The sequence below is a fragment of the Saccoglossus kowalevskii genome, chromosome 1, assembly GCF_978046115.1.
Source record: "Saccoglossus kowalevskii chromosome 1, keSacKowa6.1, whole genome shotgun sequence".
Lineage (NCBI taxonomy): Eukaryota > Metazoa > Hemichordata > Enteropneusta > Harrimaniidae > Saccoglossus > Saccoglossus kowalevskii.
Window position 1 is genome coordinate 27049891 of NC_140641.1, and position 72089 is coordinate 27121979.

Sequence of the window (72089 nt, forward strand, 5' to 3'; positions counted from 1 at the left end):
AATAGCTAAAGACAGACAGTACTGATAAGACATTGTTTAAATGTGTACTGTCATCATTTGAAGCATGGCAGTAAGCAGAGCTTCATTGGTGAAATCCTGGCTAGACAAATCCCCCGAGGTTTAATTGCAAGCTAAATTCCTGATACATCATGACCAAACATAAACTACCCAAGGCCTAACACCTCTCCACCCGAAATTGACATTTTCCCCCTTTAGTTCTATGTACACAAGGTGTAAATTACTCTGTTTTTTCCATTTTATTACTTTATATTGGCAGCCTCAAATTCGACAAGTAAATAAAAGAAAAGGCCGATTATTTTCTGATTTGTCAGCTAGTTTTAGAACCACCCAAATTGTGTGACATAATAACAATTCCTAATACATTTTCATTATTTATCGTCAAATATCACAGATAAAGATGAGCAACCCCGAGGTGAATCTGGCATGTATGAATAAGGTATTCTAATTATTAAAACAATGGATGTTAAATTTAATTGTTTATTGTTCCCACACCGTAGAGCTTTACAATGTGTATTTTAATAACATGTCATATTTCTTTTCACTTTCAGTTGACAACACGAAATGAATCACTAAATGCCCCAGAATACCATTACTGTTATAAGTCCACACTTTATGTGTCTATCTTCTTTACTTTTTTTACACTTTTCTAAGATATTTTATAAATGCCATTGTGATTTTTGGTAAAAGGAGAAGACCATGCTCTCAGATAAAACACCACAAACGTTACAGAATGTGATTAACTGTTTTATATCACTTTTTATGAGTATTATGTCAACCATCTTGATTTATTGTTTTTCCGGTCTCCCCTTTGAAGATTTTCTTTATAATTACTTGACAACGCCTTGACGAGGTTCATATGCTTGTTTTAACGATGATACATTTACCTTGATTTGAATGATTTTCTAGGATGAATAAAAACAATCATTAAAAACATAATTCAATACTCAGGTAACGTTATTAGAGCGAGATTTGGACAGTTGTCCGTTTGTGATCAGAATTGCGAAACTGAATTATATTCTATGACGTGGTTGATGAATTACGAGGGAGTAGAAAGAGTAGATATTGAAACGAAGTTTCGGCGAATGGCAACTTTGAAGGCGTGTCATAGATCTCTGTGTAAATGGTGGTGTGTACAAAACAGGTAATTAATGTGTTGCTAGCAATTTATAGATGAGTGAAGAGATCGTCATCAAAGACTATCTTTGAATGCATTTGCCATGTGTAGTTCATTATTGTATGTGTTCTATACTAGTACGTACATTTACAAACTATTCTCGGGGCGGACATCCGGGCATTTTCACCGCCTGTCAACCATCACGATGAAAGCAAAGGCTAAATACTTCCCAAACACTGTACTTTAAGATGGTTGTTGAGACTCCCCTTAACAGTGTAACAAGATTTCCCCCTGCCTGTGTAACATATATAAATTGTGTTGTTCAGGATTACTTCAAAGTTGAGTATATAAACATTCCCCTACTGCTAGTTCGATTTACTGAGTCATTTTAATTACCTTGTAATGTTGGGTTGTATGTTCGGCATTTTTCTTCTTACAGACATTATTGACATGTATAACACCACACTCTAATATACATGGTTGCACCTAACGCATGCAACATGACAAAACAAATTCAGATCATTTGCATTCTATACAGAAATGTACTGTTGCAATGGGGCATGTGATACGCATACATCATTTTCTACTAAATGTACCATCGTTTTAGTTTTTGGTGGAGACCATTGCATCAGCAACATATATATACAACTGTATTATGTATGTCATTATACGTGTTATCTATAGACATTAGAAAAGCTTTTTTCACGTAGTATATCAATTATTATATATTCAAAAATAAAAACGTGGCAAATATTCATTGCAACCTGTTTACACCACCTTTGTTAACGATCTAAACTGAGGTTAACCCTCAAGTTAAAATAATTGAAATGACAAGAAAAACATTTACAAATATACTATCATCTCGTTGGACACTATAAATCTAATAATCTGTTCTTGTCGCTGCTGAACGGACAGGCGAACCGAAATACTAACAAGCAACTTACCGCCAGGAAACTTCCAGCAAGTTAAAAGAAGTTTCATCTATAGGCGGCGCTGTGTCAATTCTCTCTGCTTTTGACATCACATAAATTAGAAGGTTGCTACTGTTCTGTATCTGAGCAGCCACAGGCGATTGTTACAGCAAGTCTCAGAAGTATTGGGGCAGCCAATTTGCAAAGTCGCTAGCAAATTGGCTAACTGCTTGGATTTTGACTAAACAGTTAGCTTTCGAACCTCGCTGGCGCCGACTCGTGGCCGCGTTCACTCCGGGCGAGTCTAAGTTGCAATAGGGGACATAGAATGCTTTTACGTAGCCTGGTAGGTACATGTCTAGATTCCCCTGAATCATTTACTTTGTTACGAGGCGTTACAATGTAAAAGTAGTTTCCCGGGTAAGCCTGAGAATGGCCACAGTCAGCTGGCGTAAAGCGATAATATGATAAATGCGATTAATCCGCCGATATTTACTATATGGGCTTGAAACTAAATAAAGAAAAACGTTGAAAAACAGTTTTCTACAAACCAGGAAGAAAATGACAAACTTTCACATCTAAATAATCCGTCGATGTAACATTAGCCAACCGCTAACAAATCAACCTCATTACACATAGAACACTTTCCCCGGTATATTTGAAAGCGAAATTGTCATCCATGTGGCTGATTAGCTCCTAAAGTAAGACGACCGTCCCCTGCTGTTATATAGATTCACCAAGAGTGGGCGTGACGACAATACGGCGCCAGCGAGATTCGAAAGCCAACTGTTTAGTCAAAACCCAAGCAGTTAGCTAATTCGCTAGCAAGTTTGCAAATTGGCTGCCCCAATACTTCTGAGCCTTGCTGTAAAGCATCAGATGAAAACAATCTGAGTGAAGTTATAATGACTGCTTTAAACAAAATGCCGAATTTAAGTTTTTCTAAAATGATACAATGTGTCAACCCCTTAGAGTTCTATTTCTACGAATATATTTCTGCCACCATGCGATATTGTGCTCGTCGTTGATTGGTCGATGCATCACAATTGTACTACTTTTAGAGATGTCCACCAAAAGCATTGCCATGCAGATTTTCGAACCCGAGGATAGTGTATCGATAATATATTTTTAAACTTGTTTACCGGTAGGAACTTGAAGAAATCATATAACGATATCCTTTTAATAAAGAAAACGCACAGAGTACGAATAGTAAACGTCTTGTTGCCTTTCACTACAAAATGGCGGTGTTTGGTGGCTGAGATACTTTCGGCGTTCTAACCCCACGGAATTCTGGGAAGGAGAATGATAACTGATGTCATCAGTCTACTGAGCCTGTTCATGGATGACTAACAAATCTTATTCGTGATGATGATATTCTTTGACGTGAATGCAATTCGGGACCATCCAGTTGATTGCTCATCGCAGCATTCTGGGCCTAGCCCCTGGCAAAAATGACATGCAAGAGCCATTCAAATTTACGTTTTTTTGTCTTTAAAGAGGTTGTTGAATCGTATCTATGGCAACAATTATACGTCAGTTTGAAATGGCGGGCGCTCATTCTTCTGCGAACGACTAGATAATCCCGATTTGGGCGATGAACACATCTTACTGTTAACAGTATTTACATACGCAGATACGAGTTACCAAGGAAACGACGAATCGTCTTGATCCATCATTTAATATCCGATTGACAAGTCCACGTACTTCCCGCGCCGTGGGTGACATATGGATATGTCATTACCAATGATCTACAAGGTATACATGACCGTTATTTCTACCATGGTTCCCCCAATTGACGGGATTCATGAAAAGCACGGACCATGGTTAACCATTCCGTAATGACTTCTATCACCCAATTTTCAAATTAGAATCTCGAATTCGGGTTTATTACATTCATGTGATCACGAATTTTAATTATCACCAAGAAATACTACACCATCAATAGATAACAATTTTCTGATAATTCAACTATTATGCGAAACGTAGTTCCTTGTTATTGCACAAACATAGCAAACCATCATAATTTCGTTTTCAAAAACAATGATAATATTTTTGCTATATGAAACGATCGATAAATGTCCTAAAATCGGGAAAAAAAACTACACTACGTATTGAACAGTAATGTTTTGCAAAACTTCCCTAAATCGTTACAAACATGAAATATTACGCATGTGTTTGTGTTTAATATCTAGCATGCGTTCGATTGATTCCCATATACCTCGGCTATTTACGGCAGTTTTGGCGAGTTTTTTTAAAAAAAGTCAATTTTCCGACTTGAGGGCAACATGTTTTTTTTGTTTTTTTGGCTTTATGGGTTCCTGATGCACGTCATTTTATTTTTCAGATCGGATTCAAAATAGCTGACCATTTTGTTTAAATGAATGCGCATCTAGAGCCATATCTATGACACGCTTTCACTGATAATGTTCAAATTGTATATATTCGTTTTACTTCATGCTATAGATGTATTCAAAATGGGCGACTGGTGGCCATTTTGTTTTAATTAATGTTGTTCCAGAGCAATAGTTCTCAATATGGACAAGTACTCGTTTGACACGATGTCAATCATTTTAATGTTAAATCATCATACTCGACCATCATCTTCTGGATCGATTTATGTTCCAACAATATTACATTTGTTTTTACTTTTCAGTGAAAATTACCTCCTTTAATTACAGTCTCACAATGTATCTACTATTTACTGCTCATGGTGCATCGTATTATAATCGCTGAAGATAGTTCACTGTTCATAATAGTTACATAGATAAGGGGAACATTAGACTCGATGACGGGGGCGAATGGGGCACTATTGGAGGGACGAAAACGAATCTCATGGCTCTCTTGCTCTCAACGAGATCTCGACATCCTGATAACATTGTAGTCGTTTGGTGTATATTAGAGTATCTGTGGGCATGTGCGCCGTAAATAATCCGCGAACGAGGATACATCTTACAAACCTAATCGAGTATTTACATACACCTTGCTACAAGCAGCGACTATATTGCAGTATTATTTACAGGGATGTACCCCGGTGTTACTGATGCATTCACCCATGCTGTTACTTCAGATGTGGCGTTATATATGTGTTTTTCCAGAGGCAACTGCGGATATCCCAGCGTTCGCGCGTGGACGAAGGTCCTTTGATTCTCAGCAGTTCGCCGATTTATTCAGCACGGCGTGAATCACCCGAGTGACTCACACAGTGGGTATAGGAGGAATGGATAACACGACATCCTCACAACTCAATGGCAACCCCCATTTACTGCGGTCTAATATTAGTAATGCGTAATTCTTAATTTGTAACCACGTTATCTGTATTCACAGGTCTGCTAGCAGCGGCAATGAATTATGTCAGTGTTGTATGTTCCCTTTCGAACGAACTAATTTGCGACACGGGATTGATTCTCGCAAAATTCATTCAGTCGGAAGGGTTTCTTTTTCAATAAATACAGTGGCACAGTGTGATTTATTACTAGTCAATGCAATATGTATCAAGTATGTTAAAAGAACTTTAATTCATCATGCAATGCCTCGGAGTAGTGGCATCGCAGACTGAGCGGCCCACGTATCACTTGTCTTGAATATGACACCGAAGGTCGCTAACGAAATGGTGAAACATCGCCTGTCCTACATTTAATAGTACGTGTCTTGCATGGCATCATATATCAGTGTCAACATCTTTTCAATTTCCGACCAGCATTCACTATATCTAGGCAATATATGTGATATATTCTTACCTGTAACTAACTAAATAATGCACCGTCACGTACGATAATACATTAATTTCATGTAATCAAATATAACTACAATCAACTATTATTTATTCGCTTTTCATGTTTTTGCAGCGTGATCACGACATTACCCACACTGACGTAATCACCTGTCAGTGCATCTCTGGAGTCAACTTAATATTCGAATCTGGGCAATAAACACATTTCAAGGACGACGAACAATATATTCTAAATAAACCATTTCAAAATATTCACTATTTTAATTATATTCGAAATGGTCGCAAAATTGTATTTAAAGCGCGGTGGTCGTCGCGCAGCGCGTGTTGGAATACGTCGCTATGAGTCCCATATCGAACAGGACGCGGCGCGACGACTGCCGCCCTTTAACACACACGCCCTATAGCTCAAAAACTAAACGTAATAATCACTAGTTATTAAAGTTTTGTTTGAAAATGTTAATTTTAACACTTCTTCTTAGGTTGAGTAAAATAATTCCACATCGTTCGTCCAACCTCGAACTGTCTGAATTCATTTGTAACACTCATCAGAAAAAAAAACATTACTACTAAGTGAAATATTCAGTAATTTATTTGTGTTAAACTATAGTTCAGTTCTTTGGGACAATTTATAACAAACTGGTTTCCAATAACGTAGAATTTTCAAGAGATACATAAACTCGAGTTGAACACTACAACGTCCACAGTATTTAGCTTAAGCTTACAAGGATTTGAACTGCAATGAATCACAGATGACTGCCGCCATCTTACAAACTATTTCATGTGCACCATAAAATATAATAATGGTACAGCAACTATACCATCAATGTCAACATGAACGGTGTTCCACTATGTCTAAAAAATATAAGCTTTGTCTGCCGATTCCGAAGTATTCATTACAAATGACTAAGGATCCTGTATTATACAATTCCTGTTATTACCTGTCACCGGGAGTGCACCGGGCAAAGTAATCTCTTTATACATTATTTGGAAATAGTACTTGTGATGCGGTAAATATATATATGTAAATAAAGACGAAACGGCAAAATGTGTCTACCGCTACACAGCCTAGAATACGGTGTGTTGATAGATGATTTGTGCACTAGAACAATATAAATTTTCAAAACTCTATTAGAATTAATTTTAAAAACCATTCATTTGTGTATTTTTGTAGATTGTAACTGTAGTTTATGCAACTATGAGAAGATTCCGAATAAACAGGAAGTTATAAAGAATGTACCCTAAGACGATTGACACTGATTAGTCTATTGTACGTTTAGGTACATTGTAACAACGAAAGGGCCACAGTTTTTCACCCTTCTTCTCCAGGGTTACAACTTATGATTTCCACGATATCCGATAACCAGATTTTCGAATGAGACATATTGTTCATTTCCTATGACAGTGAAAAAACAGTATAGTGGGATATCACTGACAAACTTCACACAATAAATGCTGATGAAAGTTGTCACTTTAGCAAAGTCCGAAAAAACGCAGTACTCAGTAGAAGAACAGATTCAGTAAAGGTGATATCTAATGAGTGAAAAAAATAATGAATGAATGATGAATGAAATAATGAATGAATACAATAATGAATGAATGAATGGTATAATAATATGATTGTTTCCGACAATAATTGTATATACACTATACTATGATAATAACCGTCCAAGTACAATACATATACACCAATTGATATAATACAAATCTAACTTAACTTCTTTTTATTCAATGATTTTTTTGCAGATATAAAAACCGTGTTGTGAAATATAATAACGCTACACTCGATGTCAGATGAAATTAATACCACTTTTCTGGTGTAGACCTCAGGGGACCAATGGATGAGAATGATATTCATGTATATAATGGGGTCTATATTTATTTTTCTCACTTAGTTATCTGAGTTTAATTAATATAGTATACTCCTACCATCGGCGTTGGCATATGCCATAAATGATTTTCTTATCATTTTTTGTGTACATTACAAATGCAACTGTATATTTGATGGCAAGGTCATAGTGGTAGCTTTTTTTTATATAGAAAAACATACATTTTCTGAAAAATAGATCAAAAATACATTTCAGTTCATTCTTTCTTATAAACCTATCAATTTCATTAACGCGCGGCACAACGATGACATACAACATGCTTTATAAACTTATAACACACAGTATATATATATTATATGCACGTTAATTTACTCTCGAGTATCTGATCATTAGATAAAACTTTGTGATAGAATTTAGTAACTTTTGGTAGGATTAAATAGGCATTTTATCATATAAATAATAATATATATGGCCTTTTCAACCCATGAGGGTAAAATCTTGAGATAGAAAAAAAATAATTTCACTATAGTGAATGTTTGCACTATTGCATCCATTCATTCAGGGTTAGGGTTAGGGCTTGGATTCCATCTTAATAAGTGCTATTTTTTTGGTGAAATTATGACAAAAATAGCTCTTAAAACCTATAACGAATATTTAACAACTATTTATGTCATGGCTACCAATATGTCAGTGGCCAAAATTCAGCAAAGCATCAGTAATCAGTAATGTCTCGCGACTTAGATCGTGTCATTGTTCCGAAAGTGTGTATGCGGCATTTGTACATAGCGGTTACCCAACTTGCATCTGACGCCCACAGCGACTAAAACAAATAACCAAATACATAAGCTGTAAATCTAAGTGTTTTTAATACGACATATTTTTGTCCCACTTTAAAATCACTTTGTTTAATAATTAAACGCATGAAGTTTTTCCTAAAAATCGCAAATAGGCTAAGAACACTACTAATTTAAAAATAAAACATTTTTACTGATTGGGGGTGAAAGATTTAAAGTGATTATAAGCTTGTCCCACTCAAAGTGTTTATAATAATCAGCATTAATATGAAAAGTGTTTATGATAAAAACATTTCGGGGATGTTTTTGCATATAACACATTATGTAAAGTTGTTCTACCTGTAAAACGTATTGAAAATTGTTCATTATCGAAACACTTTTAAAAGACTTTTTCTACCACAAACATTATTGAAAAGAATTATTAAAGAAACACTTTAAAAAGTGCTTCCACGCACGTATTTCTCGGCTCAGTAAATCTAAATCGGTTCAAGTTTTTGCTTCATTACCGAACAATGACCTGTCACATGCTCTTGATAGTAAATGTTCAATCGTTGATTGAGCGTGCACACGACACAAGTTACCAGTTACTTCAACACGCAAAAAGAGTTCATCGTGAACTGAACATCTAGCTAAGCAAACAAGTTATATAAAGCTATTTATTACTGAAAATACTAAAATCAATAAATTTATCGCTACGTGCACAGTATGTCTGCTGCGAATGGTGTGTAAATATGCTGTATACAGTCAATAGACACATACAAACTTTAGGAATCATGCAATGTTTCAGGTTGAAAGATTGCATGACTGTGTGTTTAGTTAATCTCATGAACACAAATCTGTCTTATTCATTAGCACTTTCTGAAACATTAATGGAATTTTATTTTGCTTTCTGAAGTGATTCAAATTGAACAGATTTCGAGAAAAATGTTTAAATCACATGAGTGAATGTTCTGATTAGAACTACCGACACTATTCACCAAATGCGGAGTAACTCCACTAGGCAAAAAAATCAATAGTTTAATAAGCCATATACGAGTACATACAATTATTTCTCCCACAAACTTGTGCCTTGATTGTTACTGACGTGTTTGAATATTGAGTATTTGAATTTAATAAAGTCGTGACATCATAATACATATCCGCTGTTGGCAATGCACATTTCAATTAAAGAACAGAAGATATCATTAGAAAATGAACAATATGTATAGTATCAAAGCAACGGGACTTGCAGCTTTCACCTATATGTAATATAAAAGCACTTGCTGTTTTCAACAAAAAGTCGAAAATATCACTTTTTACCAAAAATGACAAAAATATTTACCAAAATTAGAGAATTGAAGATATCATCATGAAATGAACAAATCTAAGAAAGGTCTACGCAAGATATATGTACACAAAGTACCAAAGCATTCAGGCTTGTAGTTTTCAAGAAGAAGTCGAAAAAGTAAAACATTGACACGGACGACGACGATATGATAAGCTCCGCTCGACAAAGTCGACAGCGGAGCTAAAACAATGAATGTGGCAAACCAGACAAAAACATGGTATATATCAATATTGTTATTTTTACTTCTAAAATATGCAACATAAACACGTGTAGCGCAAATAAATGACTTTATTCAAATACAATTACAATGAAAAATATCACATTTAAAAAAATGTCATCAATATTAATTGTTGGCAGTATTACACAATGAATATATAATATTTTTGAAAGTTACAAAAATATACTTCACACAGTGAATGTACATGAAAATCGTGATTGGTTCAGGGTATGGTTGATTGTGCAAGGTATCGTGGGTAATAGTATTGGGTCAGATTAAAGACCTTAGAAAAGAATGATAGAGAACTGTGATGCTTAACAATGAAAATTAGCATATGTTCTACGCGATGCCATATTGTACATTTCAAATTTATGTTTTTACTTTGGTAGAAGAAAAATACTCTCAACTCTGTTCTAACTGTAAGTGCGGCTAAAACCAAGCAAACTTTATCATTCTAGTCTCAGGTAATATGATATCCAATCCCCCCCCCCAATTTACCATTTGCCCGTATTCGCTTGTCTTCAGCGTGTAATTATCGTAATCTGTTAAAAAAGATACTTGTGGAGTGGTAAATATATGATAATGATGCACACATTAGCAGACTTTGCCACACTTTGTTCAAAATATAATTAAATTAACACCTTCACAAATCATTACATATACTGATAAATTATTGAAATTCCGAATATATTTGGAAAATTAATGTTGAAAATGACGATAAAACATCTACACTGGGAATATACAAGAACTTATATTATAAGAAGTTAAATGTAATCTTAGAAAATTTCGCCGAAAGAAGTGATACGACCACACAAAGTGTATGATTAGCCAAGACAATGTCATAACCACATTGGTCATATTGATACGTATACTCGTAATAGAGAGACGTTCTTTTAGGGTTTCATTAAGATTGGACCGGGATGAAGTAAACCTAAATTATGAAAAATGGCAAAACAAACATGAAACAGCGAATGTCAGTTTAAATACTAATAGTATAAAATAAACAAATTAGTTCATTAAATTGCATCATTCGTAAGTTTTTTCATTATATAAACACATTGTTTCACATCGATTCAATTTATGAACATGCACTCCGTTACGATATATAACAGTTAAAGTGAGGGTCGTCACCTGCGCACGCGCGGGAATCGAGTCCCAAGCGATGATTACAACACCCGCTAAGAACGCAAAGTCTCATGCTTGATGCTTGTAGATGCTTGTTTGTAAACAATGACATGCTATGGCCACTTGACGCATGCGTAGGTGACGACTCCCCGCTTTAAAGTGAAATAGACCGACGGCGATTCGTGATCAGCAGCATATCGTGACTAGGAACAATCCGTGACCAAGAGCGTAGCTGTTGTAAACCCAGTCAGCTGGCGCACACCTGATATATCTCATCTAAGTGTATGGCCGTCGCTAATTGGCTGCTGAGCTGAAATACCAATTTTTAGTTTCAAATACTCAAGGAAAGTATTCTAGGTTCTTCGTGTAATTAGATGTTCGTATGCAAGGATTTTTCCACACAGAAACGACGAATTCGGCCGAATTTTGTTATAGGATGATTTAATATAACCCCAACGGACCGTATTTTGTAGGATTCTGAAAAACGCGTTTCACAAATTGTCTCTTATTTAATTTTATGCGTCATTCAAGATGGCGGCCCCCATATAGTAAATATCGCATTTAGTTTATTATATCAGGTGTGCGCCAGCTGACTTTGGTTGTAAAGTACAGGGGGAAAAGTAATTGAAAAACAATTATTGTCGTTACAAAAAAACGACTAACAGTTGAATGAAGTAGAAAAGCGCGAATATTCGAGAAGAAATGGCAAATCGATTTGGAATAATATACAAAACAAATCAAGAAAGAATGGTGCATAATGCTGGTAACATTAATTGCATGGGGCGTGTCAGGGTTCAGTTTCAAGTTGAGTATTCAATGTCAATCAGACAACTCTGAACAATTACTGTTGCATGAAACATGGCGTAATCATCAAAACTATATCTATAATATGCGGGGATAGGACAACAATTATTACTGATATTTGTTTCATTCCGATTTTTTCTTGTAATAATATCAATCTTCTACAAATATAGTGTTAAACAATTCATTTTAGACATTAAAAATAATTTTAATATTATATCCCGTGTTACTATCGACAAATGTGATATATTATTAATCGGATGGAATCAAATGATGAAAACAATGTGCATATTTGACCCCAGTTTGTTCGACGTATATCCATTATCTTCTACAACGTGACATTCTCAAAAAAGTCACCATGTGTTGTTCAGCAGGAAATAAATCAACAATCTTGAAAGGCAATTCTGCCAATAGCAATGGATAAGGCATCTTCTTATTAGATTTGTCAAACTGTTAATTAGAAAAGTTTGCTTTCGTCCAGCGTTGCAAATAGGTATCGCAATTATTTGACAGATTTCACTTAGAAAACGCTATTGCCGCAAATGGTCATTCAGAGTAGAAAATATCGTCCAAGTCAGTACGTACATCTATGAGAAAAAAAACAGACTGTTAGTAAAGTAATCCACAAATAGTGTATTATACATCATATATTCACAGGTAATGTAAATCAGCATTAACATCACACCCAATGTACATTCAAAGCGGTAATAGCAAAATGTAATTGCGTCCTCTGACCTGGGTGCAACCTCGCGGGTATCCTTTTTTCACTTGCAAGCGAGTTAATGTCCATATTTCGGCAATGACAGTTACAAACTGACACTGATGACACAAGGAATGTTTACAGCTATTGTCGCTTTAATGATCAAATCCATGATCCATTAAATTTAATTATACATTTAAAATCAAAGAATATACAGCAATAATAGAATAATAAATGTATTACAAAATATGGTCATGTCAAAGAGAGTTCGAACTTAGTGATGGCATCGCTTTTCACGTGTGGTGATAGCCATAAGTAGAGTAAAAGCAAACTGCTGGTCACAGTGCACCCAATGCAATAACTGCCCAATATATTCAGTCTTAAAATCAATACTTACACGAAAATATTTTAAATTAATCTGATGTTATATTTAATCTATTTGTGAAGTGCAACACTAGCTGGCACAGGATTGATTAAATTATTTACGAAGCAGCTCATATTGTGGTCGAATATGACAATCGCAAGTAATCATGAAGCTGGGATTGCAAAGTCGAAGCTGCTTTTTCGTAACATATCCATTCCAGCACGTTTCTGGCGATTAATGTTTATATATGTACTTCAAAGCGGTTTTGACGACCTTGTATAGCATGGATTCATGATTCACACGTGTATATCAATGCCAGAGTGCAATCTAGCTGCATTAATCTACATCTTATTGTCGATCTAATTTTTATTAGTAAATGAACCATATGTTGTGTGTGTGTGGGGGGGGGGGGTAAGCACGTAATTTAGGGCCTCCCCTCGTGAGCTACTTTCCAGTGACAAGCGTGCCTGCATTTGAGCCATTGCACAGTGACGAATGTTTCGCGCGAGTAGTATATGTTAAAGCCGCAGGTCTCCAAGAGAATTTTCTGTCACGCTAAATGCTCAGTTAATGGATGCCCATATATCTCATGTATGCATTGTGTCCCTTAGAGCATTGTGTGGAGAATCCACAATAGCGATTACTCCGTAACACCAAACCATTTAATACGCACTGATGTAACTAAATTGGGTGACATTTATCATTTAGTGATATACGAGTGGAAAAATGCTACAACATCGAGGTCCTCTAGTGTCTGGGTGATTAATTGACCTACTTAATGCAAGAAGATCATTAGCAGCATTAATGATCTCAACTGATTTATCGTTATTGTCCTTCTGTTCATCGATCAACATCGATCATGTTAACGAATGAGTAGTTTTATTTTATTTAATATAGAGCTAGATATTGCTGCGAAGTTGTTATTATTATTATCAATAAATATTATTATAAATCCGAAGTAGAAACTGCGGGACTAATTAAGTCAACGAAATATTCACCAACTCTTGAGTTGATTAAGCATAGCCCTGCATAGCCCTGATGTTTCAGTGATATGTTTATGTAGCCCAAAATGAGTACACACAAACTATATGTCCTAATTTTACAACCTATATTTTTGATACTATGTTTACACATTGAAGATTGCCTGTCTACCTGTCACAATGGAAAACACGAAAACAAAGAAGATGGCCAAATACACGCCAGAAATCAGAACAAATTTTGGCACTTCTTTTATTTAAAGGGGTGGAGAGATACTGCGCAACGTGAAAAAAATGTTTTGAAACCACAGACACGACAACGTGACAGCAATAGCTGGGTCTGCTAGGTGAATATATTATGTTAATAGGTGACTAATGTAATTTAACAAAAAACAAGTCATTGTTAATGATACAGTTCTCATTGCAATTAGGAGAAATGTTATTCATGCCTTAGACAAAGTAATATGGCCAAAAAAAAAACAATTGTTGACTATTATTTGGTCACAAATTGAATTGTTATGGACATATATTGCTGCGTGCATGATGCGTGCAATCAAATTTGATATGCAAATCACTGGTCATGTGACCAGGTAAATTGTTTTGAATTTGTAGTTTATGGTCAGCAATTGAGCGTGAATAATGTACTTATCTAGTATCAGCAATAAACAGCTTTATTAAATGACTTCTGAATTTGCAATCCAAAATATGGCCACAAATATTACAATCAAAATTAACGAAGTTGCCAAACTACGTTGGGCTAGAGAACGTTTTTTTTTTCATTTCAGGCGCAGACACAATAGACAATATTGTTACATTTAAACTGATACAAACAAGCGTTGCTGACGCCACTGTCAGACGCCAGAGTAAACAATTATTAATATCGGTAGTTCGCTAGTTTGTTTTATTTTAAGTAAAATAAAACGACGTGCAAGAAAAATAAGGTATATTCATTTATTAACAAAAATACATTCAACAGTTAACAATAATTCTATGTAAAGGCATTGACCTACGGACGGACAATCGCGAAATGTTGTAAGCAATGAAATTTTCAAATGAAATCCAAGTACAAAACAAAGGATAAGATACAAGAGGCAAACGAAATAGACGGTGAAAGCAAACTTTCCACTCGTTTTAATATCAATATTTCTTTCATTATTCTTTTTTCATTAAACACTACTTTCAAATACATAAACACATTATAGTAGTTAACACTTAATCTGCATCATTCTACGAGGTCGTGCTAAGGCTGGAAGAAAAGCTAGAAAAAATTCCCAAATTTGTTTTGAAAAATCAGTACTTATTCGCTGTCACCCTGCTCTGGTGATGGTGGGCGTGTCGGCGGTGGCGATTTCGGCAACAGTGGCTGGGTTGCGGAGGGGTTGTTGTATACGGCGGGAATGTTGACCCATAGTATGGAGACTGCATCATACTTGTATGTGGATACCAGTATTGCCATGGATATTGGTACGGGGCAGGCTGTGTTGTATTATTGTCAACACTTGGGACGGTGTGTGGGATACTTGGACTTTGAAAACTCATATATGGTGCTGTGAAAATACTAGAACGTTCACGGTTCGGCACTGTACTGGTTGTCACGGCGGTGTGTAATTCCACGGCGTCGCAGGGAGACTGTGACATGAGAGGTATACGTGGCGTAATTATGCTTCTATCATATTCACTTTGACTGCGAGTTTGAGTGTGACTCACTGATCTAATCATTCTTTCCCTGACCGGATCTGGCACCCTGCGTGCATAAGAACTATATTTCTGAAGACGGTTGTGCTTTTGATTGAAGTTGTTAATTATTGTCTGAAAATTGTTACTGGTAGCGCTGATATTACCAGGAACTTTCCATTTAAAGAATAGCGATGTCTTCTTCTATTAGTGGATTACGGGGAACAATACCGACGCTGCCATGAATAAGATACTTCTCTTTATTCGAATTTACTAAAGCGCTGTATACTTCAGAATAAAATGAGCATTTTGTTGACTGAAACGCTGTTTTCTATATATCATGTGCGACTTGCTTCTTCTTTAATTCAGCCTTTAATTTAGATAGACATCCCCCGCGGCAGAAATTTCGGATTTGTATTCCGGGTGGTTTGCAACAATTCCACACTGTTCAGGTGTCATACATTTGTCGTACGGACATCTTCGTTTGTCATGATTCCCGTAAGTATGGCAGTTGGCACACTTTTTTTTGTCCCGGACCTCGACGGGGCTCGTTACAGAACATATTTCGTCTTGGCCAGATCCAACTCAGTCGTCAATTCACCTACTTCAACTTCCAGCGCCTCCAATGCTGTCACTACTCCTTTCATCAGATGCTACACACGGAGAGGTGTCCGAATTGTCAATACCGAGTTTAAACCTCGGTGTTTGTATCTTGGCAACTGCATTTAGTACCAGTACCAACTTCTCAAAATCTGATGCCCGGAAAAACCTCATCGCGGACACACTTGTAAAATCCAGTCGCTTAAAATCATCGACATAGGTTAGCAGTGCTGGGTCGACAGAACTGAGAAATGTGTCAATTACTTTACGATGCTGCGAAGTGCCTTCCATTTTACAACACCATGTTATGAAATCGACAATGTGAAATTGGCGGCAACGATTTCATATTGATTCTTTTTACAGGGGTGTAATCACATTTTTTGGTGTGTATTATTCTTATTCACAAGTGCATTTCAACATGACCAAAACTATTCGTTAGTGAATATTCACTGTTCTTCCAGCAATACATTACAGGTATATTCCATCAAATGCCGCCCAGAATAAACTTGACTTTATCTCAGACAACTAATTTATTAGTTGTCTGAGACTTTGTATAACATCCCTGTACTATCTTGTAATAATAGTAAGTGATGGGCAGATGAATATGCCACATCGCGTTATTACTTCCAGACAGGATGAAACGATCTCAAAAAGGGCGGTATTTTATCCGTGGCAAGAGTATAGGCACAGATCTCAGAGGACTGATTGTTCATGAACTTGAATCGCTAGGAGCTCAAAAATGCACAGGACATTCCCCAAAGTTGCTGTCAAGTTGTCCGTAGATATTAAAACAGTCAGACGCTTATGGAATATTTATTGTGAGACCAGAGATGTACTACCACGTAAACACGGCAGAAGGCATGGATCAGGAAAACTTTCTGATCCGGATGAAGACCTAATTGAGGGACTGAAAAAAAAAGGCCTTCAATAACGTATGCTGAAATCAAAGAGGAGCTTCTTCGTTACGCGCCTGTAGAAAATGTTTCCAGAAGTACAAACGGAAGAACAGTTCGGGAAAAATAAAGGGGTGGTAATTGGACACTTAAACTGTTGTACCAATACCACAGCAAAAGTTTGCTCCAGAAAATATACGATATTACAACGCCTTTATTCAGTACATTCAAACAAAAAATCCTTACACAGTCAAGTTCATGGATGAATCAGGGGTAAAAATAAACAGTGGCCAGTCGCGCTATGGGCATTTCCCCCGAGGGAGAGATGTATTGAGATTAGTAAATACGCAAACAGTGCCAACTATTCCCTTAGTCTTCTTATAGGTGTAAATGGAGTGAAGTACAGTTACGTCATTGCTGGACCTTCAAATAAAATGAATATTGGAGATTTTTTTCGTTGACGCAGCCGAGGCACATGATAATGATGGTCAACCAATATTGCTACCAGGTGATACTATAGTAGTCGACAATGCACCGATTCACAGACACGAGGGAGAACGTCTTTTGTCGAAATGGTTGGGAGATATGGGAATGGAACTTGTATTTTTGCCAGTGTACTCCCTTGAGCTAAACCCTGTTGAAGTATGTTTTACAAATTGAAAACTGTTCTACAGAGAGACCATTACCGTACTATTTTACATGATAGTGTACCTGTGGCGGTATACGATGTACTTTCCACCATAACGCTTATGGATATTTTAGAGTTTTACAGACACACCAATTATCTGATAGTTTAGTGTTGCAGTACTACGTTCATGTTCAGATTTGTGTAATAAATCTATAACCACATAAAACATGCTGTCTTGTCCTTGATTATTTCTATTTGCTATTTCTCATATTTATGCAGAAGTAAAGTGCATGATACCATATTTTCAAAAAACAAAATGGCTGCCAGCCGGCCATCTTGGATCGAATCGCTAAACCACTATGTATACATAAGTCCCACGTAAAGCACTAAGCACGTGCAAAGAATGATTCGATTCGGCCTAGAGGGTTCTGAAATATTACTCCGGACGAACGGAGAACGAATAAATTCCCCGTTTTCGATTTCTAAGCAATGCTGTATTCCTTGATTTATGTTGAAGGTACATGTTATAATAATTGTTTACCAGCAGAATATTAAGTGTTACAAAGAGCAGTCATACATTTTAATTTGAGAACGGCTGATTAACCCCACAAAAGACAGTATGCGTGAAATATAGTGTGAAGTTAATAAGTTACTATAATGGTGCTGCCATTAATAAAAAATATTAGCACCGCAATATTAGCACCATAATGCACCTAAGGCCCGAGGCACTAGTAATTTATGTAACGGAAACAACCTTTTATTTTCTTTCTATATGTTATACATTATTGATAATACAATATTGTATATGCCGGAATGTAATATAATACTATATAATGAGCCAACTAATTATATAAACTTCCCACTGTGTTTATCAATGTATATAGAAATATGTTTAGTTTTTGGACAAAATATTAGTTTTTATTTTGGCAGGGAATATTAATGTTTTGTTTTGTGGTATTAATGATGACATAGCACTCTGACATAGTCCTGCTGTTGATTACTTCTGTTGAAATTGTATAGTGGGTAATAATATACTTGATAATGAAAGGTGACAGTTGGTTTGCTCTCCACTTACTACCACATACGTTGATAAAGAGGTTGTAACAGTCGTGTATACACTGATGAAAACATACATTCGGTCAAAGACCCCCTTCAAATCAGATCAATATTCAATGTTATGTTAATACATTCTTCTCTGAAGTGACGTAGACATAGAACGTGGCACAGCGCGGGAAACAGGTGTGAACAATGTATGCAGACAATAACGACAATTTCACCTTCATCTTTGCTTCTTCACTGTGTTTTTTATTGTTGTCAAAAGTAAGAAAGTTGCCATGGCAAAATTATTTCAACGCCATAACAATTATGTTTGTCTGAACGTCTCCATGAATAAATAATAATTTAAAAAAAAACACTATAACTGAGTTAAATTATTTAGATTTTCTCATCCATTAGTCATTATTTTCCCGATTTATCTCGTAAAACTAGTTGAACTACTAAAACTTCGACATTGTTGAACACTCAGCCCAGTTATCGTCAATCAATTGCGGAACACTCATTGCATGGTGTAAATACGTTACTCGGGTTAAAATAAAACAAAAATGGTTCTCGCAATAACGGGGTTTACACTACTAAAACACAAGAACACGCTATCCAATTGGGCAAAAGAAGTTATTAATATTCAATTCAATATCAGTTTAGAACAACCTGTGGGATTTAGGAAAAATTGTCATCATCAAGTTACCGGTGCCTATTGGATACGATATCATATGATGATATTACGAGGTTACACCATGAGTATGCACGTAGACATTACTGCGGGAATATTGAGAGACACAATAAGTCATCTTCCCGGTCAAACTACCTCATATGTGAAGCCCAGTACTCAATGAAATAGCAAATATATGAACTTCATATGAACACCTCTACCATTTTGTTATACCATTGCTTTAGTCATTGAGTATTTAGATTTCGCGTCACCTAATAAGGCAGATACCTAGCCCGTTGTCATTTATGGGGATACAATGCTAAATTTGTTAGGATTTGTAAGCTACGTTTTCACTCATGTCTAGATCAGTAGTATGTTTGAGAATAACGGGGTCGCAAAGCTTTTGAGAATTTGTAACCCCATGAATAAAGACCTTCAAGATTCGCATCTGCGGCGGCTTCGCGGGTGACAACAACGAGGATGACATCACCAATATCATGTTCCCATAGTGTTAGGTATAGCAATGTAAAAACTTGAAAATCAGACGTGCTACCTTGTATAAATGTATTCAAAGGTACCAGAATGGCATGATCTCAAGCATTGCATGCAACTAATATGAAATTTGCATATTCAAAGCTCGATCGTTGCAACGCCTTGATTGAAAAGAAAAAAAAAACGTGAAACACGACTGAGTTGTATGTGATGTTTTGTGCAGGCACCCCATAGCCCCACATTGAAATATGCACGGTAGCCTTCATTATCCACTGCCTCTTTGCGCCAGATAGTCACGGGCTTATGGTCAACTTAATGATAAAAGAAGGCTTCTTCACAAATACATTCGAGATGTATGTCTCCTTTATTTAAATGTCAACTTATGTCATTCATCCTGCTTGAGTGTTATATACTTTAGAAAGTGATAAGTGAATTCCAAGATTTGTTTAGTACCGTGACTAATGTACCTATTAACTTACGGTGTTTGTGGAAAAGCGATTTCTCACCCATGGCAACTATATTGGTGTTAATCAACATAGTGCAGTTTAATCGGCAGTGAAGTGGTGGTCGGTACCATCAAAGCCATGATCGGTAGACCCGAGAGAAAATCATATATTTGGGGTGCAATGCCAACAATGTACCAACCACTACACTTACGCTTGCAGACACAGCGGTCGTGAGAAATGCATTGTATCAGTGATATTCAATGTCTGCAACTGTTACATAAGTGACAAAAGCATTCTTACAATAAATGTTTGTTTAACCACATGACTGCGTGGTGGATCTACTGAACGTACTGACATGGGTGTCAAAACAATTTGATGACCTTCGCATTAAATTTATTAATTATTATCATCGCAATAATTATTTCATATACATACTAATCACGTATGTATCCAATATATTGTCAGTAGTAGAACTGGTTGAAGAACGTAATTAGATCATGTCCAAGAAAGGAAACGAAATTGTCGGTTGCGTGTTTACGTGTATGTGTGTGATGTGGTATTAAGATGACGTTATTTTGAAGCAGCGAAATGACGTTTATCTTCATCATTGTTCTATTTCAATTGACAGTTCATTTCATAGGCAGCTTCTTTTATTATTCAGTCTGATCTCTGACAACTCCGAGATTAGCTGACTGGATTGCGAATGAAATGTGACTCGCATGAAAACATAATTGGTAATTTGAGAAAGAGTAGAATAGCGTTTAATGTAACAGACGCGAATTCCAATGACGTGGCGGCTGATTGCGATTATCGTCAACGAAATGCTACAAAAGTTATAATTCCAGTCTGCCGTCATGCATTGTAATGTCCTACACGTTATTACACTGAACAAACAGACTAGTCATTCACAAACCCCCAAATTTTATATAGGTACATGCAAGTTGATATGTTCATAGATATTTATAAGTAATTCACATAAAACAACATTTATTCCAAAAAAACTGAGCGAAATCTGAAATGCTCAATCCTTTTGCCTGTCTTTGGGGCATGAGCTTCAGCTAACAATTCAGTTTTCAAATACATCAAAACTATTTAGTATTTTCACTTTGACAATTAATAGAGATACACGCAATAACAATCAATGCACATGCGTATTAGAGTTTTGATTTTTCCTCGAACGAATACTGTTGTGAGTCCTGCAAACATTTTTAGTTAATAATAAATCATCACTATGGAGTATCGAACAGCGATATTATATTGTGAATATTTGTTGATTGGTGAATGTCGGTTAACATATACACAAGTCACTATGCATGTATATGTACTGGTGTCGATTGACATGTTTGTAGCTGAATGACTTACATTATTCGTTCTACTGTATTTACATTTAAAATATTGACTCTAATGTGCTACTATACTATAATGTATTGCTATAAAATTAAATTACTATAAAAGATGAATCATAATAGTTGTAACTAAACTACTAATATATGTGTTAAAATGTGTGCGTTAAACTGTTATCAATCTTACCTTTTATAGATATGTGTCTGGTCCAGGTCTGGCAGCCAGCGGCCAGGCCATTTTCTTGTCACCTTTCGAGTCTCTATCAAATGTTTTGGTTGGCGTACTCGCACGATAATGTCCATTTCCATTGCTCATGTCGACTACACCGATATGGTTCTTTTTGCCGAACCTAGAGGCGGTTGTTATGGCATATGTGTTACTACGGTAGCATCGCATATTGGACATGCAGAACACTTCTTTGCAACCACGTCGGAAATTTGCATTATAGCAAGAGTAAATGATGGGATTAGACACACTGGATGCAAATGAGACCCAGGTTACGGCAACGTACACTGTTGGGTTGATGTACGTGGAGTGTGAACAGGCGAACCACAGCTGTACAAAGATGAAAGGCGCCCAAGATAGAAAATAGAATATATTTACAATAGAAAGCATTTTGATTGTCTTAACTTTAGTCCTCGGAACCGTGTTCATTGTCCTCTGGAATGTCCTGCCACCTACCCCTACAGTCCAAATATATTTAAATATTCTTATGTAAACCACCAGAATGATAACAACCGGTACGAGAAAGATAATCAGAAATATGAACACAGAGTATATGATAGCTCCAACGCTGCGTGGAATGTACGTGTTACACAATATAGTACCAGGGGGGTAGTCTGATGTCACGGCGCCGTACAAGTAGAATGACGGGCTGGCGATTATTGCGGCGAACAACCAACTGCCAGCGATCATCTGTTTGGCTTTCCCGCGAGTGACTTTGAAGCTGAGTGGGTAGATTATGGTGTAGAACCGATCGAACGCGATAGCCAGGAGTACATACACGGTGGAGCCGGGCGCCAAGATTTGTAAAAATCGAACTATCTTGCACATAAAATCACCGAAGATCCATTCCTCGGTGACAACTCTGGACGCGATGAACGGCATGCAAAAAAACGCAACTAGAAGATCGGCCCACGCTAGAGAGACAACGAAATAATTAGTGGTGCTCTGCATCCGACGGCTTCGATACACCACCACACACACCAAGGTATTTCCGAACACACAGCCGATCCACATGATACACAGGGTTAGCATCTCCAGGATGACATTGGTAGAAGTCCGATAAGGGTCTTGCCAGTCGTGCACATCCGTGCTGTTCATAGTAGCCATGCTGAAACTAGGACTGTTCGTAGCCATTTCTTCAAAGACACGTCATAGGTTTAATGCCAGCAACATGAAATAGAATACTATGTTACGTCGGATGCGTGTCGCCTATCATCAGCGTTGGCGGTTCATCTTGTCAGACGTTGCCATCGCTAGTCACCATGATAAATCACGATGGGGCTGCTTATCTGAAACAAATAAAGAATAGATATCAGACATTTTAACTATAAGTCGTGTAATAACCACCACTATCCACCACGTCAGTCAGAAGAGCAAAATTCACGATATGCCAGTGCATTAATCACATCGAAGCATTAGCTGGCAAATTCTGGAAGATGAATGTTTTGAAAATAAGAAATGCAACCGATAAATTCTGAGAATTGAAATTGTCTTTTTAAGTAATGAATCAAAAGACAGTTCAGTATAGTTCTGCCTACGGCGGAGATATTACAACGACTAAAAGCCAGCACAACGTGCATCATTTAGCCTATCAATTTTATCTAATGATTTTTTTTCACAATCCGTTAACTATATATTGTTTTACGATTGTCCGGTAGGCTATAACGTGTATGAACATTATAACAAAGTACTGTTTGGTTGTAACTTCATGGCTGCAGGACAATTATGGTATGATGGTAACACCATTTCCTCATTAGACTTTATATACAAATGAATCATATTGGGTTGGGTGTATATTCACTTATGACCTTTTACCTCAAATTTACACATTATAGCACATCTCGTGAAATCTCGAGGCATACTGTATGGGTATATATGTTAAAATACTGTACTAAAACACCGTGTCTGACATCATGATTTTTGTTCATGTATTTGATATTTTTTAAACACGTCATAAAAACCTTTTGTCCAACATCGCGTCAGATATTACATCGGTTGATATCCTAACTATTGCAAGAGTAGACAAAAACACGATATGCATCAACCTCGGCTTGTTTGTACAATACACATTAATAATTGTCTTATTACCCTAGTCACGCAGTATTCAAAGCATATTTAGTCTAAAGTCTTCTTGAATGTTTGTGTAACCTCATATATATTATATTATTCAGGGATTATCTCTATTTGAAAATTTGCTAACCTGGAGAGAAAAAATATAATTATTTAATCTCAAGTTAGTTTAGCAGGATTAGTGAGCTATTCTAATTACTGCAAGCAGTTTCAACCTCGTGGAATTTTGTGAATTACTGCCGAAGGAATTATCTACAATACTTTTTCATAGCACACAAATCGATACAAATGTGTAAATGGCTTTCTATAGTCGTAATTCATTGAAAAGAAATTATAGAAAATGCCAAAGGCGTCTGGCAGTATAACCATATAAAAGTCAATACATACATGCATACATAGAAAAAATATTTAAAATTAAACAAAAATATACGACCAGCCTGTTAAACAAGAAGCCTGTCGGCTTTTATGTCTCAGTTTCTGGGATGCACATTGTGAAGTTCCAGTTCACAATAATAATAGAAAAACCTCTAGATTTTTTTATCAGTTAAGCTATGATGTCTTTTAAGACGGCACAATTTACTGGTTTAAATTTGATCGATGCCTGTTACAGGAACGCTGACTGACCCACCGAGTCAAACCATCCAGTTCAACTGGGGTCAAATACAGTTTTTCCTAACCAAATCACGCACGGGTTCGCAGGAACGGCCATTAAAGGTCGACTTTTGGTGAACGAATTCCGAATTAACTTTGCCTAGATTACATTATTAGCATTCTCCGTACAGAAGTACTCAGCCGTAATAAATGTAAATTATATTTGGAGAACATATGTTCACGATATACAGACAACGAATAATTGATCGATTAAAATATGTTAGACCTTGTTCACAGGAACTCAGAGACTTAATGTGTAACCAATTGCGATTGTTACGAATATCGATAACAATCTCAGACTGTTACATTTGAATTATCAATATTGCTATTTTTTTGGCATACTAGTGAGCTATATTGCAGTACTGCTGGCTGAGTTTTTTTTTTATTCACAGTAAATCCCCATGTAATTAATATTTGACACTGCTTGATAAAATGTCTATATAGTTTAAACGTTTATACTGTTATATCCTGACATACTACTTGTATGCGAAAGACATATTCATTGAAATCAAGCACGTTCTAACTGCGCTTAACTGCGCTTCATGCGCGGGACTGAATATTAGGAACACGGCTCAATGAGAAGAACTATTACAGCATGGTTATTTTCTATAACAATACAATTAATGTATTAACAACAACATCAGCCAGCAACGCCATTATTTTATTTTCGTATGCGAATAACTGAGTCCTGACAACCAGTCACTGCGCATGTGTATACCCGCAAATCGTACAAGTGCGACTGCCTTTTGAGACGTGTGTAAGAAATGAAGTACAGTGCTTAAAAAGCACCATGTAAAAATTACTACCAAAAAAACATTTAACTGCATACAGCCGTCAATGCAGACGACGGAAATTGTCAATATTATTATAAGTATGCAGAGTGGGTCGAATATTTCAGGTTTAAGTGAAACCAATAAATAACTTGTAAACATGTATACAATATGTGAACATAGATCTGCTTTCTCGTATACCATCGTTTCCCAAACTAAGCAACATGCCCTCAATCGCAATCACGTTAATACGGAATAGCTAATGACCTATATATAGGGGTGCGAAAAGAATATAACGTCAATCATAGAATAAAAGATTTTCTAAAGACATACATCCATACGTGGTATAACGACCGTCTTTGCAAGCTAGCATTCATAATTCATAACGAACCTTCGGGGTAAATGTACAATCATCCTACAAATGTAAAATGTCATCTTATTGATTATAATCTTTAAGGATAATTTTGCAGACATCCGATAACTTAGAAATAAAAATTAAGATTAAAAAAATATGCATGGCTGGCGACGGTAATAATCATCATCATCACCATAGCAGCATTGTTCAAATAACATAACTATATCTACTACATATATTACATTTGCCATATTTACTCATGGTTCATAAATGTTTTACCTGAATTAAAATATGATTTAAACTCCCCCCACCCAACCCAATTTAAAGGAATCATGTGTTACACCCTTCATTGAACTTTCGATGTTGCTCATTGTAGCCATTAAACGGCATGATTTATCATGTTTTGCTCATTTACTGTCAGTAAGGTCCGTATCGTACACATCCGTCTTAATTTACGGCTCGCTGTCTCCCGCTGAATCAACCAACAACATTCGCCTTATTCTCAGGCACTGTTTTCCTCACTCTTGTATTTCCTACACCCGTCCTGAAATGTTGTCATGACAACACGAATTTGGCACAACCTGACACTTTGTTGAGCGTCTATGTAATAAACACCAAATAATATCAAGTCAAACATATATAAGTGAAATGAGAACAATTCCTTCAGAAGTATGTTGTTTATTTGTTTTTTGTTTAACGAGGCATGGCTTGACAAATAGCTGTCAGTGTCCATCGAAAATAATGCAAATGCTAGTATAGTGTGCTAGAAATTAAGGTCACGTGAAAATAGTGTTGTTCCCGACGTAAGTAGGCATATTTTGAATCCGCGTCAACGGGCCGGGTGGATGATATTTATACATTTTATCAAAAAAACGATGTCGTCTGCGCTCGATTAACCACAATGCAATGTGATTGGTCACGTGGGATTACATTCTTCCGGCTGAGAAATCATTTTAATAACTTAGAGCTTCCTATCACCAATGCGCAAGTGAACGCACATATATTCGCGTTGGTGTCGAAGAATAGCACAGCTAAAATAGCAACTCGTCGATTTTGTCCACCGTTACGGCGTCAATTGTATTACAAGTTTGTGTTATTATACCGTCAGGAGAATTGGGACCAGTTATACAGATGTACAGCCCTTTAACTTACTGAATATTCATCACAACATATCACCATTATCATCAACGGAATATTAATGATAGAACACTTGTAGATACTCACAGATACTAACGGGAAATAGCGCGGTTGCTGACGCGTATAACTTCACTTAATGGCGTTCACGCCAGTGATCACCTAATGGCGAGACCATTACTCTGGGGAAAATTATGTTCAATTTTTTCACCTGATTGCATGATCAGGTTGGCGTGAATGTTTAAGACCCTCTGTCATTACTGCCGCGTTATAGGCTAATGATGCTTCCAGGGCATTTAATTCGAGACGAATCTTAAGACACATTAAACGACGAGTTTATGATCCACTTTTTTTAAATAGATGGTGCTATATACAATATAATAATAATAATACTATAGTTTATATAGCGCCTGTTATTCATCAAACGATGCCCAATGACGCTCACAGTTTACAGGAATGCTTGATGAAACAGATGAGTTTTCAATCAGGATTTGAATGTGTTACGATTTGTTGCTATACGAATGTCATTTGGTAGATGATTCCATAGTGAAAGAGATGAATGTGAGAATGATCGGTCACTATATGATTTAAGTCTGGTTGTTGGTACTTTGAGTAATTATTGCTTGTTGCTAGAGCGAAGAGCTCTACTAGGATTACTTTGTTGTATGAGATCCGAAATGTATGGTGGAGCCAACTGATGTAAGGCTTTGTAAGTAAGTAAGACCGAGTAGAGCTATGTATAGTGAGAATAATAGTGGTCCGAGTACTGACCCTTGGGGCACGCCACAGTGAAGAAAATATGTGTTACCAGTACACACGGTTCATAGTATTTATAGTTCAAGAAGGCTTTTTTCACCACACGCTGAAGAGTATCACGATTCGGGTGTCAACAAATCTTGTATTTGTTCACGTTGTTTAGAATTTGAGAGCGAGGAATGCGGTCGAATCATCGTATTTTTACAACGTACTGTGATATAAACGTATTAGAGGAACTGAAATGCAATGGATCATCTGCTATCGATTATAAAATCGACTTTAAACACGTTTGTTGTCGCGTTTATGCATCATGAACAAGATGGTTATGGTCTTATTCATATTTAGGAATTCCAGAAATAGTTCGATTTATTTCTTTTAAAATATCAAAATATTTATTTTCATGGTATGTCAGATAAAAAAAGCATGTTAATATTACTGTGTATCACAATGTGTGTATACCGTGCTCTGCAAACAGATATCGGTATAGTGCCTCGTTTATTATTTTGAAACTAATACGATAAAAGTCCTTCAATCTATGTTTCCCCTTGACACAATTTTCGTGCTTGTGAAAAGCCAATTACAATGTCGACAAAGAAAGTTTTTGAATCCAAAGTACAGCACATAAAAGAAGATAGAAAAAGTCAGAATTAATCGAGACACTTTTCGTGATGTTGTCAAGGCAACTTTACAATCCCGTCTAATGACCTTTATTTTGCAATTATACAAGATGTTTTTTTTTGTTTTTTTTGAAGTGGAAAAATAAAATGTTCCTATTCCATAAAATGTTGATTTTTGTATACTAGTAAATAACGTGTAATCAGAGCATGCGAATGTCGTTCATGTTGCCCTAATCATGGTCTTCACTAATTTTATTATGCATAAAACTAATGTCCAATTGATGTTGTCGCCTGCGTACTCGCGAGAATTGAGTCCCAAGCGACGATAACAACACACACAAAAAACGCAAAGGCTCAAATGGAACGGCTTGATTGTAAACAATGACACGCTACGGCCATCTGACGCATGCGCAGGTGACAACTCCCCGCTTTAAAATAGTTCATGCTATGAAAATACATTAATTACCACCATTAGTACAATGACACGCCTGCTACTAGTATTTGAATAGCGTAAGTCTGAAAGGATCTATACAGACTATATAGATCTGTATAGGTGCAGTTTGACCCTGTAATAGTATTGATGTAAATCATACAAGTAACATTTACAGGGAAATCCTCCTGTAACGGAAATCAATATCAATGCTTTCCACCTGGGATATATTTTCAAACTATGTTCATCATTTATTGGGTATTCTTCTTAGCCTAGGTGTTGAGTTTGGGAGAATAGTGTTCTATCGAATTATGTTCCTCTCCACAGTTTACCCGGCCCATGTCTGTCATTTTAGCTAGTAAGTATTTAATACATAGAAGTGGTGTTTACGTGTGACTGCCCAACGGCAGAAACAAACCTTGAATATAAATTACTGTAATTTCCTAAACTAATTTGTTCAACGGCGTTTAATTACAAATACCACATGTTTACTATTATGCATACACACGTATGTGATTTTTGAAAGCAATTATGTTACAGTGTGAACCTTTCGATATTTTGCAAACAACAAGCAGCCTGTCGGCTGAGATAGCTCCGCTGTTAGCAATGCACATTTCAATTAAAGAACAGGAGATATCATTAGAAATTGAACAATATGTATAGTATCAAACCAATGGGACTTGCTGTTTTCAACAAGAAGTCAAAAATATCACTTTTCATCAACAATAACAAAAATAATCATCAAAATTAGATAATTAAAAATATCACCACGAAATTAACAAATCTGAAAGAGGTTCACATGTAGTACCTATATATGTAATATAAAAGCAATCGTACTTGCAGTTTTAAACAAGAAGTCGAAAATATCACTTTTTACCAAAAATTACAAACATATTCACTAAAATTAGAGAATTAAAGATATCATCACGAAATGAACAAATTTGAGAGGGGTCTACATGTAGTACCTATATGTGTAATATCGAAGTAATTGGACTTGCGGTTTTTAACAAGAAGTCGAAAATATTACTTTTTACCAAAAATGACAAAAATATTCACTAAAATTAGAGAATTAAAGATATCATTATAAAATGAACAAACCTGAGAGAGGTCCACATATAGTACCTATATATGTAATATCAAAGCAATTGGACGTGCGGTTTTTAACAAAAAGTCGAAAATATTACTTTTTACACAAAATTACAAAAATATTCACCAAAATTGAAGATATCAACATAAAATTAACAAACCTAAGAGAGGTCTACCCAAAGTACACATACACCAAGTATGAAAGCATTCAGGTTAGTAGTTTTCAAGAAGAAGTCTAAAAAGTAAAACATTGACATGGAAGACGGACGACGACGACGGACGACGACGGACAATCACTCATATGATAAGCTCCGCTCGGCAAAGTCGACAGCGGAGCTAATAAAAAACAGACTTTGGTTTATGTTGCACATCGTAATGAAATAGTCTACTCGGTTAAAAAAACAGCAGTCTACACTTCTATTTGTGAAATGTGAATTCGGGATTATGGCCGCCGATCAACCATCAGTCATTGTATATAAAATAATATTGATTGGTGTTACCCACACAACAGCTTTCGTCTGAATGATGAAATATTAGCTTGGTTATATATATATATTGATTTTCACGAAGGCAGTTAACTTAAGGGTCATATATGATGCACTGTCAGCGTCAGAATAGAACAGGCATGACGTGTCAGAGTCATTCAAATTGAGCAATTATAGCGGCAAATCTCAACAAACATTCTTTTCCAAAAATGTACGTGTGATAGACAGGTAGTTGTTCATTGAGCGTACGAATACTCTGAAGTTGGCAGACATGTTTGTTGGTATTTATATTTACCCTTGAACAAACAAAAGAAGTAAATACTAGACTAGACTGGTCGCAAACCTGTCGCTACGTAACTGGACATGTTTCCAATAACCGTTGGTCACATATGGATAACATCGTCATATACACTGTATATGTTATAATGGGGCGTTTGGTATACAAAGAAGTGTTACTGGAATTAAAAACAAAATAATTTAATTAATTATTAAATGATATCGCTGGTCGCAGTAAGAATGATTGGCCAACGGACACTGGTAGCTGTGGTTGTCGCGAGACCCAAGTAGACCCAAGTTCAAATACTACCTTAGGCTGAACACCAAAAAAGATCGACCCCTACTCTGGGTAAGTGTGCCACAGACTCAATGGGAAGGCCAATTCCACTGGTCAAGATTCATTCACAAACAAATGCGATTTGGAGGATCCTTGGTTAAGGTCCACAGGTGTTTGTGTTCCGATCGAGACTGGCTTACGCCAGCATAACGCACAAAATTGCTATTGCTACATAGCCTACATAGTCCCACTAGCACTTGCAATTTGCACATACAAAATCAGGGGACAGCAGTTGTCAGCATTTATGTTTCAGATTTTCTTATTTAAGTAAGACTGTTCTGTTTGGGGCAGACTACGAAAGAAGGAATATGTAAATGTTTATGCCGTATATATATATAATATATGGAAACGAGTGCAAGCGAAAGAAGATGGCTGCCCAACCTCTCACATGCATGTCATTAAGGATTAGTGAATATAGTTATTATATAGTGATATAGTGTTTATATATAGTGTTTCTTTTCACGCACCATAAACATGTCCTCGCATATTAGACATGGAGCAGTAGCAGGAGAAGATTTGATTTAAAACGAAAACGAATGCGGTAATTAATATTAAATTTAGACAGGGCATTATATATATTGTACGATAGATGGGAGACTGGACCGAGCCTGGTTCAGTTCTAGAGTAGGATATCGCATTTTCCCACAATTCATTTACGTAAAAGAAATTCATTTAGATTCAGAACGTTGTTATATATGAACTCAATGAACAAGATACTCTATATTTGTACATAAATATATAACACTGTTCATGTATGTGATTTGCCTGTGGACAAAAATGTAGTTTATAATGAGTATTGATTCACATAGGAAAAAAAACACTGAATGGCATAAACGAATTGAGGTTCCCAAGGGCAAGACTCCAATTGTGGATTTACAGTTGCATAATACAAATCACTGTAGGCTATATCATGTATCCTGCTTTCTGATAATCTCGCAAGGATGACTCAGAAGGTCTTTCCTGTACAACCGCGCATGCTCAAATGACAACAGCACGTGTAGCTCGCGGGCTCTTGAGTCTCATATATATAGCTCTTGCGAATCGAGACAACGAACGTCAATCGTCGCATAGCAACTTCCGAATCGTCAGAAGAAAAGATGTTCCAGGTTATTAGGCAGTTGCCTTGACATATATGGAATAGAATAATATTTGAGTATTCCACACAGATAATTTAAATTTCATCAACATGCAATTACCGCAACCTTCAAGAGTGTCGTCTAATTATTCGAGCTATCCAAATTTGAGGAATTACTTTAGACTGACTATATTGAGGCTGTATTTGCACTTACCTCGAATACTCCTAATTAAAATTTGGTTCCAGGTGCTATATCTGCATTACAAGGACGGTAAATATATACATTTGTTTTCGTATGAGCCATATCCCCATCATTTCGTTCTAATAAACCATAGTGTGGAGATATTTACTGTCAAATACGCGTTTACGAAACTGTGGCACAGGTTGAAGCAACTCGTCTAAATGAGATACGCGTGGGTCTTATAGAATGAAGTGGAGTACATTGCAGTAAAGTCAAACTCTTAAATGGCTATTACATATAGTAACTGCAAGCGTTGTAATGAAATAATTTGTAAATTAATTTTGTTTTTGTGTCGATGTTAGCTCCAATTACAATCATTGATGACAATATCAAATACTAGTAATTAGTATGTTGTTACAATGACAGACAAATAATGTTAACGTAATACATGAACTACGTCAATAACAATTAACCTCCAATCACCGATTTCCATATTGTAATTCTTGTCGATATAATGAAAATAACAATATAACATCATCTGCTGTATGTTTAGTTATATCAAAAATACATATTAATGTTTCATTTTACTAGAGTACTAGAGGTTTCTATCGTTTAAACATATTCACAACGGAAGTGACCTTCAAGGACTATCAAACGCTTCCTTACTCAGCGAGTGTCTATTGTGCACACAATTAACTTAAAGCGCTCCCTTAAATTCACGATCTACAGTTAATTTTAATTGATCTAGAGATGGAACCTCACAGATGTGAAAAGTGTGAATACAAGCGTGAATTGACGAAGATAATATGGCAGTATTGGATACTCGTTCTAGTCTCGCTTTGTGGTGATTTTATATCCAAGCAAACAGACGTCATAACAAACAAAATATAGCCACGTGATTGGGGGTAATACGCGTCCTAATTGCCTGCGTTCTAACCATAATAACGAGTTGAATATACCCAAGATAGATGTAAACATTATATGTAGTTCCCAATGATGGATGGTTTTATTGGTTTCTCTGCATCGATTGGTCGTTGCTACTTCACCATGTTAAGTTCCTGCTGTACTCGTGCGCTTTAATACAGCGTCCCAAGAAAGCGGCTGACATCAACAATAATCCCAAGATCGAGGGTTTCGTTTTGCATAATAGAGCTACACATAAGTCATGTGATGTAGTATCTGTCAATATCTGTCATTGATTAAAGAAACATCATTTGAAAGGTTAAAAGTAATACTAGTATGTTCACCTGAATAGTAATATTTAATATTACAAGACTATATACTCCAATCATGCGAGTTCTATGACAAATTCAAAATCCACAGAATATCGGTTGCATCATAATTAATTAATTATTACATCTGCACCCTTCATACATAAGACCCACGTACTGAACGGCCTAGTCGGTTCAGGGGTAGCAGTCAAACAGACGACTGCCGTCCATTCCAACTCACGACCGTTGAGCTATTTATACACTTTTAATCAGCTTCTTTCAAACATTTATGCGTCAACAAATGTCAATACACCAACTATCTATCAACAATAATCTGCTTTGTCTCACCTTGCGCATATATGCGTTTCGGGCATTGCCATGGCAACGGTTATACATGAACGAATGAAATATTGCTCCGGCAGGCATGAAATACTGACATGTATATCATTAGTTTAGTGCGTGTCTGTGGGAAATACACACGACTTCTTTGTTAGCACACGCATTTACCGAGACTGACAAGACTGACCGTGTTTAAAGATTTGTCATCGGGAGAAAGAACAAGATGGATTGCATTGTAACTATCATGCCCATTATCAAGCTGACAAGCTCTTCAATTCGACCTTATCTGCCATGATTGGTGTACAGGGATTGTTACTGTTGATTAATGTGGGAGCATAGAACAATGTCAAATCAAACGTAATAATATATTAATGCAATTGATAATGAATTGTATATGTAGATATATTGTCTTCAAATCGTGGGGAATCAAACCGTACTGTATCATGGGATTGAATGCCTTGTTTAAATTAAAATCGTGTTATTCTGTTTAGGTTGTCAATTATATTAGTTCTTCTAGGAACTGCAGGTCAGATGTTTAACCGTCAGTGTCCCATTACGTGCGTATACGTAGTGACGTACTATCACCGCAAATTATCATACTCATAACCACAGTTACATAACACGATGTAGGTCCCGCGTTACATTCAGGTGGTATTTAAAATTGTGTGACTTCTTATCGAAAATGATGGGTAAATAGTTAATGACAAGTCCTGAGTCCATCAGCGCTAAAGACGGCGGAGTGAGAATATTCATGAGCGCATATGCATTAACAAATGGGACCATATGGCATGTTTTGGTCGGATGTTTTCTGTTATTCATAACTAACTTGCTCCTAATCGTATTGTGTATGACCTATAATACTTAATAGTAACTATATGCCAGGGGGTATCTCTTCGTGTCAAGTGTATTTGGACAATCACTTTTGTGTTAATCGCTGCCTGAAAATACACATTTGAGCGTCGTGTTAATAACGTTTTGCCGCACACACGGGTCTAAGCTACATATGAGCGATTTCAAATAAAATGCAAAAATAGACGTCAGTTTCGCAAGTAGATTTAAAACACGAAAATCAGATATATTTTTTTTCCAGGCAACCATCTTTGATTAAATTTGGAAAACACGGGATGCTGAATATATTTCAACACCGCAGAATAATAGAGAAACTCGCACCATGGGAGTAACCAAGCATTCTATTAGATGAAAAATGGACCTCATGTCGGCAGAGCCCGCTGAATATAAGATGTTTGTACACCTAATGGCGTCTATGCATTCACTTGTAGTCCTTTGAACATATAAAGCTAAGAAAAATTTAATGTAATCTAGTTTATCTACCACGGTATCATATCTCTCGTATGTCTTTCAATTTTTTTAAAGTCGGTTTTGAAGATCACTACTTTCTGTGATAAAGCATACATAATATACGTGTAGATAGATGATAGTTGTAGGTGTCCCCTACAAATGGTACAATGTTGCAATTATAAAACATGACTAATAACGCATGCATCTATTACAATCTAGATAGTAAACAGTAATAAAAAAACAGGATGGATACAAAATTAACGACGCACACACTGACCAGCACAAAAGCAGTATTGTATATTACAATGCTAAAATAAGAGTAGTGTTAATGTTGGCATTATATCAGGCAAAAGATAAACAAGAATAATAAGGGCATCGTGATTAAATATTTTGATTATTATTCATGTATTCAATACCGACCAGTGCCGTATTATTCGGAGTTCCCAAATTGTTAAGCAATAAATCTAAAATGCCAAATGTTTTGGGGGAATGACAATGAATATAACATATTATGGTTCTGTACCTTCCCATGATCAACATGTTGACTGAACTTGCATAATGTTTTACAGTGTTTGGTGATAATCAGAGAGGAATTGTTTGAGTAATTGTAACCATAAGTAGTCAATTTTAGATACCGATATATTGAGAAATATAGAAATATACATGCGCGACATGCTGAAGTCGAACTTAACATAACCATATATTTGACAAAGATCAGAAAAATAAATGTTAAACAGGAGCCAATAACGACAACGACGATGACAGGTACAACTCATACAACTTACCCTTCATCTAGAATGATGTGGTACAAATGAAAATGTTAGTTGTGTTAGGTGACTGGTCTACTGACCAGAGAATCACAACAAATCAGTGATATTCAAACTCACATTATCATTAGTGTCGCCTACCGAACACCAATTTATAAGAGTTGTCCATTCAGCAGATACAAACAACAACTTCTAATTACACAAAACGAAATGTACAGTTATTCGGTTATGATTCATGCCGGGTTAATATCGACTACATAATCATACCCACTGATCAATTCCCAGGCAAACCTAATCGAAAAAATAATCGAAAAAAAAAAACAGCAAAATCTATTCTAAATTCCAAACAAATTGGCAGAAAAAAATACAGATAAATTACAGAATAGTAATTTAAAGATGAATTAATGCCATTATATGAAACTTAAAATCATATTTCAGTTTTTATTGTTATCAAAATGTGTTAGTCCGGATTGAAAATTTCAAAGCCTTGGGCATTATGCGTAATTAGAATAATCAAGTTCCTGGGCGGATGTTCATGTCAATGCACTTTTTGATAATAAGATATTACAGCTTTTGAGGCCTTACCTTGGGGAAAAAGTAATTCAACAACAACGAAATAAAGAGTCCCTGTGCTAAACCATCCCTACGTCACGTTATAGATAAAGAATACATTTAATTATTGACAAATGGGATCATCTCATATTGCTTTTGTGAGATGTTTAAGTTCCAACGCAAATGTCTTCAATTAATGGGGCCATTAATGACATTGACATTTCATAAATATAAAATTATATATAGACAAGAAAATAACTTGAAAATACATAGCAAATAGAATCACCGGATGAACCACAAATTGTGAGTGTGAGTGAATTATTTATGAAAACATAGGCTTAATCATATACTTATATACTTATATGCTGTCGTTGTCATGACAAAGAAAATGATGACATAGCGTGTGTGTTTTTTAGTTAAATTGGAAATATGCTCTATATTTGTAATTTTTAAGAATATTAATAATTATATTATGTATATCGGACATTGTGAAATTGCACAACGTATTAAACTGACTGACATTAGAATGATTCACGATAAATCAGTATTCATATTTTTTTATCCCGTTAATAAATAAATAAAAATTCCCGAGAATTGCTGTATTCTAAACGACTTTACCACAAAACAATACTATTTTCAACTATATTACTTATTGCATCCATCGACGTCATTTTGACGTTACGTTTCGTCGTTACAAGGCGCGATTATTGGAAAAGTGTATTAGATATTAAGAACGTCTGTCTAATTATAATTGCATACCGGTTTGTCGTACTCGTACGTGCGATTGTGACATACATACGCTACATGTGACTGGTTTCCGTATTCGGAGAATGGGGCGTGAGAGGTGTGTGGCACGCGCTGTAATCCACCTCTCTATGCCCGAGGAATACATATAATCGGTATAATATATGTCTCTCATCATTTTCCCGTTTCTAATTTTTGAAATAAATACTGTTGCTAAAATCAAACGAAATGTCACACATAGTCACGTATATCACCATGGTCACGCGCACAGCCACATCAATTTGTCACTATGGTGACATGATGAAGCTTATTATTTCAATCCACTCATACAGACATAATTCCCACAATCTCCAAAAATCATCCCGAGTTCTAAGTCTGACAACAAATTATCTTAGATGCATACGATGAACATATGTAGTTTTCCGTAAATAAATTATCTTTACAGGTGTAGGCGCTCATATATGCACTGATCTCCACATAGGATAGCTCGTTTTTTTTCTTTGAAGCAGCTAAAGAATACCTAGCAGCTTATTTTTCACATATTGTTTCACTATGAATTAATTTTCTTTGACCCATTCTTCTGGAAATAGGTCACGTTTCATTTCATATTTTTGCAAAATATGCTGACTGTACTATTAAATCATTATAATGTTAAGTATAGTTACTATGACAACCATTCTCTTATTCGGTGGCATTTCGTGCTTATTTATTAATAACATTATGGGGGTGAATTTGTTTTCACCTACATCAATGTATAATGTGGTATTATAGTGTATCTTTATAGAATGTTTTATACATATATGGATATCCGTTTCCTTCCTATCATTATGTTCTACCTTGAGCAGAGACCCCACTCATGCTGTATATGTTCGTTGGGGATTTGAAATGTTGAGCTAAGGCAATATAAGCACTATGCAAGTACATGTAATTGAAAATAAGTGTATAATGATTATCAAAGAAAGCTTAGAAAGAACTCCCGTGTGCTGAGAGTATTGAAGACACATTAAAAATTAACTCAAAATTACTTGTACATGAGATATTGATGGAAAAGCTGAAAACTTATTATGTAAATCAGGTAACTAATATGTACAGAACAGAACAAAAAAATTATGAATTATTATGCTAATTTAAATATGAACAAATTTTAACCCAAAATTAACCAGGCCTGTATATTGTCCTAGAGCATTTATGTACCAAATTTTATTCAAATGTGATGATCAGTGATTGAGATATCAGTGTTAATTAATTATGTTAATTAGGTGTTTAATAAGCATAAATATTTACCAAAAACTAATTGGGTTTCTGCATAGTTCTCTTTAAAAGTTTCATTAAAATCAAATTTGTGGTTCTTTATATATCAGTGGAACATTATGCAAATTAGGTAATTAATATCTAATTAAAACTAATCAGGTCTCTGCATAATCCTAGAAGATCTATGTAGCAAGTCTCATTGAATTATGATGATTACTACTTGATATATCAAAAGCTGAAAATTAATTAATTATGCAAATTAGGTAATTAATATGTACTGATATTACCCTAAAAACTATCAGGTCTGTGCAGTGTCCTATGATATCTATGTACCAAGTTTTATTGAAATGTGATGATTACTACTTGAAATATCAAAAGCTGAAAATTAATTAATTATGCAAATTAGGTACATGTAATTAATATATACTGATATTACCCTAAAACCTATCAGGTCTGTGCAGTGTCCTATGACATCTATGTACCAAATTTCATTGAAATGTGATGATTACTACTTGAAATATCAAAAGCTGAAAAATAATTAATTATGCAAATTAGGTAATTAATATGTACTCATATTACCCTAAAAACTATCAGGTCTGTGCAGTGTTCTATGACATATATCTACCAAGTTTCATTGAAATGTGACAATTACTACTTGAAATATGAAAAGCTGAAAATTAAATAATTATGCAAATTAGGTAATTAATATCTACTGATATTACCCTAAAAACTATCAGGTCTGTGCAGTGTCCTATGATATCTATGTACCAAGTTTTATTGAAATGTGATGATTACTACTTGAAATATCAAAAGCTGAAAAGTAATTAATTATGCAAATTATTGAAATGTGATGATTAGTACTTGAGACATCAGTGGAAAAGCCGAAAATTGATTAATCATTATGCAAATTAGGTAATTAATATTGCACAGATTTTTACCCAAAACTAATCAAATCTGAGCATTAGTTTGGAGCATCTATGTGCCAAGTTTCATCAAAATCCAATGAGTGGTTCTTTAGATATCAGTGGAACAGTCATGGAACAGCTAAAAATCAGCTAATTATCATGCAAATTAGGTAATTAATACGGATGGATTTTTACCAAAACCTAATCAAATCTGCGCATTGGCCCAGAGCATCTATGCACCAAGTTTCATCAAAAATCAATGTATGGTTCTTGAGATGTCAGTGGAACAGACACACACACACACAGACACAGACACACACACCCACACACACACACACACAGACACACACTAACTGCAAAGACTTCCTTTTTGTGCTTCGCACACGGGAGTCAAAAACATGTTACCCCACGTAAAATTATACTATGCTAGTATGTGCTTAGTGTCTGAGTGTCTTGTGTTGGAACAACGAACGGTTCACTTAAAGTATATGTTTTGCCTTACATATATGTATATCTATATATAACGCCCCGGGTTACAGAGATGCACTAGTACTTTCCCACTGTTTGGCACCCTGTAGTAAACAGAAACATATATTCGTTGAAACTGTGAGTGATCTTTCCGATTACACAGAATAAACTAATGATGGTTCGTGCCCCCGCAGCTCGCGGCATCACAGTGTATTTGCCTCATTGGTCAGCTCGTTGTTTACATTTAATCCGAGTGGCAAGTCTTACATGAACATCTGTACAACAACAAATTTATTTCTGTATTTTAAGAGCAGTAGCATCACGGATGCACCATGAGAGAAAAAGTGTATAGTTTCCACATAACTCAGCTTTATTGGAGATAATACATTTTTCTACTGTGGTAATTTGTTCGATAGTCAACGTTATTCCAATTTATTTATTTATTTATTTATTTATTTATTTATTTATTTATTTATTTATTTATTTATTTATTTATTTATTTATTTATTTATTTATTTATTTATTTATTTATTTATTTATTTATTTATTTATTTAGTCGTTCGTTCGTTCATTCATCCATTCAGCCGGAATGAAAGTGAAACAGGAAGGGGGAACGACAGAAAACTATAAGACGGTGAATATATTAGTATTCTAAGTCAATATTAGTGGGAAAGTATGTCTGATAATTTTAAACGTAATCATCGGCTATGTATGTTCGAATTCACAATCAACTGCCGTTGTTTAGTCTGGAGCTTTAGCGTGGATCATTAGCATGAACATTGGCGTAGTCAATATGTGCTTTCTAACACTTTCAATGTAATTTCGCTCTATGAAACGAGCACAATGAAATCAACGTCATACAAACATAGTATTAATTTATTATATGGAAATTATATTATTTATATAGTTACCTGGATCTGAATTATTCATATATGCAAAGTGTATACAACACGTAACAGATGACGAAACGCAAACACGGGTCAGTAGTCAGATATAATAGCTCCCTTACTTCAGTCATCGATCAATGACCATAACAAACAAATACTGTAAAGGCATTAATTATTCACTTGGTTTTAATTTCACTATTTTTTGCCGAAAAGTGAAATCTGCTAAATTAGATCCATGTAAACATATCAAATAACAATAAGACTTGTTGTTTTTCTGCCAAATTCGTGAGACTTCAAACCCAATGAAAATGCTCAAATATCAAAATACTGAAATTAATGGCCGGTGAATATAAAGAAGTATTCGGAAGTATGGTCATGATAAACATGAAATAAATTTGGCACCGAGTTCGAATAAATAATATACTGCACTGAGAGAGATCGAATGTCGTACTTCAAGTTCAAGTACGCCAAATAATCTAATATCACAGTAATATTGTGTGTAGATATTCTACTGACAATGTGAAAAGTCGATACTGTATCCACAAAATGGATTAAACCCATAGTCGTTGACATTTGTGAATTGGTACGACTTCTAGCACCTGTAAAAATTTCAAATCGGAAATGCATTTAAATTTAATTTTATTTATTTGATTAACCCCTTTGTTGCAATCGTCTGTGTTACGTGTGATACATCTTAAATTCAATACAGACCATTCAACAAAATTTAATATTCACAGTGCTTGTTACAGCGGTCATTGTACAAAAAAATCTATAAAATGTCAGGTTCGGCATTGGGCGCGCGTAATCGGTTGATTATACACGGAAATAAAAAAAAAATGTAAGACAGATGGCTATAACCACTCGTCGTCGAACACTATATCATCCATCGATGGACCAACAAGTTGGCAAAAAAAACGTACAAATATACTAAATCATTCATTCTAGATATTTGTATATGGTCTTTGAAATTGAAAGTAAATATACGCAGCATTTAGAAGACACGACATATGTTCTAGGATGGATAAATAAAAGAACATTAGAAATAATGTATGAGAGCTCGCTACAGATTGTCGTCATCAATGGCCACAAGTTGGAACATTCGATTTAAATATATCTGCAAGCACAGCTAAAAGAACGTTACATATATATATATATAACCATGGAAGATATGTTTATTACTACTATTATGCCAAGTATCGGTCAGAACTATCCGAAGACAGGTAAACAACATTGAATTGCGAAGGTTTGGCACGTAACATACACTGTTACCTGCCTGCACCTGTTGTTATTGGAAGTTTTCTTAGGTGAAACTTAAACACCCTGAAAAAAGAGATGAGTCGTCGAACACATACTGTTCATATTCGCCCTTCTACCGCTGTGATTTATCTAAATTTTGGGAAGGCGGCTGTGATTGCTGTAACTGCTTTCACATAGCAATATCTAAATGTCCGATGGTCGGCCACGATTCTTTTTATACGAATACCAGGCAGATTCTCGACATGTACTGATCTGCTGCCTTACTTCAGTGGCTTGACTAGGAACGTCGTTGCCATTATATATGCGTTGCTCGCAAACATTGAACAATTCTGTCGTTTAATATGAACAACACGTAATAATACCTATCGTTTGTTCTTCATTCAACAGTTACGTGGAAAACAGTAAGAGAAAACCGGAGACTTATTCGCATTGAAGCGCGATATGTTAGAACATAGAGACACGAGAGTTAGGGTGAACGACGCAAGACCATGGTTCCACATTCACGAGACGCGTTGTATGAATACATATTTAGAACATAATGCAGATTCCTGGCCCTACAAAGTAATAAACAACTACATCCACGTATATTCATGACATATGCACAGAACGCTGAATTGCATATCGTCATAGGTTGTCAGGTTTTTCTATAGAAAACTTTTTTGGACAAATTACTGACTGCCATCCAGTATGCAAATCTACTAATACATTATGCATGCTGTGTGAACACAAAATATACATCACGCATAGTATTATTGCTATACTAGACTGGTGAATTTATGAAAAACGCTCTGATTAACAACATCGTTTTTTTTATGAATAGCATACACCTGAAACATAAATAGGCCGCATAACAAAGTACAGTGCTCAAAGTCGTTAACAGAGAGGTCATATGAATATCACCCACATTTACCAAGATTTCACTCATTCGACGCCGCAGTTGAGTTTTATAGATTCATAACCCAAATGAGCAATTTGATAGGTACGGTTAACAGACACACAAGAAGTTAATGAGGACTCTCTGTGCATCAATCAAATCCAACTACGTGGACATCACAAAGAAATTCTTTGTCAAAATACCTACTGGGATTGCAACTGAAACGTGGACAAGCACCAACTGACAATGCCGATGACAGCGAAGCTTCGAAATTCCCTCGACAAGCGCGATTTTAAAGAGAGAAAAACGTCACCATACTTCTCGAACAGCAAAATTAATGTTTTAGTGGTTGTCGTGTAACTTCATCTCTGTAATAAATGACCAACAACACTCCCTCTCCCCTCTCCACGTGTATCAATCAGTTATTATTATTTCAATTTTGTTCCGCGTATTTCTGGATAAAATCAAATATCTGTGCATGGAAATTATATATGAATGTTTTGTTTCTCCTAGATACTACATTCTTTCACATAGGAAAACAAGGCAGGCCTAAGGCTTACCCAAATTTTAGGCTTGACTAAACTTCTTGTGTGAACAAGAATTTAAATATTTAGGCCGGCCTACGAAAGTCATACCTGGGTAGGAGTGCATGTTCCCTAGTCTCAATTCCCTACTTATCTACAATGCAGTTTGTGTAGAAGAAGTGCCCGATTTATCGCTAGTATCCTTGACTAAATGTGCAAATTAGATTCGAGACTGCCGAGGAAATCAGTTATCGTTATATGGACGGAAAGACGAAAAAATCGCATCCCGGTTAGGAAATACTGATTCCGAAATAGATCAAGATAATGGCAGCACAAGTGTGACGAAAGTTGTGGGCGTAATTTATGGAGATAGTTGGTAGTAATCGCAGTGGCCTAAAGAGAAAGTCTTGCGATTTTTTCAAAACTATTTGTTTCTACCAATTATTGTCTCATTCCAGTTTCATGTCTCGCCAAAGTCGCTGAGTTTCCGTTCAAAAGTTCAAAACAAACCATCTCAAATCAAATTGAAGAGAGCGTTTAGTTTTTGTTTACTCTCCCCGCCATCCACGATTCAAATTAGTTAAGAGAACTCCGGGAGAATTAACTTTCGATGATGAAAACGTCGTCTACATCGAGATTTGCCACACTCATAAATACAGAAAAAAAATCCAAGAAGAAACAATACGCTGAGGTCCGCCATGTTGGACACTTCTGACGGAACGAATCTATTAGCCGACCTAAACAATTATGATGTTTTTGACTTTGTGAAAGCAACTCAAATTGTTATCATGTTTATTCAAAAAATAACTAATTTGGACAGGCATTAGGTACGCTAAACAGGCTACTTTCTATATTTCAATTGTCTGTGTCACCTGACGTTATCTATTTCATTACGTTATCTGTTTTCACGCCACGGCTGCCACATATAATTGTGGAAACTGTGACGTAATTCGATTTTACGTAGGGCCTTATTACGTGGAGATCTTTTAGATTGTACACAGACATGACATATTCAATCAATTTGCCTATGCGACAAAACATAAATAAACATTAAATGGTTCATTTAGTTTATTTTAGTAAAAAACCCGCAATTTTTCCCCAAACGTTTTATGTACGCCGATATATTATATAATGCTCAAAAAAACTCACTTTACGTCGGCTTTTTCAGTCTACACGAGCTTCTTGCGCTTTTTGACTAACATCAAACATGTAATTTCATGATAAAACAAATGAAACAGCTTCAGACATGTTTCATGTGAATTCCGAGAACGTGCTCGTTGCCAGTAAATCGCAACAAATATGGCGTGTAATTAGTGTTAGTCGTTAATCATACAATAATACAAAACTGCAAAAAAACACGTTTCTTTTGGACATTCAATAGTAACGTGCTGTGTTCAATGGTGAACATAAGAACTAAAACGTACTTTATTAGTTTATTGTATTATTATCTGTCCCTAAATCACGGTGACATCCTGGCACAAAAAAGCGAGTCTGGCGTCAGTGTGCGCAGATAGCACACTGTATGTGTAATGACATACAAACACTTAAAAATAGGTGAAATAAGAAGTAGAGCATTCTACGAATCAAATACATACTCATCCAGCAGAAAATGAACCGACTAGTGAATGTGGAACGGTTGTGATCGTGATTTCACTGGAATTGCTAAGCTATGACTGCATTATCTCAATAGGACATGTATAGTTTGCCCGCATCAATACCTGACACGAACAGTGCAACAATAGTACAGTTTGCAAACTCCTTAATTGTTCTATAGTTTTATTCGAAGACTTAAACCAACTCATGTCTATTTTTAACATCATTTGTTCTGAAAAAAAAAGAAAATATACTCCTTGACATTTAAATTGGTTAGTGTATTTTGTATAATTGTCCTGATGGGTTTCGGGAAATCTGTTCTTCAATTTAGGAAACTTGCTTAGGTAGACGCAAAAAAAATGCTCCACATAGACAGATAATTGTGTCTTAAGGAGGCGACAAGATAATATGGTAAAGACTTATTATTGTGTCTTCAGAGCCTGCAAGTTAGTATGTCATAATCCTTAACAGTGTGGTAATAGCAAGTTGCTACTGGATTACGGGGCGGAACATTATTTCTTCGTGGGGGTCGTGGAATTTATTGAGAAATAAAACAAATATTATCTCCATCAATTTAACTTATTAATTTGTTTATGCAAAATGTAAAAATCGAATGCGTTGGCGACATGTCGCAGGTATTCAATGGCACTGCATTGCGCGTTTGAGGTGGAAAATTCCTTGAAACATTAAAACTGTTCATTTCCTATATACATTGTTTTACATCATTGTCCTTGATGATATAATTGACGAAGTTGCATATTGGTACGTATACTGGATTACAGTCAACTAAAACAATATTTACGACGTGTACGAAGAAAAATAATAACACTGTAGTTGTTCAACTGAAGGATAAAATACGCAAACCCTATGAAATGCTAGTAGATATATTTAAATCCAAGTACATCAAACTAACGATACGTCGTGCGCTACACTTACACACAAAACCTTAATCGTTTATGTATCATCATCACTGAAAACATCGTTTTCAAAAATCAATATCTAACTTAGAACAACTTCAAGCTTTTCTAAATACTATAAACTATCCCCTGCTCTACTATGACGCAGCCATCCCTATTATAACAATTCGCATATTCGACTTACACAATGGGAACGTTCCAATTATTATTAAATTACCCTCACTAGCAGATGATTTCTGAGCATTTATTTCTTTTCACTGAAGCATTCAGGCTGTTTGCTAATTCAGTATCATACCCAACATTGGGGCACGGAGAAAGTGGAGAAGTTTCATTTATAAATGAGACGCGCGATGGTTAAATTGTGTGAGGGAAATATTATTATGTATAATATAATATAACATGGTGATATACAACGCTACGTACACGACACGTGTAAAAAAAATGTAAACTTTTTTACTTGAAATTCTCAATCGTACTGCATCGTCATGACGACCACTGCCCCTTATATGGGTGATAGGTGCATTGAATAAACAATACAAAATACGTTAATAATAAGTAAATAACGTAGTAACAGTGCAGTTATTTTCAGATGAGTGTTTTAAAATATCATACGTTTAAACCAATGTAATGTCGTATGTACGTGTTGGTACGTCACAGCATATTTCAAGACTAGGTTGACCTCAAGGTTATGTGATAAAATAAAGCACGAAGCAAAACACGCGACACTTACGCAACGAATACATCGCGCCAGTTCGCACGGCGGTAGCCAAATTTGACGAGATGTGTGTTTTGATAGTCTGTCTAACTTAAAAAAGCCTACCCTGATCACATTACGTAATCTGATTTTATTTTAAAAGATTAATATACATATAAGCGTTTTATTATTCGAAAATAATTACATCTCATTTTGCACAGTGAGGTGCCTGATGATGCACAGTCGTCATGGTAACGAGACATTGTTTCGTTTTTAATACATACGACGTGTATTATCCTCCCCGCATCACGGCGTCTACGTGCACATACGAGCGCATCCTAGCGATTCATCGTTGACAAAACAGTCGCTACGATAATCATACATGACCATGAAACACGACTACGGTAACAAAATAAAGATTTGCTGATTGATATATGCGTTGCGCTGCAGCAGAATCTAGAGAGTTCGCCTGTCAAGCTGATGAGGGGAAGAGGAAAACTGAACATGAATGGTGCGAGGCGAAGTCACACTAATGTTCAACCAACATGGCGTCCAACTGCAGCTATAGCAATAGAGCGAGCATAGCAGAATCGTATAGTTTTACGACATTTTTGCTTAAGAACACTGACGTGTTGGATACGCGTTTATTTACGCCAAATATAGCTCTAGAGTCGAATGGCCGTTCAACATCATTATATCGATAACAGTCAAATAAAGTATATATATATATCAGTCAGTTCGGTGTACGCTTCTATGAGTCCCTTGGCTAAACGGGGCCATCTGGTCAAATACTTGCCGTACGAGAAAAAAACACGAGAGACCATACCGCTTGTCGAGTCATCGTTTCAGTAAAATCACACAAGCAAGAATATCGATCAAATCGTGGGTAGTCATAGACCACGTATGAAATATGAGGAAAGGGCACATTTATTTGGAGTGAATATAAACGCATCATTTCATACAGCACTATTTACGCGCGTATGTAGGCTTAACGTTGAAAAGATTGATAGGCTTACCGAGTTCAGTGATCAAGGCAACTGATGTCGACAGACGCCGGCGCCGAGTTCAGCACACCACATCACTCCATTGTCTGGACAACGATATTTAGCGACGGAAACAATAACACGGACTGTACAACGGTCGTGACATTAATTAAATGAAAATATTGAAGGCTACTCAAACTCCCGATCTTCCATACAAAAATCACCTTAACAGGGCCCTACAGCCTGCCGATGAATTACATATATGTGCGGAGCGCCTCATCTTTCACTTAGACCCCTTAGCTCTCTCATATAACTGAATCCAAAATGGCGATGATTCTTATTATTACCTGACAAATTGAAACTATTACTGCTGTATTACGGGAATGTGATATCATTAAAATATAGACCTAGAAGTGTGGGAAATAAGAAAAGAAAATTTATAATTAATTGTTATGATTATTTAATTGTCCAATCATATTAGGACGTATTTGTTTATAATATATATCCAGCCGAGTTGCGGACGAAAGACAAGGCCGTCAGTAACCTCTTATTTTATTTTTACTTATTCTAAAAGTGAGAGAGTGAATTAAAAGTAAAGTTGTTACCTCTAGATTTTAGCGTACAATATTACACTGTATTTTATATTACCAACTATAAGTAAAACCCACCAGCCCCATAGCGTGCGTTCGTACGTCGTGGAAACAAACAAGGCTTTTTACACGCGTGTCATGGGACCCAAATCGTACACGACGCGGTGCGTCGACTGTGACACTTTAAAGAGTCTTATCAACATTGTTGTACTTTAATTCAATTTCAAATACCTCTCATAATAGTCGCAATACATAACAAAGGAAAATTGCGATGATATTTGATAAATTTGACAACATTCAAGTTACCACTGATTAAATTTAGGTGATATGTATTGAGTCACATCTTAGTCTTAAAATATCAAAATATATATTTGAATCAATGAAGTACTTGACCGCAAGTTAGCTTCAACACCTTGCGGCAATTTATTTTAAATTGCATTGAGTACGGGAGGAGCGTTACGTTGATCATTAATTTGGTCATTGTGTTCATTTCTTAAAGGCGCATGCGTACTAGCAGTTTTTAATAATTTACTCGGTTCAGAACAATGCAGCTTTTAAATAACGTCACAGCGCCAATGCTATGAAGGACATTTTTGGTATAATGTTTAAAATATAGTTAATATACTAGTATTCAAACGACTGCCATGAGCCAGGCTTTAAAGGGTAAATAAATCCTTAAAGTGGATTATTTTTTCAGCAAGTGTAATTATTTTTTGTTTGATTTCATTTTAAGTAAAAACAATAATTTTAATATATTCACATCATCGCGCATTCTATATACTGTATATGTACACAGTTGAATTGATTTTTTGTTTTAATTTTTTTTTTTTCAAAGTAAACAATCAACAACCAAACAAACCGGATGGCTGTGGAGTCGAGTTTACTGTTCCTGCGACTTGTCGAATCCTCTATTTCCCGGAAGTGATCCCTTGTAAACAACCGGTCCATATCCATCAGTACACCAGGGTCAGTAGGCTGCACTAGCACATTTGATATATTGAAGAAATTTATCTTTTTTGTGACGTATCGGACACCTCTATCGCTAAATTCGCGCTTTGTAATAACTGTATAAACCACCATGACATTAACAGCTGTCACTGACGTACGTTCATTTCCATTCACAGCCGTCACAAAAAACAACATTGTGGAGGTCATTTGTAGCTTGTTCACGATTTAATTGATCAAACCAGACCATACGATTAGCTTACACTTAACACAACTCTACGTGTGTTTATTGAAGGACTCGTTTGGGACCAATAGAACAGTCAAACAAGTGTCAGAAGAAGACAAATAGTTTACCAATGAATCCCGAACACGATCATATTATTCACGGTATTGCTCAGGTGTTGGTGGTTCTGCATTCCGTATCTTCACCTGATTTACCACATTTATTGGCTTTGCTGGAAATGCTCAAGAAACGATGCTAATAAGCGTGACTGTGCCTACTGCAGGTCGCGTAAGTGCCCCCGACATTCTCCACCCCACCTTCACATGTGACATTTCCTTAATCATTTCAAATGGAAATGTAATCGGGACATGCTGCCCGATATATCGAGAACAATTTTGTACACGCGAGAAAAAAGATCGAGACATTTTAACATACATGTATTTGTTTTCCAGTCCCTGATCTCATTTTTTGAAGATTATATTTTATGATAGTTGTGTGAACGCCCCCCCCCCCGCCGTAAATTCCCTGGGAGTCGGGGTTGCAATTAATATTCCAAAACACTAATCGTGACTACGCGGATTAAAATTTCGCTGATATTTTCGCCATCGATTTAATTTCATGAAAAATTATGAAAATGTAAAACACAATACATCTCTCGGTTTTATGCTCAAAACAGTGAATTTAAAATCTAATAAATACGTCCAAGAATTAAATAATGAAATTACAACACGGTGAAAATAGATACATTTATAACACTCTTTCAGTTTTTGTAATGAAATTATCTAAACGAATAATCAATTGATTTTTTTAAATGTTAGGTCTGTGGAGACTGTTTTTTCTATATCGTATTTAATTATAATACGTTTGCTCTCAGGTCACGGTCACCCCGTGCATCTCACTTAGCGCAAAGGGTGTTTCAAGACGCTTACACATCTACCTTTAAATTGGACTTGGCGGTGATTAACAAATCAAACATTTACTAAAATTCCCTTTGTAATCTGTAGAGGGATTACCCTAAATGTCGTGATGTGAAATTTTTTTGAAGATTATTTTTAAGTGACTATAACAAGAACAGCTAACGAGCTTCGGTTATTTGTAGGGCGAACAAGACGGCGGAGTGTTCGGTAGTTGATGAGGTTAATTGAACGAAACTATCACTTGGAACGGAGACCCACGAATGCATTGTCAACGCAGACTGCAGCAGAGAAGGTCTCTTTCAAACGTTTCCCCATCTTTATTGATCTTGTCGGTTCATGCCGGCAGAACATTAGTTTTATAAATATGTTTTCTCTCAAATAAAAATATTTTGTTAGTATTATATTATATATTATATTAATATATATTAGACTAGTCTGAACACTGCGATGTTCGAAGACGATGAACTTGAAACGTTTGGGAAAATAGGTGATAAAATCAAATACCGCGGAGGTGGTAACAGTGGTAAATGCGTGAGTAAACGTGTTGTTCAGGAAAAAATATTGAAATCATAAATACCGCACGCCAAAATAGCGTGTTCTCATTGGTCGATTGGCACTACGTACTATCTAGGTATCAGACGATAACTAGGCTAGTGCTTGGTGACAAAACTTGAACGCACACACACACACACACAAGATTGCAGGTTTGCCAGTAATATTCAGTGTAAGGATTGTTGAAGCAACAAACCCGTCAGGATTCTGTGTTCATGTTAGGAAATCCCGGTTATTTTCATCTGCAAAACTGTCTCTACCTGTAAGGTTGTTCTCGCATGCCATTTGCTTGTGGGCGTCGTCGACTGTACGGTCGCCAACCACATAGTCGATTTCTTATATATTATAGTATAGAGCTGGCAAAAAATGTGTAGACGTAGTTGAGAGCAAATATGGCATCACAAAATATTAAAAAATGGAGCCTATACCTAAATGGGATTTTAATCAGATTGTCTTTACTGAATCATTTAAATAAAATCAGTCGTAAATTAAAACCAGGCATCTGCAACTACGTAATTATAATTTAGATAGTGAATGATGAATGTAGACACAGTTGGCAATAGATTTCTATCTATCAGGGGTGCTAATGTCAGCGTCTACCTGTACGAAGACAACGGATACTCATCAGTGCATTGGTTTGTTTCCATGGAAACGAAGATTTTGTATTAACCTTAGAATGAATCCATTTTGAACGAGATGTTTATCATTCCCGCCGAATACGAGTAAATGTCATTCGTAGACAACGATTTGATTGATTGGATTCAAGAAATTTGATATTCCACCCTTGCTATATGAGTTATGAGCTATATATAACTACTTGGGTACGGCAACTTCTATCGTGTTTGTAAATATTGTGAGATCTTAGTACAACTGGAACTGACGTGTACATTGAACTTTGCGCAACGCGTGAACAGATCAAATGCGGACAATGAGTAATGTTTCGGAACTTAATTTGGTAATGCTACTGTGATACGCCATGGTCGAGAAGACTGGTATAACGGTATAGCGCCACCTATAGAATTCTAATCAATTAAGACTTTTCCACATACGTAACATCACGTGGAGTGGAAAATACCACACGTCACAAGAAATTTAGTAACTAATCACCCGCAAAAATAAAACACAATTAGTTTGTTGTTTCCTGGGTACTTTCAGAAGCAATCATTGCGGACATCACAACGCTACTTTTCTATATAAGAAGCACATTTTTTCAATATACGAAGCATATCTTTTCAATATACGAAGCATATCTTTTCAATATACGAAGCATACTTTTCAGTATACGAAGCATACTTTTCAATATACGAAGCATACTTTTCTATATAAGAAGCACATTTTTTCAATATACGAAGCATATCTTTTCAATATACGAAGCATAATTTTTAAATACGAAGCCTACTTTTCAAAATACGATGCATTCTTTTCAATATACGAAGCATACTTTTCAATATACGAAGCATACTTTTCAATATACAAAGCATACTTTTCAATATACGAAGCATACTTTTCAATATACGAAGCATACTTTTTATTATACAAAGCATTCTTTTCAATATACGAAGCATAATTTTTAAATACGAAGCCTACTTTTCAAAATACGATGCATTCTTTTCAATATACGATGCATTCTTTTCAATATACGAAGCATACTTTTCAATATACGATGTATACTTTTCAATATACGAAGCATACTTTTCAATATACGAAGCATACTTTTCAATATACAAAGCATACTTTTCAATATACGTAGCATACTTTTCAATATACAAAGCATACTTTTCAATATACGAAGCATACTTTTCAATATACGAAGCATACTTTTCAATATACGATGTATACTTTTCAATATACGAAGCATACTTTTCAATATACGATGTATACTTTTCAATATACGAAGCATACTTTTCAATATACGAAGCATACTTTTCAATATACGAAGCATACTTTTCAATATACAAAGCATACTTTTCAATATACGAAGCATACTTTTTAATATACGAAGCATACTTTTCAATATACGAAGCATACTTTTCAATATACGAAGCATACTTTTCAATATACGATGTATACTTTTCAATATACGAAGCATACTTTTCAATATACGATGTATACTTTTCAATATACGATGCATACTTTTCAATATACGATGCATAATTTTCAATATACAAAGCATACTTTTCAATATACTATGTATACTTTTCAATATACGAAGCATACTTTTCAATATACGAAGCATACTTTTCAATATACGAAGCATACTTTTCAATATACGAAGCATACTTTTCAATATACAAAGCATACTTTTCAATATACGAAGCATACTTTTCAATATACGAAGCATACTTTTCAATATACAAAGCATACTTTTCAATATACGAAGCATACTTTTTAATATACGAAGCATACTTGTCAATATACGAAGCATACTTTTCAATATACGAAGCATACTTTTCAATATACGATGTATACTTTTCAATATACGAAGCATACTTTTCAATATACGATGTATACTTTTCAATATACGAAGCATACTTTTCAATATACGAAGCATACTTTTCAATATACAAAGCATACTTTTCAATATACGAAGCATACTTTTTAATATACGAAGCATACTTTTCAATATACGAAGCATACTTTTCAATATACGATGTATACTTTTCAATATACGAAGCATACTTTTCAATATACGATGTATACTTTTCAATATACGAAGCATACTTTTCAATATACAAAGCATACTTTTCAATATACGATGTATACTTTTCAATATACGAAGCATACTTTTCAATATACGATGCATACTTTTCAATATACAAAGCATACTTTTCAATATACTATGTATACTTTTCAATATACGAAGCATACTTTTCAATATACGAAGCATACTTTTCAATATACGAAGCATACTTTTCAATATACGATGTATACTTTTCAATATACGAAGCATATTTCTCAATATACGATGTATACTTTTCAATATACGAAGCATACTTTTCAATATACGATGTATACTTTTCAATATACGAAGCATACTTTTCAATATACAAGGCATACTTTTCAATATACGATGTATACTTTTTAATATACGAAGCATACTTTTCAATATACGAAGCATACTTTTCAATATTCGAAGCATACTTTTCAATATACGATGTATACTTTTCAATATACGAAGCATATTTTTCAATATACGATGTATACTTTTCAATATACGAAGCATACTTTTCAATATACGAAGCATACTTTTCAATATACGATGTATACTTTTCAATATACGAAGCATATTTTTCAATATACGATGTATACTTTTCAATATACGAAGCATACTTTTCAATATACAAAGCATACTTTTCAATATACGATGTATACTTTTCAATATACGAAGCATACTTTTCAATATACGATGCATACTTTTCAATATACAAAGCATACTTTTCAATATACGATGTATACTTTTCAATATACGAAGCCGCGGCATATTTTTCAATGTACGATGTATACTTTTCAATATACGAAGCATATTTTTCAATATACGATGTATACTTTTCAATATACGAAGCATACTTTTCAATATACGAAGCATACTTTTCAATATACGAAGCATGCTTTTCGATATACGATGTATACTTTTCAATATACGAAGCATACTTTTCAATATACGATGTATACTTTTCAATATACGAAGCATACTTTTCAATATACGATGCATACTTTTCAATATACGAAGCATACTTTTCAATATACGAAGCATACTTTTCAATATATGAAGCATACTGTTCAATATACGATGCATACTTTTCAATATACGATGCATAATTTTCAGTATACGAAGCATACTTTTTAATATACGAAGCATACTATTCAATATACGAAGCATAGTTTTCAATATACGAAGCATACTTTTCAATGTACGATGCATACTTTTCAGTATACGAAGCATACTTTTCAATATACGAAGCATACTTTTCAATATACGAAGCACACTTTTCAATATACGAAACATACTTTTCAATATACGAAGCATACTTTTCAATATACGAAACATACTTTTCAATCAATCTGATTAAAATCTGATGTAGTGTACGGGCTTTAATTATTTTGGCTATAAACTTATTTTAATTTTATTTTTTATTACTTTTGTTATTAATGCCCTTTTATTTTATTATTTTACTTTGATTTTGATTTTGTGATTTTTTTTTTATTCCGCCCTACCTACATCTGATCCGACGCCTATGTAAGTCCCGTTCAAATCTCGCGTAAGTAACAGCCAATCACAGCCCCCCTTTTATACAGGCTGTCGGTTGCTTACTTTTCAGTGTAGGGACACTCTACGGGCAATCTTTCTGTACATTATATTTTGCCCACTTGAATAAACCATTAATAGAAAATTGCTAGTATATTTTTATTTGCAAAAGAAATTCCACAGCATTTTACAATTTTTGTCATTACATTGAATATTTTTTTCACTTCCAACAAATGTGTACACTTCCAGATACATCTTCGCCAGCCAAGGTTCGTTCATTCAGTCATCGCTTCAATTTTACATCACTGAGCATAATTATCTAGAATGGAAGCAAAAAAATAAGTAAATCGTAATGATTAGAACACTGTAAACAGCTATAGTAAACAATGCAAACTGATTTTAAATTGTATAACGGTCACCGGCCCACGGCATCGACGCAGAAAATTGGAGCAAAAAAATATTTCCTGATCAATTGCGATGTGTTCCAATAAAAAATATTTTATTCCAGTCCAAATCAGCTCAATTACTTTAATAAAGAGTTATTGTATAATGTACAAAATGTTGATACAACTTGATAAATATTTACAGCTACGGCTTCAATACCGTAGACGATGTTGGCCCGATCGTCAACAAAACATCACCCGTCTCCAGGGCAGGCGACTGGAAAAAGACACTGGTGTTCGGTCGAAACGGTGGAAACAAAATCGTCACTCCCAGAATAACTATGCAAAATAACGATCTAAAGTCAAAACATTCGAGCCACAATATTAACATAAAAATGACTTTCGTTGCATTTGACAATGATAAACTTACCGAAAAGCCGTGTTATTCTCGGTCGCTAACGTCGGTATAATCCGCCATTTTATTTGAGTGTGTTTGCCACCCGACTCCGCCCGGTGACGTCATCATGTGCGCTATAGAAGGAGGTCTGTGATTCGTTGACTAAAATCGTCTACAGTGGGTCTCGTTGAAATCTCGTTACATAGGCATCGGGTCAGATGTAGGTAGGGCGGAATTAAAAAAAATCAGAAAATCAAAGTAAAATAATAAAAGAAAAGGGCATTAATAACAAACGTAATAAAAAATAAAATTAAAATAAGTTTATAGCCAAAATAATTAAAGCCCGTACACTACATCAGATTTTAATCAGATTGACTTTTCAATATACGAAGCATACTTTTCAATATACGAAGGATATTTTTCAATTTACGAAGCATATTTGTCAATATACGAAGCATACTACGAAGCATACTTTTCAATATACGTGTCATACTTTTCAATATATGAAGCATACTTTTCAATATACGTAGCATACTTTTCAATATACGTAGCATACTTTTCAATATACAAAGCATACTTTTCAATATACAAAGCATACTTTTCAATATACGATGCAAACTTTTCAATATATGAAGCATACTTTTCAATATATGATGCATACTATTCATTGTGCGATGCATACTTTTCAATATACGAAGCATACTTTTCAATATATGAAGCATACTTTTCAATATATGATGCATACTTTTCATTATACGATGCATACTTTTCAGTATACGAAGCATACTTTTCAATATATGAAGCATACTTTTTAATATATGATGCATACTTTTCATTATACGAAGCATACTTTTCAATATATGATGCATACTTTTCATTATACGATGCATACTTTTCAATATACGATGCATACTTTTCAATATATGAAGCATACTTTTCAATATATGTTGCATACTTTTCAATATATGAAGCATACTTTTCAGTATACGTAGCATACTTTTCAATATACGAAGCATACTTTTCAATATACAAAGCATACTTTTCAATATACGATGCAAACTTTTCAATATATGAAGCATACTTTTCAATATATGATGCATACTATTCATTGTACGATGCATACTTTTCAATATACGAAGCATACTTTTCAATATATGATGCATACTTTTCATTATACGATGCATACTTTGCAGTATACGAAGCATACTTTTCAATATATGATGCATTCTTTTCAATATACGAAGCATACTTTTCATTATATATGAAGCATACTTTTCAATATATGATGCATACTTTTCATTGTACTATGTATACTTTTCAATATATGAAGCATACTTTTCAATATACGAAGCATATTTCTCAATATACGATGTATACTTTTCAATATACGATGTATACTTTTCAATATACGAAGCATACTTTTCAATATACGATGCATACTTTTCAATATACAAAGCATACTTTTCAATATACGATGTATACTTTTCAATATACGAAGCCGCGGCATATTTTTCAATATACGATGTATACTTTTCAATATACGAAGCATATTTTTCAATATACGATGTATACTTGTCACTATACGAAGCATACTTTTCAATATACGATGCATGCTTTTCAATATACGATGCATACTTTTCAATATACGATGCATACTTTTCAATATACGATGCATACTTTTCAATATACGATGCATACTTTTCAATATACGAAGCATATTTTTTCAATATGTGATCTCGGTGCAAAATATAACACGAGGTCAGATGATATTGTGTGTGGATTGAATGTCACAAAATATTACCGCAGCTAAAACATTATAAAAACGCGGATATCTCAGTTGTTCTTATTACGATTTCCCATATCGCATATAACTATATCTTTACAGTACATAACGCATACGTACCATATACAATAATATATTTTAGCTGTCGTGAATCAAAAAACGGAGCTATAAATAGAAAAAACACAGGAAACTACCAAAGAAACCTCGTAATGTACGAGGAAGCGTATTAGTTAATATATCATGTTCTCGATACAGATTAACGTGTTTACATCTGTACACTGCAATGCATACATTCAACACACCGGCAATGTCTTGAATGTATGCATTACAGTAATTAACGTGAATCGCTTAGATACTAAAACATTCCATTTGACAATCTTATGAATTTCACTTTACACCTCTTCTTAATTTTGTGTTGTGTTGTGTTGTGTATAAATATAGGAACACACTGACAATTACTCTGACTGTCGTAATAAGTAATACATTATCGTTGCAATGATTTGTTTTTGGCTGTAGAAGCAAATAATTATCAAATACAACATACTTTTTTAAAATATTTTTCCCGTGTCAATTGCTTGTGTTAAAATACAGGAACAGAACTTCAAGCGTGCCAATAATTTCGTGTTTGTAAACAGCGGCTGAGCAAAAGTCAATGATGGCTCCCTTTAGCCCATACGGTACTGGCTCCCACTGTGCTCAGAAAATTTGAAAAAAAAAAGTCATTCACAAAGAATCAACATTTAGGTATTTTGTGTATTCAAGAGGCATTTCACGATCACATACATTGCTGTTGTTTTTTATTTGATTCAGGAAAATTGTAAATAAAAAATAAAATCCACAACTATGAAAATTAAATAAAGCAAAACTGCCATAAACAATTTGTACGTTCAATTAATAGATTGGCGTTTAGGTTGGCCGCAAAGTGACACGTGATATTCGGTAACAATAACTGTACTTCACCTGCAAATGAAGTTCTCAATCTTCATTATGTGATTTGTCCGTATGGCATACCATCCTCGTTTTGCCGTTGGTGGCGATAGCAGGATTTGTGCCTGCTAAGGTACTGTAGATGTGTTCGGTAGACATTCATGCAATCTACAAACAAGTCCAGTAAAATGATGTGTGTTTCATTTTCATCGATCCCCGACGAAAAATATTGTATTTTACGTGTCAAATAACGAACGATTCTCAATAAATGTCAACCGCGAATTATGTGAAACATTCTAGTTATTTCATTGCAATCTGCACTTAGGTATTGACCAATCGAAACTTGGGGTAGATCAGCAAAAATACAGCGGCAACATCATTCTAAATAATTTCGCTCAATACTAAGTGAAAACAAATACTTGCACAGCTTTTTTCTACCTACCCCGGGTTCCTAATTGTGGCAAATCTCTTTTTCGGACTTATTTTCATTTGACATTAAGAGCGGCACGAAGTCGAATTCAGTCGGAGTGACGTCACAATTAACATGGCGGGGGATTGTGCCCCGTCGATTGAACACAATCCAAGACAGGGCGTTTTCCCGTACAACATTTTGAATACAAATACCCATTATCTAAAATTACGCAACACGATTCCGACATATTTGCCTACCACGTTTGGGGCAACTCTGTCACAGTGTGGGTCTCAGTGTCGTCTGTTTTCGGGGACAGAATTGGTTCAGCCTTGGAGATATGATAGCTGCATATATGTGAATATTGTTTGGGTGCGGTTGTTAGTTTCGCGGATGTGATAACATTCTTTTGCATTTCTAGGCTGTATTACTTGGTCAGAAAATGGTCGATTTGGTTACATTTTCCCTGTGATCATATTTTCATATTTACACAATCCATCTATTCAGTAGAAATGTATGTTGCATATTACTGAGGTGTCGGTGAGTCGAATCTCGCTGATTTGCGTGATATAAAACATTTAAAGGCGCAAAATAAGCGACAATATTTATTTTGTATTAAAATATCTCGGTAACTAAATTGGATTATGGTGTCACTTGTGCGCATGTGAAGTGGTTGCTATTAGATACGTAAACAACAACAATCAGTATAAAAGTGTATTAAGGGATGTCACTGTTCCATCCAACAAATACTCAGTTATCTGCTGAATAAACATCGTTTTCAGCTCTTAATAACATACATATAGTATCAAACAATATTAATAATTATATGTTCTCATACATATGTATTAGTTCACAGGATGGTTACTTACCAGACGATAAAATTATGTTGAAGAATGTAGAAATTTGTCCTAGACCTCTCACCTCTCAATTTGAAATTGAACAAATTGATGTATATGTGTAATCAAGCAGATTACTCGTGGTGACGCTATTTAAGAATTTTGAGGTTATTTTCGGGTAGCCGTGGGAAAATATTCGATAACACTGTTTTAATATCGTGAATTAGATAATGTAACTTAAAATAATGATGTCTATAATGATAATTGTTCGAGTCGCATTTTTGTTTACAGTTTAAAAGTCTAAACTCATCAAACAAGTTAGTTCGAGCATGTTACTACAGTCACACTATAATGTATGGTCAACTGCGATGAAACAATTTAAGTAGCAGATGTCGCTTGATGTTTGAATTCGACAACAACGTACTGACTTATAAATAAAATACCCGGCATTTATCCAGTTTGCCAAATTGTGGCACTTCCGGTCGAGATAAGGAGGGTGACTTTATTTTACCATATAGGTTCCTAAGGTATTGTGACATATCTCCAATTTTTGACTGGCGACATAATGTGAGCGAATTATATTATGTATTGTGGCTAATGAGGGTACTTTTTGTTATCCTGGAATATTCTGGGATTTAAAAAAAATATTTTACTTTAACATTGTGTTCTACTGTTCGGAACTGTTCTAAAAAAATAGCAATGTTTGTATAAAATCTGGCAAATTTTGTTTTTAATACAATGACACACAGCAGAATACTGTTACCATGGGAATATAACTCCATGATTGTACACACTACCTCAATAAAAATCGTCATGCGATGTTGACCAACTATCTAAAATAACAAGTAGATCAGTTAATAGGCCGCCGTGTAAGCACTCTAATGTGTACACTGTAACATAGTATTATAATGAATTTAAAACGCTGATCAAGCACGCAATGCACACGCGCTATAAATTGCTGGTACGTACACATAATTCAGACTAATAAATAGTTCTTTAAGCGAATATTATTTTGGGTGCGACTAAAACAATGTTCTTTATTATGCTTTATTGAAATATCATATCAATAATTATATACAAGTGCAATATCCAACACAGGAAATAAAACACACAGATTTTTACCTTAAAATCAGCGTAGGCAATGAGTGAATGCAATAATGATTATTATTGTGCGAGCATTTTTTTCTTTTAAAATTAAATGCAAAACGAGTAAACCGAACTTCATGTATGACTCACTCATGCCCCTCCCCCGAATTTTCAAACTATCGGCAGTATACTGCCCCTCTGTCGAAACTGACCCCAAGTTAAACTTTCCAATTATGACGTAATTGAGTAGGCAGGAATGCCGGTTGCTAGGCGACAAGCAACTTGAGTAGCCGCCATTGAGCAATTTCATTTCAAAGGCAGTGGGTAACAAAAAGCGTCGGCGGATTGTGCGTGTCTATATCTACCGAGCTGACTACAGCGCGAGATTCAAGTGTGGGCGATATTCCAACCAAGGTAGTTATGCAGCAACGCTTCGTTTTCTCACGAAGTATGTAACACTTGAACTATGCTTTGCAGAGGAGCATCATACAAACCTTATAACCGCGAGGTTGAGCAGGAACATCTTCGAACGGGTAGCCTGCCGTGGTTAGAGGATTTGCAGCTTAACGTAGTTCTGCTCGGTCCAAAACACGTAGGAAAAACATGTGAGTACATACCTATTACGAAGTGACTGAAATAAGTCACTTGCACGAAAATGTATATGTACAATTTATTGATTCACCATTATTAGGGTGTGTTCGCCTTTTCTTTTGTTTTTCTTTTTTGTTTGTTTGTTATTTATTCATTTTTATTGAACTATACATTTTAATATTTATCTATTAATGGAGATATTATGGCTTTATGGCGAGTCCAACTTCTTGAACCAACTATGCAGTTTGGAAAATATCAACTGATCATCAAAAGTAGATAAAGTTTTGAAATATATATTTAAAAAAAATGTTAGTGCTTATAATTGTACAGGTATAACTATGTGAACTGCTAAACTGTACTTACGTGAGTAATCTTTAGAAGTTCGCTGTCCCCGCACGCGATTGTCCCCAAAATAGATCGAGCTACACCCTAACCATTCATGCATTCCATTACATTTTATTCCATTCCATTGTAGCCTATTTTGGTGTTAAGATGCGTAATTCTTTATTATTGATCACAACAAAATAATACACATTCAATTACAAAGATATAGTTGAAACTAATTCTCTGGAATGCGAGTTTGGCTGCATTCCGGAAATGGTGGCCCGTCTATTGATGTCAGTCAGTACAGATGTTATTCACTTTGCAAGTTGGGATAACTGACACGGAATGTGAACCGGCGTCCCGTAGCACGTGTTGACAAAAGGCAAGAAAAACAGCTATTTCATGGACCCATGGGTCGATACCCAGACGCCAATAATTATCGGAATCAACGGTCAAACTATGGTTTCAGGCTAGAGTTGCTAAATAAAAACAAACACACAAGTTTCCGCTGTTAATGTTTTGTATCAAGGGTGGTATCACCTTTGACTTTTTCTGAAATGACTTAATGAAGGGTAAATATACGATGTGATATGAAAATATTAATACATACAAGATAATTATGTGATTGTTCGTGTATGCAGATAATATATCAAATGTTCATCTTCTTATTTGCAGCACTGACGACTGCTTTCACCCACGGTGTATATCATAATCTAGACTTCGATCCTCACGGTAAGGGTTCTACTCTGCACTTAGTAATCGACGATCGTGTCTGGTGGTCTATCGGTAACTGCTAAAACGAAACATATCTTTTATCATTAAGTCTTACCCCTACTTAATATTCCGTTACTGTAACTAAGGCGTGTAAAAATGTGCCCATTCATTCATTCATTTATTCAAGTTTACGTCTTTTTTTTGACAAATAACTACTTTTCTTTTGTAAACTTGCAAGAAAATATTATTATACTCCACCCTCCCACTGACGCACACACCCTACGGCATCATAGTGGGCGATTCCTTGTATGTCACGTAACACATTGTAATATGTTCAATGGTAATACACATGTTACACAGTGTATTACATATCGCATTCCACATCATTACGCATCATTTCATATCTTGGTAATTGTGTGTGTAGTCAGGTGTCATTGATTTGTAACGATGTTCGTGCCTAGAGGTGAGAGTATCGCTGCCTTGATATGTATGCATACCGCATTTTTCTAACAAAAATTTAATCTGACAAGGAATAAGTTAAAACACTCGTGTCCGTGAAATATTTCATCTCGTTATAATTGCCTTTTTTACTGCTAAACTCGGTGTGTATTTTAAATACTAACAATGTCATTACTGTCTTAACGGTATTGTTTCCTGAGAACTCCCACTAGAAGTTCCCGTCACTCACAACCTCGGTGCTGTATACGAGTTGTTCAGCTCCGGGCAATAATCTCGCGTCAAAACATTTACACAGTAATCGCGATATTTTGATAGTTAGTGTCAGTATATTTCAGGCAACACAACCGTCGCGGCGCGTCTTGTTGGCTGTGGGTCCCATGCGTCGTACACAACGCGTGTAAAATGCGAAATTCGGACGCCCGTTTCGTATGTCATGATGATGACATAATTATTTATAAATGGTATGTCCCTTTATGTTTTATTATTAGAGTTTAGGAATGAGCTTGAGGCAACATGAAATTATGCAGTAATAATAGTTAGTAGATAATTTTACTAGCATAAATGAAATAAACACCATGTTAGGGATGGGTCATTTTTTCTGGTGGGGAATATTTTAAAATTCAGTCATTTTGTGATAGGTATTTTTTTTCATGTGTGTTTAAATATGCAATATGCAAATTGGCCCGATGCTTTCGTGGCGAACGTTGTGTGTTCGCCCAATGTTGATTGGTTTGCATTTCTGCCACCGCTTTCCTTCAACAATGACCCCCTTACAATGCCGCATTATATCGAGGCTAATTATTGTAGAGTAATATTTAACTTGACCGATATTTCCTGGAATTTGTTTCACCCTTTCACGGTGTGTAAGCAACTATGTCCCACATTGTATGATTTCTGTCACGCTGTATTTCCAACATAGCATATCTCTAAATATAACCAAGAAGCCCTCCTGTGATCCAAAAACTCGTACAACATTTAATGAAAAAATAGTTAACGTTGCGGTGACATATTTACACCGAGAGCTGCTGTGGGGTGATCTTGAACTCTCTTCATGCATAACAATTAGACAAAATTTTACAATAAATGTTAAACTTTAATTTAGTACAGTTTACTGACCGACATTGATAGCTTTCTATTCTACACGTGTGGATAATTTATCTATCACAAACAAGATATAATAAAAAATAAACGGACGGTCACTGTTCTTGATTGTCTGCTTTAATTCACTTTTATGGTGTGGTTAATAAAAAATACGCATTTACATTTGTTTAGATAAACTTGATCACGGGAAAAGAGAAATTCGATGCTTATAATTGCAGAAAAAGTAGCGCTGTTGCTTTCAAATCATGTAAATATTAATACAATATTTTGCGTATACATGTATACTAAGTACGAAATGCTCAATATCATGTGTTTTTTTTTCGTTCTTCTAGAATTTATCTACGAAACACGAGAACTGGTGGATAATGAAATTGCTCAACTCAAAATACTAGACACGAGAACGGGGGTAAGTGCATTGATTGGAACGCAAAATATATGTGCGTTCATATGTAGACAGAGTAATTCGACCAGTAAGGATGGAGAGCGTTGTGGATCTAGACATTCCTGGAATTTAAAGTTAACAAGTAAACTATCGGCGCCAATATCCAGGGGAGCAGCCTTGATTTACAAAACTAGTGCACCATTGTACTGCAAAGCGCACCTACTGTATGCAGCACATCAAAAGTTCATTTGTCATAACGCTATTGAGGATATCTGAAAGCCATATTTCCATGAAAACAAATCAGGCTACTTCGTCTTCTATTTTTCCTAACTGAAAGAAATCAAATTTAAAAACACAAAAAGTTTTAATTTTTGTGAATTTCTTTGATACCATACGCTTATGCTAGCTTGGATTTATTTGTGTGAGACGGCTTGGAAAAGCCTACATTTAGAAACCGTAGGTCAAATTAGTGACTAATAACTATACAACGCGGTTATGGTATCTTGTCACGGTATGTGGTATTTAGTTCGTTCCTACGTTAGATTAACGTCGCGTAGTCGTATTACGTCAAGCGCAAGAGCGTTAATAATGTATGCCGTGATATGCTATGCGCATAACTTCAATCGTTCTATTGAAGCAATAACACTCACGCACGTTCTGAGGTTTGCTACCACTTTACAAAACATTCAGTTATATTATATCAAACGACTTACAAAAGCCAATCCGATATTTAATTAAACACATTGTCTGGTGCAGTTGTTGACTTCGTGTCAATTCCACTTGTTGTACCAGTTCGACAAAGACTGCGACAATTTGCCAAATATAGCGTTACAAACTAACGGTATTGTCACGGGTCGGATTAGCCGGTTGTGCAACGCCGACAACGGGCATGCCATCACGCTCCTTATTGTGTACGGTAGGCGGAGTAAAGTACGTGAGGTTATTCGATTGTGTTTTCTTTTTTTACTTTTATCAGAGTCGTATAAATCCAACATAAGCCTGGAACTAAACACTTACCCCTTTTTTCCGTCTCAAGTAGACATGGTTGTGGGTAATATTGTTAATCTTGAATGTGTCTTGAATTGCGCATCGTGTTAGTGACTAGTAGCCGGGGGCCAAACGCAAGGAACAGGGAAAGGCTTGGACATTCATGGAATTTGTTTTTCGTTGAGTTATGCAACAACAGTCACTAAGATATTTAACAGAACTTTATTGTTTATCTGGTATGGGATACGCTGACAGAATCAAATCTATTAATGTTTATATTATGGCTATGTTGTAATAGACATGTTGACAACAAAAACTCACTGTCTGACAACTATAGCTTCAGTTGTATGAGGTTATATAACTCTCGCCCAAGTCGGTTAGATATTCTTTGCGCAAACATCGACATTTACGAAGAATATCTACATACATTTTTTTACGATAGGATAAAGGTTTTCTGACATTTAATAATCCTGATTGTTTTCGATAGAAATTGCGTCAGTTTGTACACCAGCATCTATGCAAGATTCTGTTTATTATCTATACAAAAAGAAGTCGTAGAAATAATCACGTCCACAAAAGAGAATATAATTAGGGCGTTATATATAAATATGGTAATTTATTGTAGATATTCTCAGTATCACGGTAATGCACGCTGGTCGCCCGTACTCATGTACGTGTCACGGTATTTGACCTTGGACGCCAAGTTACAACTCAGTTACTGGTCAATTAGTAACGTGATCTTTCGTGTCAATTGTTTACATTCGTTTTTTAAACCTTGATCCGAAGTGGAAATAATTTAGCCGATTAAGATCCGACTTGTGAGAGTATATTGAATATGGAATGTTGTTGCTTCTGTCTTATCGAGCGCGGTTATCAAGTTGTCAACATAATGGTCCGACCAACTTAAGATGCCTTACACGTTCCCACGGTGCTTAAACACAATCTGTGTGTACAATAGTACTTCGATACACTCTGTGAATGTTAACCCTGTTCTATTCACCATAGTTTAAATATATAATTCTGACTGAATTGCACTGGTAATAATTCGGTTCTTCGTCAACATCAATTTAATCATCGAAAATAATGGGACGAGTAATTAGCGACAATTTGTTAAACTAACCCAAAATAAAAAAAATATCCCTACCCTCGAGAATTCGCTATTCGTCTTTGCTTTTATTATAGCCAATTTACGTAACATTTGTGCAACACCTGTTACGCCATTAGTCACGTTACCATTGAATTTTAAGGTTTAATCGTGTTTTGTGTTCTTTCTTTCAGGATGAGAATAATTTCTGTTTAGAGGACATGGCTACAACGCTGCAAGTGGGGGAAGGGTTTATAATAGTTTACTCGATAACAGACAGAGACAGCTTTGAGTCCGCCAAAAGATTTCAAAGTCTTCTTCACCAAGTCAGAAAGACAAAAGACGTGCCTGTCGTACTGGTGGGTATGTATCTGTCATATTAATTAAAGAAACGGTGCATGTTGTATTTCAAGTCGCATGTTGTGTTTTTCATTTCTGTTTCCGGTGATATCCATCATGACACTGCGGGTGGGAACACCGCGAAGTCGGTTATAAAAAAATAAAGCGCCACCTGTGGCGACGCAAAGGGTTATTTTGTCTTGTTACTTCAATATTGGGTGACTCTGTCCACGTAAGCTTTGGTATTTTTTGTTCTCGGTAACCAAGTTTCTCCTATAATGTCATTCACTATCATTGTAGGAAACAAAAAAGATTTGAAAGATCAACGACGAGTCGGTGTTGACGAAGGACGTGACCTGGCTTTTCAAATCGGATGTTCCTTCTACGAATGTTCGGCTCGCATGGGGATAGAACACGTTAAGAAAATATTCCACGACATCGTACGCCAGATTAGGTAAATATTTTACTCTGCGCATGCGTATCCATCGACGCACTTGTAGCGTGACGTCATGTGTGATGTTTTATATTACACTACTATGCTTGCCTTGTATTCACATTATAATTTCTTTATATTGATGCTGAAATGGCTAATAATAAATTCAATATTGTGTTGCACTGTTTAATTATATACCACTTTTTTTTGTCAGATCTGTCCAGAATTTTAAGGCAACTCTAAACCACCGTAAGACATCAAAAGTCGAGTTAACCAAGAAATTCCTGTGTCGGTATTTTATGTGCCACGGACTAAGACCAACTGTGCGGGACCCCTTCCTCTGAAGCAGAAATCATCCAATGCCATGCCATGGAATGAAACCAGCTATCCGGGATTTCTTCACCATTCCACGCAGTGCCATGGAGTCCAGCCGCCCGGGAGTCGTCTATAGAGAGATCCATACCTGCACATTGACTTAATAAACGTTATTGGTGTACACTGGTGGTTACAAAACAGTTGCATTTAACCTATTTACATTTTTTTTCGTCTAAAATATTAATTTAATTGAAGGGGCGCCGTGATCACTTAGTTATAACCGCTCGATGTCTTCTAGTTCCCAGTATCGCATGATGTTCGCTAACAAAATATGATGGGTACGATAAAAACACGTATATACCATATGCATGTTTATTCCCCTTCCCTATTATTGAACAGAGGAACTCTATTATTCCCTCCGAATATAAACAACACAGCTGCCATGATCTCGCGAGATCTAAAACTAGACTATCTTTGACGAATAGTTCTCGCGTGATTATTTGTTTCGTTTAAAAAAAGCAAAACTAAATGGATAAGTGTATCCGGACAACCACCGAGTTCTATGATTATGCTAGAATAGTGCAATACAAATGAAAACAAGATCCTTCCGGAACAAAGTAATGCCATACTTCTTCTCTATCATGATCCATTCGATATATATGCAAAGTCACTTCATTAAACATACGTTTTTATTTATTTATTCTATGTGAAAGGTTGTCTTAAGAGAACCTCGTGTCCCGCTCAACGGTGGTGTGCATAATAATGAGTCACCTACGGTTTATGATTATTGAATAATAAACATATCTAGATCCTTATGACAAGTGCCAGTTCCAATCACACACATTTTCTAATGTTTGTAAACTAGCCATTTTTAGCGATTAAATATTTTTTGAAAATGATTTTTTTTTGTTCGGTGTATAGATCGAGTGTTAATGCCTAAACGTGCTAAAGTATTTCCTCTTCCCCCGGGAAATATGTTATAACCACCGCAAGAGGGCGTTGTAGGAACTCACGATCAGTCTAGGAACTCTGACAAACTCAATGCAAAGTAAAAACAAATCAGAGTCGCATTAAACAGTCCGTCACTGATGTTTTTCTTTTCTGTGAGTCTCATTTGCCACCGGCAGGGGCTATTTTATATGAAATGAAATACAAATAACTGCAAAAATTGTCTGAGGCGATCTTACTATCACGTGATATACCTAAATCACAGTCACTTGGGGGCTGAAAATCAATAAATACTAATTTTCAAAAAAAATCATCCGCTATACGTATATAAATAAACAAGTTGTGAAACACGGCACCTAGTAAATCGACACCCTGTCGGTTTCAAATGTCGATTTCTTACCTTAAAATGCGAAACAAAATTTTTAGAGGGGATCAGGTGTTACGTTAATGACCATTGTTCATAATCACTAACTTGGTTTTATTCAAAACTGCACAAATTCCGCGTTTTCTGATGATATCCGACGATTTCATGAACGAAAATGGCCAGCAGCCAGAATCAAGGGGGATTCGCACAGAGTTCTGGGTAAATCAAGTGCGCATACTCATTTTCAGCCAATCAGGCGTGCCGTAACAGCGAGTATTTCCTTGATTTACCCAGAACTCTGTGCGAATCCCCCTTGATTCTGGCTGCTGGCCATTTTCGTTCATGAAATCGTCGGATATCATCAAAAAACGCGGGATTTGTGCAGTTTTGAATAAAACCAAGTTAGCGATTATGAACAATGGTCATTAACGTAACACCTGATCCCCTCTAAAAATTTTGTTTCGCATTTTAAGGTAAGAAATCGACATTTGAAACCGACAGGGTGTCGATTTACTAGGTGCCGTGTTTCACAACTTGTTTATTTATATACGTATAGCGAATGATTTTTTTTGAAAATTAGTATTTATTGATTTTCAGCCCCCAAGTGACTGTGACCTAAATCAAGAAAGTCTGCTTCTAAACATATACTAGTAATAGTTAGACAGATTGTTTTTATTGGCAGGCGTTTTGCACAGGCGTAAATTACTTTTGTTTATTCTCTGTCTTCGAATTTGACTATTTGATTGAAATCTTGACAATTGCGCAAGTAATCATTATAGAAGGATATTATGCAAGGTTTTCATAATCATTCTTACATGTGACTCTCGTGAACAAGCGTCTGTGAATTTCCCGTCTTCCAGCCTGGCGGGCAGGGCCATTCATTGCATTTGTAATTACATCTAGGGTACCAATTGTGGAGTTTCAACCCTCAAACTCTCGCTTAAATAAGAATACCTCATGTATTCAGAGAAAACAAGAAATCACACGCTTTTGAAACAATCGCGGGAAAGGGGGTTTTCACTACAGACACGTGTAGTGAGTGTAGCATGTGTTCATTTCTGCATATTCACGCGGAAAATGAACTGTTGCAAACAGTAGTACATTGCGCGTGGCTGTGGTTTCCACCCAGATTTTGTGAATTATATGTCTTCTGAATTGGACAGCAACGGAGTAGTATATTTTGTTCACATATGTTTGTTGTCTCATTTTCACGTAAGCGTAACTTACAGCTGTGTAATCGGGCTTAAAGGGAGCTGAGTTTAAGCCCCTTGTAGGCGGCACCGGCGTATATAAAGTTTCCCGCGGTTCGCCAGTATAGCGGGAAACTATTGTCTTCACATGATGATAACAGCCAATCGTTGACTTTATGTTAATCACGTGATTTGTACGTATAAAAGCAGAAGTCTGCAGTGGGCAATAATTTTATGCTGGACTAGCCACAGTTCAGTCGTGCATAAACATATTTTTTTATTAAGTCTAATTTAGCATATTGGATGAAACCCGACATCCACCCTCTGGCACACATGAAAAGGCTGGGGGTACAGGTTTCCAGCAGTATTTTTCCTCTGTTTTTTTCTGGGCGGTTTTGTGCCAAGCGAAGAAGGAAGATGCATTTTGTTTCAGTTATTTTTCATTTTCAAGTTTATTACTAACTTATCAGTGATGCGAACTTAAAGCGCGGTAGTCGTCGCGCTCCGCATGTGCCACATTTGTTTTGATAAACATTGATTTTCCCACAATCCAATACGCTCTTCAAATGGAAATCACAAGTATGAGGTTTGACCTGGGCGCGACTTGCACTGATTACCGCCGGTGACTCCTTCGATACCTTCCAATAACATGAAAATTACTTATTTAAAGCTTGGAAACGTCTCAGTTCGTTCTCGTTGATCTGCGCAACAGTCAAAGTCGCCATCTTTGTTTATATGAGACCCATATATCTCTGAGACCCATATATCTCGTACATGCGCAGCGCGATGACTAACGCCCTTTAAGTTGTTTTTTTTCCTTATAAGTTATTATAGGTTGGCGTTTTTTGTAGAGTACAAATAAATGGTTGGTCGGACTGTCTATGTGGCTAAATCCTGCAACCTACCTTATTGATACCGTGTATTGCGTATTATTGAGTGGATGTGCAGTCTAGTGAAGACCTAATACTTATACCAGCCCCCAAACAAACAGTGTGCACACTATGCGCTGGCGAAGAGGGGGTTCACGTGTGTATTCAATGCAAACTGGAGAGGGGAACTTATTCACTGGGATTAATTTTAGTGGATTTGAGGTTGTAGGGATATCACTGGGTTTTAAATTTATTGGTTTGTGATTGTATTGTTAACTTTAATATCATTCATATCTTCATCTAGAGTATTTAGCTATCAGTGAAAATAAATCACAACGAATAATTAAAAGTCGTACTCAGTGTATTATAATCATTAGGGTCATGTCTGCATTTTCTCGCCGAATGACCCTTATATAATAATTAATCTTGACATTTTTTTACAGTTGTTAACAGTTTTGTTGTTTTCAATTAAAATGGGTGTTGAATACTCCCATGTTTAGTGTTGAACGCTTTTATGGATATAAATCTACACAGATCTTCCGAGTGTCATTCTCAAACAGGAGGTGATAGAGGGCGCTATACTTCAGCTCAAAATTGGGATTTATCATTTGGATGACAATTTTGATTTGCATAATCATAATAAATACGATTTGTTCACAGTAATAAGCGAAATTGCTGGTATAAATTGGTAGTAACACAGTGAGCGGTGTCAGGTTATCATAACTATTTTTGTCAGTTGAGGCAAAATAACCACGTAGCCAAGCACCGACAAAAGAAGTCTTTGAATAATCACAGCTAACTGTCAGTTCGCTCATTTGGTTTTGCTGTGACTTCAATAAAGATCGGCATTTGGTGCTGTCGCATGCTTTAACTTATTTTCTTTGCAATGACGCGTGATGGAGCAATAAGCTCAAGAAGAGCTCCTCGGCGTGTGGCTCGTGTCTTCTGCGCTGTCAATGCAGCGATATGAACTTAAAAGGCCGCGAATGGCAGTTTAATTGCAATTATGGCGTTTTTCGTCATTTTTTAAGCATGAAACTATGACAATGCATATATATATATGTGTGTTTTCATGATGCTGAGATATAGGAAAATTTGACAGTGTTATTATTGTGTAAGTAGGTTAATTACAGTAGTTACCATGAACACCCATCTCAGAATGATGGTCTTTCATGCTGTTCTTTTATATCTAAGTTTTTGATTCGTTCGCTGTTAATTTACAAGATAACAATCTTTCAAAAGGTTCTCAGTTTATATAAAAACGAAATACATGTAAAAACGTTTGAACGT

General features: G+C 35.6%; 2 protein-coding genes and 1 long non-coding RNA gene across 3 annotated transcripts; 1 reads left to right on the forward strand and 2 right to left on the reverse strand.

Moving 5' to 3' along the window:
* Positions 1-9993: 9993 nt before the first annotated feature.
* On the reverse strand, positions 9994-23093 carry LOC100368605 (putative G protein-coupled receptor 19). The gene is made up of 2 exons (XM_002741243.3): positions 21879-23093; positions 9994-12453 (listed from the first exon to the last, which is right to left on the reverse strand). The coding sequence occupies exon 1, from the start codon at positions 23049-23051 to the stop codon at positions 21882-21884; it is 1170 nt and encodes a 389-aa protein (XP_002741289.2). The 5' UTR covers positions 23052-23093; the 3' UTR covers positions 9994-12453; positions 21879-21881.
* A 31932-nt stretch (positions 23094-55025) lies between these two features.
* On the reverse strand, positions 55026-55831 carry LOC146750817 (uncharacterized). Its single transcript, XR_014931585.1, has 2 exons — positions 55692-55831; positions 55026-55197 (listed from the first exon to the last, which is right to left on the reverse strand). It is a non-coding gene; the product is annotated as an uncharacterized LOC146750817 (long non-coding RNA).
* A 5194-nt stretch (positions 55832-61025) lies between these two features.
* Positions 61026-67626, forward strand: LOC102802133 (ras-related protein Rap-1-like). The gene is made up of 6 exons (XM_078005631.2): positions 61026-61304; positions 62290-62346; positions 64221-64294; positions 66536-66704; positions 66981-67134; positions 67328-67626. The coding sequence occupies exons 1-6, from the start codon at positions 61166-61168 to the stop codon at positions 67455-67457; spliced, it is 723 nt and encodes a 240-aa protein (XP_077861757.2). The 5' UTR covers positions 61026-61165; the 3' UTR covers positions 67458-67626.
* The last annotated feature ends 4463 nt before the right edge of the window (positions 67627-72089 follow it).

Excerpts from the sequence above, each read along its gene's own strand:
- LOC100368605 (XM_002741243.3), bottom strand. The coding sequence starts at position 23,051 with ATGGCTACGAACAGTCCTAGTTTCAGCATGGCTACTATGAACAGCACG.
- LOC102802133 (XM_078005631.2), top strand. The coding sequence starts at position 61,166 with ATGCTTTGCAGAGGAGCATCATACAAACCTTATAACCGCGAGGTTGAG. Across the intron at positions 61,305-62,289 it reads AAAACACGTAGGAAAAACAT|CACTGACGACTGCTTTCACC; the intron begins GTGAGTACATAC and ends TCTTATTTGCAG. Across the intron at positions 67,135-67,327 it reads GACATCGTACGCCAGATTAG|ATCTGTCCAGAATTTTAAGG; the intron begins GTAAATATTTTA and ends TTTTTTTGTCAG.